General features: G+C 43.9%; 2 protein-coding genes and 1 pseudogene across 4 annotated transcripts in view; all 3 read left to right on the forward strand.

Annotated features, from left to right (window-relative positions):
• Positions 1 to 7781, forward strand: part of LOC129816507 (E3 ubiquitin-protein ligase SH3RF3-like) — a 94549-nt gene extending 86768 nt beyond the window's left edge. For both annotated transcript variants that reach the window (XM_055871068.1, XM_055871067.1), the window contains 2 exons: positions 177 to 508; positions 7580 to 7781. In XM_055871068.1, the coding sequence (XP_055727043.1) occupies positions 177 to 508; positions 7580 to 7748 (501 nt within the window). In that variant the 3' untranslated portion in view covers positions 7749 to 7781. The remainder of the gene's footprint in view (positions 1 to 176; positions 509 to 7579) is intronic.
• Positions 7782 to 17397: 9616 nt separating this feature from the next.
• On the forward strand, positions 17398 to 24170 carry LOC129817030 (uncharacterized; annotated as a pseudogene).
• A 7325-nt stretch (positions 24171 to 31495) lies between these two features.
• Positions 31496 to 50025, forward strand: LOC129816508 (A-kinase anchor protein 17A-like). Of its 2 annotated transcripts, none has more exons than XM_055871069.1 (9): positions 31496 to 31625; positions 32094 to 32190; positions 32800 to 32909; positions 33140 to 33269; positions 33463 to 33666; positions 37342 to 37566; positions 45404 to 45552; positions 45855 to 46095; positions 46233 to 50025. In XM_055871069.1, exons 2-9 carry the CDS (start codon positions 32101 to 32103, stop codon positions 47163 to 47165), a joined length of 2082 nt encoding a protein of 693 aa, XP_055727044.1. In that variant the 5' UTR covers positions 31496 to 31625; positions 32094 to 32100; the 3' UTR covers positions 47166 to 50025. The 2 variants fall into 2 exon arrangements, with proteins under 2 accessions (XP_055727044.1, XP_055727046.1); XM_055871071.1 differs by having other exon boundaries at positions 32098 to 32190.
• The last annotated feature ends 22064 nt before the right edge of the window (positions 50026 to 72089 follow it).

Genomic DNA, 72089 nt, shown 5'->3' on the forward strand with positions numbered 1-72089 from the left:
AAGATACTGTACTGGCCAACTGGAGGTGTCATTGTTACATCAGGTAGATACTGCTGGTTAACTGTCTCTGAGACCAGGAGGGATACTGCCAGAAAAATTGAACTGTAAATCTGTAGAAGAGACTGCAAATGTTTTCATCCCCATTCTCTTCTTTGTCTTGTTATCTGTGTCCACAGAAGGAGAAGAAAGGAGGTCTGCTAAAGCTTCTCTCTGGAGCCGCGGCCAAGAAAAAAGCATCTCATTCTCCCCCGTCCTCCCCACCAACCCTCCCCCTGTCGGGTGCCGTCCTCCCACATCACACCCGCTCTGGCTCCTGTCCAATGGATGCCCAGGGGCGTGCCGGGTCTTGTCCAATCGAGAGTGAGATGGCGGGGGCAATGGGGTTAGAGCTGCTGAACAGGAAGTCAGGATCCCTCGATCTCAACTTCCCCCGGTCGCCCCCGATGACCCGCCCCGGGATCGCACTGCTAGCTCTCCGGCCTGAACCCAAACCACTGTCCAGAGAGAGGTAAACACACACCCTGTCCAGAGAGAGGTATACACACACCCTGTCCAGAGAGAGGTAAACACACACCCTGTCCAGAGAGAGGTAAACACACACCCTGTCCAGAGAGAGGTAAACACACACCCTGTCCAGAGAGAGGTAAACACACACCCTGTCCAGAGAGAGGTAAACACACACCCTGTCCAGAGAGAGGTAAACACACACCCTGTCCAGAGAGAGGTAAACACACACCCTGTCCACAGAGAGGTATACACACACCCTGTCCAGAGAGAGGTAAACACACACCCTGTCCAGAGAGAGGTAAACACACACCCTGTCCACAGAGAGGTATACACACACCCTGTCCAGAGAGAGGTAAACACACACCCTGTCCAGAGAGAGGTATACACACACCCTGTCCAGAGAGAGGTAAACACACACCCTGTCCAGAGAGAGGTAAACACACACCCTGTTCAGAGAGAGGTAAACACACACCCTGTCCAGAGAGAGGTAAACACACACCCTGTCCAGAGAGAGAAAAACACACACCCTGTCCAGAGAGAGGTAAACACACACCCTGTCCAGAGAGAGGTAAACACACACCCTGTCCAGAGAGAGGTAAACACACACCCTGTCCAGAGAGAGGTAAACACACACCCTGTCCAGAGAGAGGTAAACACACACCCTGTCCAGAGAGAGGTAAACACACACCCTGTCCACAGAGAGGTATACACACACCCTGTCCAGAGAGAGGTAAACACACACCCTGTCCAGAGAGAGGTAAACACACACCCTGTCCAGAGAGAGGTAAACACACACCCTGTCCAGAGAGAGGTAAACACACACCCTGTCCAGAGAGAGGTAAACACACACCCTGTCCAGAGAGAGGTAAACACACACCCTGTCCAGAGAGAGGTAAACACACACCCTGTCCAGAGAGAGGTAAACACACACCCTGTTCAGAGAGAGGTAAACACACACCCTGTCCAGAGAGAGGTAAACACACACTATAACTACTCACATAGCCGCGGGAAGTAGGGGTTCTGACAAATCAGAATAAATAAATAAATAAATATACTTTTTCACAAAAGCAGTGCACTGGGCCTTTACTAGTCCCGTATTAACAGACTGATATAGCCGTCTGTAGTGATGGCAAAACTGTTTCATTCTGCACCGCCTCTGTCCTCCCGCCAGCGGAAAAAACTGCAGCAACCCCAACCTACTTCCCGCGGCTATGGCTACACACTCTCATACACACACCCTCAAACATCCACGAGATATGCTGTATGTTACGACTCTACGCCACTACAGCACCAGGAATAACTGAGCTTCTGATCATCATTCTTCTCCTATCCCCATCGGTGTGTGTCAGAGCTAATAGTGCCCTCTTTTTTCTCTGAGAGCAACCGCGTCACACAGATGCACGCACGCACACACACACACACACACACACAAACACACACACACACACTGACACACACTGACACTCACACATTAAAACACACAGTGCTCCGACCTCATGTTTCAAGCGCGTATAAATCTGTGTGAAGCATTTATATACAAGACTGCTGAATGATGATGACTTGAGCAGCAGCATATATCACCTCCGGTGTGTGTGTGTGTGTTTATGGTGTGCATGTGTTCGAATATGAGTTACAATGTTTCCCCACTGGTCAAAAACTGGTTGAATCAACGTTGTTTCCACGTCATTTCAACAAAAACCTTTATGTGATGACGTTGAATCAACGTGGAAAACTGATTTTCAAAAAGTCCTACATTTTCTTTTTTCCCACCCAACTTTCAAGGATGGGCATAAATTACAAATTACAATTTCTAAATACAACTACAAAATATCCTAAAGATCACTGTATCCAAATAGAATATTATATACTTTTGCATAGTATAGTATTTAATTATAATACATGTATTTTTTACTTTAAAATACATTTGCAAGTTGCCGGCTGAACAGCAGCAACATTCACAGCAATGGTTACAGAATCGTTTTATTTGCTGTGACTGTGATATGTCTGTCACGTTCCTGACCTGTTTTCCATTGTTTTTTGTATGTGTTTAGTTGGTCAGGGCGTGAGTTGGGGTGGGCATTCTATGTTATGCATTTCTATGTTTGGTTAAATGTGTTGCCTGATATGGTTCTCAATTAGAGGCAGGTGTTTGACGTTTCCTCTGATTGAGAACCATATTAAGGTAGGCTGTTCTCACTGTTTGTTTGTGGGTGATTGTCTTCCGTGTTTGTGTTCGTCACCACACGGGACTGTTTCGTTTGTTTAGTCTGTTCCTGTTCGTGCGTTCTTCGTGTTATGTAAGTTCTCATGTTCAGGTCTGTTTAACGTCGTTTGTTGTTTTGTAGTTTGTTCAAGTATATTTTCGTCTTCGTTATTATTATTAAAATCATTATGTCTACATACCTCGCTGCGTGTTGGTCCGATCCATGCTCCTCCTCGTCTGAGGAGGAGAACGACGTCGACAGCCGTTACAATGTCGTTGTTTATCTACCTTAGTGGAATGTGCACTGTCACTCTGGAGAAGAGCGTCCTGCTAAATGACCAAAATGTAAATGTACAATATGTGAAAATGAACAACTGCAAGCACACTGGGTATTGTCATTGGCCTTCTTTTGTGGGCGGAGCTCATTAGAGTAATAGTCAGCATCCTTTGCAATTGTGTAATGATCGTTCTCCTCCTCTTCGGACGAAGAGACGAAACACGAAAACACTTTAACAAATTACCAAAACAAATAAACGATGTAGACAGACCTGGACTTGAGAACTTACAATAAACGAAGAACGCACGAACAGGAACCGACTACATGAAACACAAACGAAACAGTCCCGTGTGGTAGACATACAGACACGAGATACAACCACCCACAACAAAAAATGTGAAACAACCTACCTATATATGGTTCTCAATCAGAGGAAAACGTAAAACACCTGCCTCTGATTGAGAGCCATACAAGGTCAATTAAACCTGACACTTAATACAGACTGCCCACCCAGCTCACGTCCTGACCCACTAAACACAACTATACAAAAGGAAAACAAGGTCAGGAACGTGACATTACCCCCCCCCCCCCCCCCCCCCCAAGATGCGGACTCCGGCCGCAAAACTCAACCTCAAGGGGAGGGTTTGGGTGGGCATCTGTCCACGGTGGCGGCTCCGGCTCGGACGCTGTCCCCACACCACCATAGTCACTCCCTGCTTCCGTATCCCCCTCCTAATGACCACCCTCCAAATAAACCCACCTAAATTAAGGGGCATCACCGGGATAAGGGGCATCACCGGTATAATGGGGCAGCACCGGACTGAGGGGCATCTCCGGACTGAGGGACGGCAGCTCTGGACTGGCTGGCAGCTCCGGCTGGTCATGGCTGGCTGACGGCTCCGGCTGGTCATGGCTGGCTGACGGCTCAGGCTGGTCATGGCTGGCTGACGGCTCAGGCTGGTCATGGCTGGCTGACGGCTCCGGCAGGTCATGGCTGGCTGACGGCTCCGGCTGGTCATGGCTGGCTGACGGCTCCGGCTGGTCATGGCTGGCTGACGGCTCAGGCTGGTCATGGCTGGCTGACGGCTCAGGCTGGTCATGGCTGGCGGACGGCTTCGGCTGGTCATGGCTGGCTGACGGCTCCGGCTGGTCATGGCTGGCTGACGGCTCCGGCTGGTCATGGCTGGCTGACGGCTCCGGCTGGTCATGGCTGGCTGACGGCTCCGGCTGGTCATGGCTGGCTGACGGCTCCGGCTGGTCATGGCTGGCGGACGGCTCCGGCTGGTCATGGCTGGCGGACGGCTCTGGCTGATCCTGTCCGGCGGACGGCTCTGACTGATCCTGTCTGGCGGACGGCTCTCGCTGATCCTGTCTGGCGGAAGGCTCTGGCTGATCCTGTCTGGCGGAAGGCTCTGGCTGCTCCTGTCTGGCGGAAGGCTCTGGCTGCTCCTGTCTGACGGAAGGCTCTAGCGGCTCCTGTCTGGCGGACGGCTCTGAAGGCTCATGGCAGACGGGCGGCTTTGTAGGCTCAGTACAGACGGGCGGCTTTGAAGGCTCAGTACAGACGGGCAGTTCATGTGGCGCTTGGCAGACGGACAGTTCAGACGGCGTTGGGCAGACGGGCAGTTCAGGCGCCGTTGGGCAGACGGGCAGTTCAGACGGTGTTGGGCAGACGGGCAGTTCAGGCGCCGCTGGGCAGACGGCAGACTCTGGCCGGCTGAGACGCACTGTAGGCCTGGTACGTGGTACTGGAACTGGAGGTACCGGCTTAAGGACACGCACCATCAGGCTAGTGCGGGGAACAACAACAGGGCACACTGGACTCTCAAGGCGTACTATAGGCCTGGTGCGTGGTACCGGCACTGGTGGTACCGGGCTGAGGGCACGCACTTCAGGGCGAGTACGGGGAGAAGGAACAGTGCGTACAGGGCACTTCGTCCGAAGAGGAGGAGTAGGGATTGGACCAAAGCGCAGCGTTGTTATATGACATACTGATTTATTTAAACGAATAGAGGAAACACGAAAACACTTTAACAAATTACCAAAACAAATAAACGATGTAGACAGACCTGGACTTGAGAACTTACAATAAACGAAGAACGCGCGAACAGGAACCGACTACATGAAACACAAACGAAACAGTCCCGTGTGGTAGACATACAGACACGAGATTACAACCACCCACAACAAACAATGTGAAACAACCTACCTATATATGGTTCTCAATCAGAGGAAAACGTAAAACACCTGCCTCTGATGGAGAGCCATACAAGGTCAATTAAACCTGACACTTAACATAGAACAAACAACACAGACTGCCCACCCAGCTCACGTCCTGACCCACTAAACACAACTATACAAAAGGAAAACAAGGTCAGGAACGTGACAAATTGTTAATTTTTACATACACATTTATACACTGCTCAAAAAAATAAAGGGAACACTTAAACAACACAATGTAACTCCAAGTCAATCACACTTCTGTGAAATCAAACTGTCCACGTAGGAAGCAACACTGATTGACAATAAATTTCACATGCTGTTGTGCAAATGGAATAGACAAAAGGTGGAAATTATAGGCAATTAGCAAGACACCCCCCAAAACAGGAGTGATTCTGCAGGTGGTGACCACAGACCACTTCTCAGTTCCTATGCTTCCTGGCTGATGTTTTGGTCACTTTTGAATGTTGGCGGTGCTCTCACTCTAGTGGTAGCATGAGACGAAGTCTCCAACCCACACAAGTGGCTCAGGTAGTGCAGTTCATCCAGAATGGCACATCAATGCGAACTGTGGCAAAAAGGTTTGCTGTGTCTGTCAGCGTAGTGTCCAGAGCATGCAGGCGCTACCAGGAGACAGGCCAGTACATCAGGAGACGTGGAGGAGGCCGTAGGAGGGCAACAACCCAGCAGCAGGACCGCTACCTCCGCCTTTGTGCAAGGAGGTGCACTGCCAGCGCCCTGCAAAATGACCTCCAGCAGGCCACAAATGTGCAGGCCACTACTTAGGCATGCTGCAAGGAGGCATGAGGCCTGCAGATGTGGCCAGGGCAATAAAATGCAATGTCTGTACTGTGAGACGCCTAAGACAGAGTTACAGGGAGACAGGATGGACATCTGATCGTCCTCGCAGTGGCAAACCACGTGTAACAACACCTGCACAGGATCGGTACATCCGAACATCACACCTGCGGGACAGGTACAGGATGGCAACAACAACTGCCCGAGTTACAGCAGGAACGCACAATCCCTCCATCAGTGCTCAGACTGTCCGCAATAGGCTGAGAGAGGCTGGACTGAGGGCTTGTAGGCCTGTTGTAGGCAGGTCCTCTCCAGACATCACCGGCAACATACACATTGTATGTTGGGCACAAACCCACCATCGCTGGACCAGACAGGGCTGGCCAAAAGTGCTCTTCACAGACGAGTCACGTTTTTGTCTCACCAGGGGTGATGGTCAGATTTGCGTTTATCGTTGAAGGAATGAGCATTACACTGAAACCTGTACTCTGGAGCGGGATCGATTTGGAGGTGGAGGGTCCATCATGGTCTGGGACGGTGTGTCACAGCATCATCGGACTGAGCTTGTTGTCATTGCAGGCAATCTCAACGCTGTGTGTTACAGGGAAGACATCCTCCTCCCTCATGTGGTACCCTTCCTGAAGGCTCATCCTGACATGATCCTCCAGCATGACAATGCCACCAGCCATACTGCTCATTCTGTGCATGATTTCATGCAAGACAGGAATGTCAGTGTTCTGCCATCGCCAGCGAAGAGCCCGGATCTCAATCCCATTGAGCACGTCTGGGACCTGTTGGATCGGAGGGTGAGGGCTAGGGGCATTCCCCCCAGAAATGTCCGGGAACTTGCAGGTGCCTTGGTGGAAGAGTGGAGTAACATCTCACAGCAAGAACTGGCAAATATGGTGCAGTCCATGAGGAGGAGATGAACTGCAGTACTTAATGCAGCTGGTGGCCACACCAGATATTGACTGTTACTTTTGATTTTGACCCCCCCTTTGTTCAGGGACACATTATTCAATTTCTGTTAGTCACATGTCTGTGGAACTTGTTCAGTTTATGTCTCAGTTGTTGAATCTTGTTATGTTCATACAAATATTTACACATGTTAAGTTTGCTGAAAATAAACGCAGCTGACAGTGAGAGGACGTTTCTTTTTTTGCTGAGTTTAGTTTATTTAGCAGATGCTCTAATCACACGATGGTGCCATCAGACTTCTGATACCAATATAGGGTGGAAGTATTTTTTAAAGTATTTTGTAAATACAAATGAAAGCTTTCAAAAGGATCTTGTTACAAAATACATTGCATTGTAGTTCACCCCAGCATAATACAAATGACTAAATACTCAGAAGTAATTGAAATACATATTTCAAAAACATTTAACAGAAATACTGCCCATCTCTGCCAACCTTTAACCTAAATCCAATGTCATGGTGAAATGTTTTGTTGATTTTTCATTGAATTCATATTAGTTGACAACTCAACCATATTGGTTGGGGTTGAACTGGCGTCTGTGAGGTTGAACTGGCGTCTGTGCCCAGTGGGTCATTATCCGTAACCCTCCCTCCCCAGGTATCGTGTGGTGGTGCCCTACCCCCCTCAGAGTGAGGCGGAGATCGAGCTGAGACAGGGAGACGTGGTGTTTGTTCATAAGAAGAGAGAAGATGGCTGGTACAAAGGAACTCTGCAGAGGACCGGACGTACTGGGCTCTTCCCTGGCAGCTTCGTAGAGATCTTCTGAACAGGACCGCTACCCCCCCCCACACACACACCCCCCCCCCCCCCCCCCACACCCACACACACACACACACACACACACACACACACACACACACACACACACACACACACACACACACACACACACACACACACATGCAGGGATGGGCAAAAATTACAAAATACAATTACAAAAGATCAATGTATCAAAATGAACTACAAGATACTTGTATTTTATAAGAATTTGGGGGGCACCTATATGTGTACTATTACACACAAGTGTGTAATGGAAATGTTTTTGGGGGGCATATCCCAACTCCCCCGAAGTGACTTGCTGAAGGGCACAGCGACTGATTTTTTTCACCTTGTCGCCTCCGGTATTCAAACTAGCAACCTTTTGATCACTGGCCTAATGCTCTAACCTCGAGGCTACCTGCCGCCCCAAATGTATTTAATTGAAATACATGTATTTTGTATTTTAAATACATAAATACATTTGCAAACTCAGTGACGGCTACATAAACGTTTAATTTGCTATGACTGATGTTGTTTATCTACCTTAGTTGAATGTACTGACTGTAAGTCACTCTGGATAAGTGTCTGCTAAATGACCAAAATGCTGTATATACTGTATGTGAAAATGAACACACCAAAACGAACTGCAAAGCACACTAGGTATTATTATTGGCCTTGTTTCTAGATGAGATATATCTTAACCTAATTCTCTTAACCTGCTACGTTAATTCTATTAAACCAAACGTTAAAACTATTAAACCAAAAAAGTACATTTTGACAAAAGCTGTATCTTTTCTGGACTAAACCTTGTTTCAGGGCGGAGCTCATTAAAACAATACTTGTCCATTATTACATACACGTTTATATTTAGTTCATTTAGCAGACGCTCTTATCACACCATAGTGCCATCAGACTTCTGATACCAATGCAGGGTGAAAGGGGGATGGTGAACCGCTATAAACAAATGGTATAGAAAAGTATTTTGTATTTTGAAAATACAAATTTCAGCTCTTGAAAGTATCTTATTACAAAATACTGTACATTGGAGTGTAGTCCAGCCCAGTGTAATACAATTTACAAAATACTCAGAAGTAATTTAAATACATATTTCAAATACACGTAACAGAAATACTGCCCATCTCTGCACACACGGCTACCCCAGCTCCAACCAGCCTCATAGGAGCGGGGGCCTTTATCCACACAGGACAGCTATGGCAGGGGTCCTTCATCAACCTCATCAATGACTAGTGATGTTGACATCATCAGGAGGCGCCAGCAATTATTGAAGGCACAACGAGCGGCACACTGTATTTTTCTATTGCTTCAGTGTGTATTTGTTTTAAACATCAGTGTCCGTATGAATGTGTGGTATGGCTAGAGACAGGCCGTACTGGTTACAGAAGCACCTAAAGACCCTGGCTAACCTGATACCTGTTCTTTCTGGTCGGGGTGTGTGTATGCATGTCTGTATGCATGTGTGTGTGTGTGCGTGCATGTGTGCGAGTAAGAGAGACCAGTAGTTGGTAATACCAGTCATGTGGAAACTCAACATTGGGAAAGAAAGCACATCAACAGTCCCAAATGGTCTTCATTTTAACATACCCCACTTCTGACAAGCTACTTCAAACCTCCTCTTTCATTGGTTAAGCACACAACGGTGGTCCTCTCTAATTGGCTAAGTACACAGTTCCTCTCTCATTTACTAAGCACACAACAACTGTACCCCAACAGAAGTAGGATCAACTGGTTTAGAAGAGTAAAGACGTCTACAGGTCAGGAAGACAGAGTGAAGCACAGAGTTGGGAAGGCCAGAACGAGTCGGTTACAACACATACAGATGGGATCAGGCTACATCCATACAGCACACTCAGTCTCAGCATAAAGCCTGTGTGTGTGTGTGTGTGTGTGTGTGTGTGTGTGTGTGTGTGTGTGTGTGTGTGTGTGTGTGTGTGTGTGTGTGTGTGTGTGTGTGTGTGTGTGTGTGTGTGTGTGTGTGTGTGTGTGTGTGTGTGTGTGTGTGTGTGTGGGTGTGAGAGAGAGATAGAGACCATCTGTCTCTGATTGGAGTAGCAGATGCAGGGGAGTCTGGGTAATCCCTGAATTGGGTGACAGATAGATGAGAACACCCAGAGATTCAGATGAGATTAGAACCTTTCCATCAGGCCGCGACACACACAAACACACACACAGTCATTGATGTGAAAGGAGTGGATGTGTCCCAGTCTTTCCGCTCCTCCTCAGAGAGAGAGAGTGTATCAGTTAAACATGTTGATGTTGTTGCTGTGGATAAGCTCTTCGGTCCGGGCCAGAAACAACCCTTAGCTCCAGATGAGCCAGCTGTATCCCTAAACCCAAAAGGCCAGCCTGTTTGTCTGTTTCTACTGTCTGTCTGTGGAGCTAATGCACAAGTCCTCCATGTTGGAGATAGAGCACTTCCACATGACCCAGACACCACACAGTGTCCATCTTGCTATTCCTGCTCCCCAGTTCCCATGAATCAGTGTGTTCAGGTGGACTGTGTTTCTGGTTTTTCTGTACTGTCTGGTGTGAGTACTGTACCACTGACAAGAGTTTACAGACTTTACAAGGGGTTTCTTACGCATGGAATGCTGTCTATCTATGAGAGATGTTTTACATTACTGTAACAGAAAATAAGAGATATAAATAAATATATATATTGTGCAGATTATTTATATTTCGTGGGTGCCAGTCGCCCTGCACTCGAGACCAGCGTTCTACCATGTGATCATTAAACCTTGTCTCCTATTGATGACCTCGTGGTTTGGCTGGTTTTTCATTTCAAGTGCATTTTCCCAATAAATGCCTTTGTTTTAAACCAACCTGTGTCACCTCTGCCTGATGACAAACCCTTTATATAGCCATACTGCCTCCCACCTCCACTCCATCATTTCACTCTCTCTCCTCTTCTTTCCTCTCTTCGTCCCAGTGGAGGTGTGTGACAGCGAGGCTGTCATGAATAATCACCTTACATTTGCATTTAGAGTGAAGCTGAGGCCTGGCATGCCAACAAATACTTTATGTAGGTGGAGAGGTGTGTGTGACACTGTGTCTCATCACAGGGTAGAGAGACTCACGCCCGCCCATGTGTGTGTGTGTGTGTGTGTGTGTGTGTGTGTGTGTGTGTGTGTGTGTGTGTGTGTGTGTGTGTGTGTGTGTGTGTGTGTGTGTGTGTGTGTGTGTGTGTGTGTGTGTGTGGAAGACACTGTGCTGTAAGGTCACTGATCACCATTTTAGTCAACACTACTCTGATGCCAACAGCACTACAGCATGCCAGATTCTGTATTGGTGTGTTTCTCCTCAGGATACAGTGAAAGTCACCCCAACCCAGATTCCCCTCCTCCAACTCCACATGGACAACCCAGCCCACTACCCACTCCCCATGCACATGCTTCATCTACCCGGGTCAGCTGTTTGTTCACCCGCACATGCCGGCAATTGCTAATAACCCATTCGCAACAACATATGTGATAAAGTGAAAATGTGAAAAGTGAGGCCCGCACCCAACTCTAACCCGCAAATATAGAAACATGGTCTATAGGCTACAGTCAAAGACTGCAGAACGATTTTTTGACAGAGGGTGCAGGATTTTGTTTTCCCTGATTTAGATATGTTTCTGATTATAACTTCCGACATTTTGGTAGGCTATTTGTTAGTCAACTTGTCTATAATTAGATATATGTAGCTTCTCTTTTGTCATTATATGTTGCACTAGAAGACTAAATAAACCCTTGCTCAACAGAATAATGTAATAGATCGATGGAAAGACTGCTTCAATCTAGTTGACATCGGTAAAATTATCTGTCATCTTCCGCGGAGCATAGACGTTTAGGGACTGGGGAGAAAATACAAGGCAAAAAAAACAGAAACGATTTTCTGTGCTAAATGTCCAAATGACATCAATTTGACCGGTTGTATGGGAAAAGAAAGCTAAGAGAATGACCCGATGTGTTTCTGTTTCTGATTTCAGTTCGGCTTCGATGCATATTTTACGTGGTTGAAATACTATCAGCTTTTATGACGCTTTGATGATGAAGACAGCACCTCTACTAATTGTATCTAACTGAGCATTGCATTCTCTCAAAGAAATAAATCACATATCTCCACTCCTGTTCCAAAGTCCAAATTGTGCTTACATTTAGTGTATCATTTTACTGCAAGAATGTTTTAAACCTGCAGGAACTATTATTAAGGCCACCTCCCTATTCACACGGGATACATTTTTTCCCAAACTACCCCCTGCAATTTCTTGATATAGATCATATACAGTACCAGTCAAAAGTTTGGACACATCTACTCATTCAAGGTTGGTTTTGTTTTTTGTACTATTTTCTACATTGTAGAATAATAGTGAAGACAACAAAACTATGAAATAACACATATGGAATAATGTAGTAACCAAAGAAGTGTTAACACCCTTTGCCTTGATGACAGCTTTGCACACTCTTGGCATTCTCTCATTCTCGCATTCCAGGTTGTCACCTGGAATGCATTTCAATTAATAGGTGTGCCTTGTTAAAAGTTCATTTGTGGAATATCTTTCCTTCTTAATGTGTTTGAGCCAATCAGTTGTGTTGTGACAAGGTAGGGGTGGTATACAGAGGATAGCCCTATTTGGTAAAAGACCAAGCCCATATTATGGCAAGAACAGCTCAAATAAGCAAAGAGAAACTACAGTCCATCATTACTTTAAGACATGAAGGTCAGTCAATTCGGAAAATGTCTGAACTTTGAAAGTTTCTTCAAGTGCAGTCACAAAAACCATCAAGTGCTATGATGAAACTGGCTCTCATTAGGACCGCCACAGGAAAGGAAGACCCAGAGTTTCCTCTGCTGCAGAGGACAAGTTCATTAGAGTTATCAGCCTCAGAAATTGCAGCCCAAATAAATGCTTCACAGAGTTCAAGTAACAGACACATCTCAACATCAACTGTTCAAAGGAGACTGCGAGAATCAGGCCTTCATGGTCCAATTGCTCCAAAGAAACCACTACTGAAGGACACCAATAAGAAGAAGAGACTTGCTTGGGCCAAGAAACACAAGTAATGGACATTAGACCGGTGGAAATCTGTCCTTTGGTCTGATGAGTCCAAATTTGAGATTTTTGGTTCCAACCTCCGTGTCTTTGTGAGACGCAGAGTAGGTGAACGGATGATCTCCACATGTGTGGTTCCCACTGTGAAGCATAGAGGAGCAGGTTTGATGGCGTGGGGGTGCTTTGCTGGTGACACTGTCAGTTATTTATTTTGAATTCAAGGCAGACTTAACCAGCACGGCTAGCACAGCATTCTGCAGCGATATGCCATCCCATCTGGTTTGCGCTTAGCGGGACTAAACATTTATTTTCAACAGAACAATGACCCAACACACCTCCAAGCTATGTAAGGGCTATTTGACCAAGAAGGAGAGTGATGGTGCTTTAATCAGATGACCTGGCCTCCACAATCACCCGACCTCAACCCAATTAAGATGGTTCTGGATGAGTTGGAAAGTAGAGTGAAGTAAAGCATCCAAGAAATGCTCAGCATATGTGGGAACTCCTTCAAGACTGTTGGAAAAGCATTCCAGGTGAAGCTGGTTGAGAGAATGCCAAGAGTGTGCAAAGCTGTCATCAAGACAAAGGATGGCTAAATATATTTTTGGGTTACTACAGTACATGGTTCCATGTGTTATTTCATAGTTTTCATGTTTTCACTATTATTCTACAATTTAGAAAATAGTAAAAAATAAAATAGGTGTGTCCAAAACTTTGACTCGTACTGTAAATATACAGTGCATTCGGAAAGTATTCAGACCCCTTGACTTTTTTCACATTTTGTTACATTACAGCCTTATTCTAAAATGTATTAAATAATGTTTTCCTCTCATCAACCTACACACAATATGCCATAATGACAAAGCAAAAACAGGTTTGTATACAATTTTGTAAATGTGTTAAAAATAAAAAAACTGAAACATTTACATAAGTATTTGTTGAAGCACTTTTGGCAGCAATTACAGCCTCGAGTCTTATTGGGTATGAAGATACAAGCTTTGCACACCTGTATTTGGGGAGTTTCTCTCATTCTTCTCTGCAGATCCTCTCAAACTCTGTCAGATTGGATGGGGAGCATCGCTGCACAGCTATTTTCAGGTCTCTCCAAAGATGGGCAATCGGGTTGAAGTCCAGGCTCTGGCTGGGCCACTCAAGGACATTTAGAGACTTGTCCCGAAGCCACTCCTGTGTTGTCTTGGTTGTGTTCTTAGGGTCGTTGTCCTGTTGGAAGGTGAACCTTCGTCTCTGTCTGAGGTGCTGAACACACTGGAGCAGGTTTTCGTCAAGGATCTCTGTACTTCGCTCCATTCATCTTTCCCTCGATCCTGACTAGTCTCCCAGTCCCTGTCACTGAAAAACATCCCACAGCATGATGCTGTGCATGATGCAACATGCTTGCGAACTGCAGCCCCCGCTCCAAACGATTCGTTCTCGAGCTCGTTGAAGAGAGGCTGAAAGACATTTGATGGTCGGACTCAGAGCATGTATCTTGAGCCACTGAGCCGGATGCTCGTCGTGTATTAATCCTGCTGTAGGACTCATTGCGACCAGCACGAACACTGGTCAAATGAACGACTGAAATGAACAAGTCCCTCAGAAAAATGAATTATGACTCGAGTCAGTAAAAAGAGTCGTTCAAAAAGAATGATTATTTTGCAACTGCACATCGCTACAGGCAGCAGAGCCGGCTGACAGGAGAAGGTGAAGTGCATAGAGCTTCATGAAGGGAACACTGCAGACAATAGATCATCTCAGTACGGCAGAAAACACCTTTTATAGTCTACAGACACATCACGTGAAAAATCGTTGTAAGGAAAAACAATCTTGATAAGATGATAAGAAGTTGATGAAAATAACTTGTTTTCTTTTGTTTTGTTTTTATTCTGAGTATTCCATTGAGAGGAGTTTCACAAAGAGCCACTGTCACACCTCATTTCGCCATAGAACGTCCTGTAGTCTAACACGACTGATGTTCAAACACAAGTGCACAATGTCATGTTTACATCTCTTCCAGAACTGGGAAGAACTAAATCACCATTGTATAAATTATAGAATGAGGATAAGAAATAATTTTTGAGGAAGAAATATATTATAGTGCAGGTCAGTTTCTCTTGGCAGTTACTTAGCGCCCTCTAGTGTCTCAGTATCACACTGCAGCCACAGATATCAACAATGCCCAAGACACGGCAGAGAAAACAAACAGATGGAGGCAGATCTAATCATGAAAAATACAACTTTTGTTTAGATATTAAAATCGTTATCCAATAACACTTTATCGTCCATAGTTTCAGTGATCAATAAAAAATATCTACCAAGGTTCTAAGTTCCTCTCTGTATAAGTTCTAACAGAGAGGAACTGAGTTTATTCAGATTCCTGATAGATTTTCTGATTAACCTTTCAACTATGTCAACAGTCAGCCGCAATCAAACAAACAAGGCCTACTGGTCAATAATTAGTTGACTTATACATTTGACCCTGATATTCACACAAATAAAATGTAATTTTATGGAATATTTTGGATTTTTGCCATGTAGACTTAGGCTGCACTTCATGTATGCATTGTGAACTGCAGCGTTTTGTTTTGCACGTAGATAACGTTGTGCTTACAAAAACTATTGCCGTCCAGGATTGCTGATCCCGCACCTGTCATCCCCACCATCTTTCTGCCTCCTCCGGGCCCGTTTCTACCTCAACCAGGCAATCCTGTCATTCCCTGGGAGCAATGGAAAGGCTAGTTTGAAATGTACCTTCTCTCCATAGGACTGGATACCGTTGGCGGCACCAGGAAACGTGCTATCCTCCTACACTGCCTCAGAGAAGAAGGGCGCCGCAATTTCAGCACTTTGAATCCTGCAGTCTCATACGAAAAAACAATAGCAGCTAAACATTTTTGAAATCTCTAAATGTTCTACTGAGACTGCTTCTGTTCAAACAAAGACATCAGTGAATTAGTGAGTCAGATAGACAGTTTGTTGCTGATTTGAAAGCTTTGGCACAGATGTGTCATTTTTTGGCGCAATACAAGGGAACTGATAAAAGATCAGCGGATTGAAAAAACATCCAACACCCAGGTACAAGAAAGACTGAGTTCTTAGTGTCAGCCATAGACTTTGTGGGGTCCGGGTGTCATCCAATGGCATCTCTCCACTGCAGTCGATTGTGTATTCTATCCTCAAAGTGCCCGCCCACACATTAGCTTCACAGTTGGCATCATTCCTAGGTATGACCACCTACTTCATGCGGTTTCTACCAAAATACTCTTGGATCACATTACCGCTGCAACAGCTTCTTAAGCAGGATGCTCCTTGGAACTGTACTCCGGCCTGTCAGGCTGTGAGCAAGGAGCTAAAACATCTGCTCACCACGTGTCCGACCCTGGCTCATTTCCACTTGAACTGCCCCACACTTGCGACGCCTCAGCAGTGGCAGGGTGAAGGAGTGACCTTTATGGTCTCAGAACAGACCATCTCTCTCAGAACAGACCATCAAGCCCTGACAGCCCTGATGTCCACCACTGGCAGGGGACACAGGCCCCTCTCTCTCCCCTAGGCGGTCAGATTGCCTACAACAATTTCCAAATACAGTTCACTCCAGGAAAATACAATGTTGTAGTAGAGTTCCTGTCCCGCCCCATCTACTCAGATGGTGACAGATGGTGAAGAGGAGTTGGTGCATCTCGTCTACTCTCCTCTATAAATCACGGTGTCTCTGCAGGAACTGGAGGACACGTCGACTGCAGAATCATAATTTAACACACTCATTGAGTACATCAAGAACAGATGGCCTTCCTGTGTCCCATCAGAACTGGAGTCATTCTCACGGATGAAAAACAAAGTATCATGCTGGGGTGATGCCTGCATCGCACACGGCCACTGTGCAGTGATCCCTTCGGCCCTCAGGGGTTGTGTAAGGGCGGTGATGCACGAAGGTCATCTCTGCATCGTCAAACTGAAACAGAGGTGTCGTGACATGGTGGGGAGGCCTGGCATAGATTGTGGCCGTGAAGAGCTTGTCAGGTCCTGCACGTCATGTCACATCAGTGGGAAGACTGGCCCACCTGCCCTTCCCCCTCTACATCCTCTGGACTGACCAGCTAGGCCTTGTGGGCACCTAAAGTTTGATGTCTGTGGGGAGGGACAGGTTCCTTGTGGTGCTGCATGATCCTCACTCGAAATGGCCCGAGTCACAGCAATGGGCACAGTCACAGCGGAGACCATAGTCAATTTTATTGATCAGCTCTTTGCTCCCTGGGACCTGCCTCAGGCCATTACCAGAGACAATGACCCCGGTTCCTGTCGAAACACTTCACCTCATCTCGCAGCCAAAAGTGTCACCCACAGCCATACTGCTTTCTATCACCCGCAGGTGAATGGGAGGTGGAAAGATGTAATCAATCCCTAAAAAATGGACTGTGCGTGCACAGCCAAAGGGTGCTGTCTGGGTACTGCAGTCTCCCAGACCCTTTTTCACTAATGCGCAGCTTGTCATTCCACTATGGGAGCCTCCCCCGCCTCACTCATGTTGGGGTGCGAGCTTGTGCTGCCCCTTACCAGACTTCACCCACCAAGGGCACTGCTACCTCGCTCAGCAGTTGGGTCTTTAATGAGGAAGCCTCAGCACGACATGAAGCAGAGGTTCGACAAGAAGCATAAAGCTCAGCCACCAATCACTGAGATGTCTGACTGGGCCAGGGCACGTTGTCCTCATCGAGCCAAGAAACTGAGCACGTTCTGGTGCTCTCCAAGTCAGGTCAGTCGTCAACTGGGCTCAGTGATATTTCAACTGTCAGATGGACCTCGTTGGCACACCAGCTGTCTAAGCAGGGTTCGTGTTCCCGTGAACACACCGAACGTGACCACTGCTCCCAGACCTGTCAGGGCTCGTGCACGTCCTGGGCATTTTCAGGCCTTTGATACTACCTTTCATAAATTGGCTTTTGGGCAGGGCGGGGGGGTGTTATGTTCGTTATTTAGCTCCTGTGAGTTTGCTGTGTGGGTCTTTTGACCCACTGTATTGTTATCCTGAAGGGCCACCGTACTTTAGTGATAGCAAATAAACTTTATTGTTGATTAAGAAAAAAGTATCGTTCTTCCAACACAAGAATTGGTATTATCCAAATCAAAACCTCCCCCTGCTGCCATTATGGTGATGTCAGGGACTGAACCTCTGTTAATTTTAAATGGACCTCCAAAATGGCCACTGTGATCAATTTCAGACCCAACCGCTTCTTAGAGCATGTCAGAGAAGTCCCTTATTTTCTTTTTGTAGAATATTCCTTTTTAAATTGCCTATAAATTAATATATATATTTAGAAAAAGTATAGAAATAAACATTTCTTTGAATGTTTTAATTTTCCTACTGACCAGAAGTGACTCTTTAAAGGAGAGAATCAGAGAGCAGGAATGAGGATGATGTCATTGGTTTTTAAATCGTTATTATCATGTTAGTCATTTCCACTATTCTAAACGGCGACTGAGTCCACAGAACAAGCCATGCTGCAGTTCCTAACAGAGAGGAGGGGTGGTCAAACATAGACCTGATTGATAATTTTGAATCAATGTGAAAAATTGTTCCGTCAAAGAAAACACTGTACAATGAAAAGTTAAACTGCTTTCGTGAAGCTGGAGGATGAAGTGAAATTTGTGTTTGATGGAGAGCAGCACAATCTCAGTGATGCGCACAGATCCTGACGATGATGAGGGAGAGTGTTGTGGGGATAGCGCAGCACTATCTGAACCGGGAGAATGAGATGGGAGCAGCGGTGTCAGCCGAGATGACAACAGAAATTCTAGGGATAAATGTGATTCACCTGAAAAAGACTCAAATGCACCTGATACCCGATCTAGGCTTGATAATGACATGAATCAAATGGGAATCATCATGGTCCTCACTAAAGACACAATTAGTGATGAAACCTTTTCTGGTGGAAAGGTGAAGCTGAGAGACAGGAGGAGGATATAGTCAGCTCCAGCAATAGAGACAGGCTCTGGTGTGTTAGCTGGCCGGGTGCAGATGAGGGGAAGTAGAAGGACATTCCGGGGCTCCCAGAGGGCTCTTCTGTCCAGCTCTCTGACAGAGGATGCCAGGTGGGAGGGGCTAGACGGAGATGGGAACACCCCCAAGAGCAGCTGAAGGAACTTCATAGAGCTGATGATGAGCAGCTCCCCACAGGTAGGCTACACACACAAACATACACACTCACACACACATATTAAATCACACACCGTTCTTTTGTGTTTTAGTTTTTTTGTACAGATTGTCCACACTGGCTCTGGTCTCAAGTTGTTTAAGCTGCCATTTCCGAGATGTAGCCTACTAATTGTTCCTTTCGGTCTTTGTCTGTCTCCAGGTACGTCAGTCTTTGTTCAACCGCGGCTCTTGTCTCAGAGACTGTCAGGAGCAAAGGTGACTCTGCCTCCCTGCTGTCGTCTGCAAACATTGACTGTGTCTCGGTGGCATGGAACCCCGGGAGCACGAGTGGATACTGTGTGCTTCAGACTGCAAGTGGGTTTTCGTTTCCACTGCTAATCCTAATTCTTTTTTTTTTGGTATGGGCGTTTCTTGATATCAAGTTTCTTGATACCATTTCTTTTAAGTGCATATTTGTATTGATGAAGAAAGCTGCAGTCAGACTTTGATAATGTTGGTAAATTCTTACACATAAGCAACATCTATATCTTTGTTACTTCTCAATGGGTTCAATTAGAGACGTTACCTACCCAATTTGTCATTTTTTTGAAGGCAACATAATCGGATAGCTACAGATAAGTGGAAAGCTGTTATGTTAGAATATAGCTAGTTAGCTAATGTTAATTGATATGGACATTAACAACGTTTCCAAAGAGTCACAAGCATTCAAGCTAGCATAACAAACACCACACAAGGCTGTAGTAGTTGCCTGCTCGTCAGTCAGCTGACTGAGGTACGCTAGAACTTTTAAACTAGTTTCAACTTGACTTAATTAGATGAAGTTGTACACTGGTATCAGCGTTGTGTGCCGACTGTATTTTGCATTCACTACAAGTTAAACTTATGGAATACTAAGGAATTTGTTGCATGCATAATTCTGACAGTGCTTTGATATGTGCGTATAGTGATACTGTTTACAACCCTCACTCGGGAAGCATGTTATGGTACTAAAGTCGGGCACAGATCCTGAAGCTGTGCACAATTCCCGAAACACAGGACTGTACAGCTGCAACTTTTGTGTGAAGAAATCATCAACAGACTATGCAACTATTGTGACTCATTTACAGATTCCCAATAAAACAGTGGTGAGATATGGAAGTACTTTACATAATATGATGATGATGTGTAGGCCTGAAACTATTTTACTGCATTTATTTAAAGGGACAATATGGGATTGGTACTAAAAATTTGTGGACTGTACAATTATTGATATATAGACATTGATTCTTGAAGACTGTAACTTATACATGTTTTATTACCTCATCAACTGTCTTAACCCTTGTGTTGTCTTAAGGGTCAAAAATGACCCGCCACTATGTTTAACAGCAGAGAATATATATGTATATGTATATGTATAAATATCATATGTATATATATGATATTTTTTCCAACTTGAAATTTAATGACTTTTCCTAGAGTGACCCCAACATTATAAAAAGTGAAACATCGCCTTTGTTCATATTTCCATGAAAGCTGTACACCACCAGGGTACAAAGATTGTCTTAGGGTCATCTTTGACCCGGCAGTTATAAAAGAATTTACACACCACAATAACTACAAAGACACACACACACACAATGAGAAATTGAGATTGTTTGCTACTGATTGAACTCAGCCAGCAGCTCCTGAAGAGGAGGATCACCATGGTTGGCACAGTTAGAAAGAACAAGTCTGAGCTCGCCCCTGCACTCCTCGCAACAAGGGGGAGACAGGCCTTCTAATCAAAGTTTGCCTTCACCACCACCACCACTCTAGATTCTTACCTCCCAAAGAGGAACAAGAATGCGGTCCTCTTGAGCACACTGCACAAAACGGCTGAGATCAGTGATCATGAGAACAGGAAGCCAGCCATCATCACGGACTACAACCACAATAAAGGAGGCGTGAACAACCTGGACAAGGTGATTGTCACTTATAGCTGCAGAAGGATTAGTGCCCGCTGGCCCCTGGTCATCTTCCATAACACCATTGATGTGTCCTCATACAATGCCTTCGTAGTATGGAACAAGATCAACCCTATCTGGATGCCTGATAAGCGAGAACAAGAGGAGGGTGTTCCTGGAGCAGCTGTGAAAGGCACTTGTAACCCCATACTGTAACGCCTGTCGTCGGAATATGACCAAAGCGCAGCGTGGAAAGTGTTCATGATTAAATGTTCAAAAACACTCAAACAAAATGACAACAGGTGAAAACAAAAGCGCACAGTTCTGTAAGGCAAAAACACTAAACAGAAAACAACATCCCACAAAACCCAAACGGAAAATGACAACTTATATATGATCCCCAATCAGAGACAACAGACAGCTGCCTCTGATTGGGAACCACACTAACATATAAATAAGGAAAGTAGAATGCCCACCCTAGTCACACCCTGACCTAACCAAAATAGAGAATAAAAACCTCTCTATGGCCAGGGCGTGACAGTACCCCCCCCCCCCCCCCCCCCCCCCCCTCCCCAAAGGTGCGGACTCCGGCCGCAAAACCTGACTCTAAAGGGGAGGGTCAGGGTGGGCATCCATTCACGGCGGCTCCGGTGCGGGACATAGACCTCCCTCCGCTTTGGTGGCGGCCCTGGTGCATGGACCTTCACTGGAGGAACCGGGCCGCAGATCATCGCCAGAGGCTCCGGACTGGGGACCGTCGCTGGAGGCTCCGGACAGGGGACCGTCGCTGGAGGCTCCGGACCACTGATCGACTCTGGAGGCTTCGGGCCATGGAACATCACTTGAGGCTTCGTGCCATGGATCATCACTGGAGGCTTCGTGCCATGGATCATCACTGGAGGCTTCGGGCCATGGATCATCACTGGAGGAGCTGCAAAGCTCCACAGCGGAGATTGGAGTATCTGTCCATAGGACAACTTTATGCCGTACATTCCACAGAGCTGGGCTTTACGGAAGAGTGGCCAGAAAAAAGCCATTGCTTAAAGAAAAAAATAAGTAAACACATTTCGTGTTCGCCAATAGGTATGTGGGAGACTCCCTAAACATATGTAACTCTGGTCAGTACTCTGGTCAGATGAGACAAAAATGTAGCTTTTGGCCATCAAGGAAAACACTATGTCTGGCACAAACCCAACACCTCTCATCACCCCAAGAACACTATCCCCACAGTGAAGCATGGTGGCAGCACCATGCTGTGGGGATGTTTTTCATCGGCAGGGACTGGGAAACTGGTCAGAATTGAAGGAATGTTGGATGGTGCTAAATACAGGGAAATTCTTGAGGGAAACTTCAGTCTACCGGAGATTTGAGACTGGGATGGAGGTTCATCTTCCAGCAGGACAATGACCCTAAGCATACTGCTAAAGCAACACTCGAGTGGTTTAAGGGGAAACATTGAAATGTCTTGGAATGGTCTAGTCAAAGCCCAGACCTCAATCCAATTGAGAATCTGTGGTACGACTTAAATATTTCTGTACACCAGTGGAACCCATCCAACTTGAAGGAGCTTGAGCAGTTTTGCCTTGAAAAATGGGCAAAAATCGCAGTGGCTAGATGTGCCATGCTTATAGAGACATACCTTACGAGACTTGCAGCTGTTATTTCTGTAAAAGGTGGCTCTACAAAGTATTGACTTTGGGGGGGTGAATAGTTATGCACGCTCAAGTTTTCAGTTTTTTTGGTCTTATTTCTTGTTTGTTTCACTATTTTTTTTATTTTGCATCTTCAAAGTGGTAGGCATGTTATGTAAATCAAATGATACAAACACCCCAAAAATCTATTTGAATTTTAGGTTGTAAGGCAACAAAATAGGAAAAATGCCAAGGGGGTGTGAATACTTTCGCAAGCCACTGTATATGTCACTCCCTTTGGTTTCTTCCCCAGTCGTCATCGTTTCTGTTTCTGTTCCATGTCGGTGCACTGCTTGTGTTTCTTGTTTTGTTCGTTTATTAACTAAATGTATTCACTCCCTGAACCTGCTTCCCAACTCTCAGCGTACATCGTTACAAGCAGAAATGTGCAGAAAGTAGTTTTGAATGCATTTTTTTGAAGGGAAACAATAACAGTCTTGAACTTTTTTGGCAACATAGTGATATGTTCTTATATACTATACAATGAGGAACTCAAATACAAAATACTAGTCTTCTCCCATTTAAAAAAAAACATTGTCCCCACCCACAAGGTGTATAAACAACAACAATAAATAAGAATAAAATAAGATAATAGATACAAAACAAAAACGTGAAGAACATAAATCAATCAAATCTAATTTGCACATGTAGGACAATATGCAAGTGTGTGTGCATGGACTTTGCAGATGTATTTCTTACATGTGCAGCACATAGTATTTGTTTTACAGTCCTTTGGGGGGCATAATTGGCATCTCCTCCTCTTGCCTGCCCCAGCTGCAGCCTCAGGTGGATCAGGACAAATTCAGCCCCCTAAACAGCCTTCACAAGCGCTGCAGAGGCTGCTGTGCGGTGGAGACGCTCCCTTCTTTGATTGTATGTGTCATGCCCTGGCCATAGAGAGGTTTTTATTCTCTATTTTGGTTAGGTCAGGGTGTGACTAGGGTGGGCATTCTACTTTCCTTATTTCTATGTTAGTGTGGTTCCCAATCAGAGGCAGCTGTCTATCGTTGTCTCTGATTAGGGATCATATATAAGTTGTCATTTTCCGTTTGGGTTTTGTGGGATGCTGTTTTCTGTTTAGTGTTTTTGCCTTACAGAACTGTGCGCATTCGTTTTCACCTGTTGTCATTTTGTTTGAGTGTTTTTTGAACATTAAATCATGAGCACTTTCCACGCTGCGCTTTGGTCTCATTCCGACGACAGGTGTTACAGAACATCCCACCATTAAAGGACCAAGCAGCGTGGCCAGGAGGAGCAGGGATCCCGGGCCCGGGAGAAAATTGAGTGGAGAACATCCTGGACCTGGGAGGACGTAATGGCAGGGGACAAGACCCTGCCATGGAAGCAGGCAGAGGTAGCGAGAGAGGAACGGCGACGCTAAGAGGAGTTGAGACCACAACGGAAGCCCGAGAGGCAGCTCCCCTATAAAATGGGGGGGACACACGGGGAGATTGGCGGAGTCAGGGTTTAGACCTGAGCCAACTCCCCGTGCTTACCGTGGGGAGCGTGTGACCGGTCAGGCACCGTGTTATGCTTTGATGCGCACGGTGTCTCCAGTGCTCATTCATAGCCCGGTGCGCTCTGTTCCAGCTTCCCGCAGTTGCCGTGCTAGGGTGGGCATTCAGCCAGGATGGATTGTACCGGCTCAGCGCTCCTGGTCTCCGGTGCGTCTCCTCGGCCCAGGCTGACAAAGTCCAAATCTCTCATTCTGCACCTGAACAATCGTGTTAACCCACTGTTCCTAGGCCATCATTGAAAATATTACTTTTTTCTTAACTCACTTGCTTAGTTTAAAAAAATGAAGGCCTTATTCATGCAGTCTCCCCTAAACAGTTGATGTTTCTGTCCCTGAAGCATTTATTTGGGCTGCAATTTCTTAGGTGAACTTATCTTCTGTAGCAGAGGTAACTCTGGGTCTTCCTTTCCTGTGGTGGTCCTCATGAGAAACGGTTTTATTATAGCTCTTGATGGTTTTTTTGTGACTGTACTTGAAGGAACTGTAAAAGTTCTTGAAATCTTCCAAATTGACTGACTGTCATGTCTTAAAGTAATGATGGACTGTCGATTCTCTTTGCTTATTTGAGCTGTTCTTGCCATAATATGGACTTGGTCTTTTACCAAATAGGGCTATCTTCTATATACCACCCCTACCTTGTCACAACACTTCTGATTGGCTCAAACGCATTAAGAAGGAAAGATATTCCACAAATGAACTTTTAACAAGGCACACCTGTTAATTGAAATGCTATCTAGATGACTACCTCATGAAGCTGGTTGAGAGAATGCCAAGAGTGTGCAAAGCTGTCATCAAGGCAAAGGGTGGCTACTTTGAAGAATCTCAAATATACATATATTTAAATTTGTTTAACACTTTTTTTGGTTACTATATGATTCCATGTGTGTTATTTCATAGTTTTGATGTCTTCACTATTATTCTACAATGTAGAAAATAGTAAAAATAAAGAAAAACCCTGGAATGAATAGATGTGTCTAAACTTTTGACTGGTACACAAATTGGCCCAGCGTTGTCCGGGTTTGGCCGGAGTAGGCCGTCATTGTGAATAAGAGTTTCTGACTTGCCTAGTTAAATAAAGGTTAACTTAAAAACAAAAAATAGACCTTGCTTAAACTGTATCAAGAAATAATCTTATTTGTATGCCTATCAATTAACAAATGTACAATGTTTAAAGCACATTTTTACAAGTCTGTCACTGATGACAGCTCCAATAAGCCCCTTATTGTGAATGACATGTAAATGAGAAGCATGTAGAAATATGACTCTCCGACCACATTTCGGATCAAGTTGGCTTTTAGGCCGACTGACTCAAATTAACAAATTGATTAGTTATATTTTTATTTTTCACCTTTTTTTAAGCAGGTAGGCCAGTTGAGAACATGTTCTCATTTACAACTGCGACCTGGCCAAGATAAAGCAAAGCAGTGCGATACAAACAACAACAAAGAGTTACACATGGAATAAACAAACGTACAGTCAATAACACAATAGAAAAAATATATATACAGTGTGTGCAAATGAGGTAAGATTAAGGAAGTAAGGAAATAAATAGGCCCTAGTGGCGAAATAATTACAATTTAGCAATTAAACACTGGAGTGATGGATGTACAGTAGATGAATGTGCAAGTAGAGATACTGGGGTGCAAGTAGAGATACTGGGGTGCAAAGGAGGAAAAAAACAATATGGGGATGAGGTAGTTGAATGGGCTATTTACAGATGGGCTTTGTACAGGTGTAATGGTCTGTGAGCTGCCCTGACAGCTGATGCTTAAAGTTAGTGAGGGAGATATGAGGCTCCAGCTTCAGTGATTTTTGAAATTCGTTCCAGTCATTGGCAATAGAGAACTGGAAGGAAAGGCGGCCAAATGAGGAATAGGCTTTGGGGGTGACCAGTGAAATATACCTGCTGGAGCGCGTGCTATGGGTGGGTGCTACTAGGGTGACCAGTGACCTAAGATAAGGCGGGGCTTTACCTAGCAAAGACTTATAGATGACCTGGAACCAGTGGGTTTGGCGACGAATATGAAGCGAGGGCCAGCCAACGAGAGCATACAGGTCGCAGTGGTGGGTAATATATGGGGCTTTGGTGACAAAACGGATGGCACTGTGATAGACTGCATCCTATTTGCTGAGTAGAGTGTTGGAGGCTATTTTGTAATTGACATCGCCGAAGTCAAGGATCGGTAGGATAGTCCGTTTTACGAGGGTATGTTTGGCAGTATGAGTGAAGGATGCTTTGTTACGAAATAGGTTCTAGATTCTAGATTTCATTTTGAATGGGAGATGCTTAATGTGAGTCTGGAAGGAGAGTTTACAGTCTAACCAGATACCTAGGTATTTGTAATTGTCCATATATTCTAAGTCAGAACCGTCCAGAGTAGAGGTCGACCGATTATGATTTTTCAACGCCGATACCGATTATTGGAGGACAAAAAAATCCGATACCGATTAATCGGACGATAAAAAAATAAAAATGCATTTATATATATATATCATACACACACATTTTGTAATAATGACAAGTGCATCAATACTGAATGAATCAAATCAAATTTATTTACATAGCCCTTCGTACATCAGCTGATATCTCAAAGTGCTGTACAGAAACCCAGCCTAAAACCCCAAACAGCAAGCAATGCAGGTGTAGAAGCACGGTGGCTAGGAAAAACTCCCTAGAAAGGCTAAAACCTAGGAAGAAACCTAGAGAGGAACCAGGCTATGAGGGGTGGCCAGTCCTCTTCTGGCTGTGCCGGGTGGAGATTATAACAGAACAGGGCCAAGATGTTCAAATGTTCATAAATGACCAGCATGGTCAAATAATAATAATCACAGTAGTTGTCGAGGACGCAGCACCTCAGGAGTAAATGTCAGTTTGCTTTTCATAGCCGATCATTAAGAGTATCTCTACCGCTCCTGCGGTCTCTAGAGAGTTGAAAACAGCAGGTCTGGGACAGGTAGCACGTCCGGTGAACAGGTCAGGGTTCCATAGCCGCAGGCAGGACAGTTGAAACTGGAGCAGCAGCACGGCCAGGTGGACTGGGGACAGCAAGGACTCATCATGTCAGGTCGTCCTGAGGCATGGTCCTAGGGATCAGGTCCTCCGAGAGAGAGAAAGAAAGAGAGAAGGAGAGAATTAGCGAGAGCATACTTAAATTCACACAGGACACCAGATAAGACAGGAGAAGTACTCCAGATATAACAAACTGACCCTAGCCCCCCTACACATAAACTAATGCCTCATAAATACTAGAGGCTGAGACAGGAGGGGTCAGGAGACATTGTGGCCCCATCCGACAATGTCCCGGACAGGGCCCGGGACAGGGCCAAACAGGAAGGATATAACCCCACCCACTTTGCCAAGGCACAGCCCCCACACCACTAGAGGGATATCTTCGACCACCAATTTACCATCCTGAGACAAGGCGGAGTATAGCCCACAAAGATCGCCGCCACGGCACAACCCAAGGGGGGGCGCCAACCCAGACAGGAAGTTCACGTCAGTGACTCAACCCACTCAAGTGACGCATGAACAATGAACACTTTTATTTTAACTTAATATAATACATAAATAAAATCAATTTAGTCTCAAATAACATGAGAACGTATGTTAAAACGAATCACCAGCTTTCATGGGTCTTCAATATTCCCAGTTAAGAAGTTTTAGGTTATAGTGCAGAAAGCAGAGCTTGTCTGCATGGTCCCCTGTCAGTCTGCTCCTCCGCGAAACACAGACCTTATTTGAAGTAGATCAAGACATTCTCTATGGAAGACATGAACGGTAAAATAACAAAGGAACCCCTTTCAAATTCAGCCGCAAGTTATTACAGGAATTATAACGCGTCGACTATTTCTCTCTAAACCATATACCTTTGACTAATCCGGAAACTATCACCTCGAAAACAAAACGTTTATTCCGTTCCGTATTTTATCTAATGGGTGGCATCCATGAGTCTAAATATTCCTGTTACATTGCACAACCTTCAATATTATGTCATAATTACGTAAAATTCAGTGGCAATTCAGTGGCAAAAATTCAACAGACTCCAGTGGCAATCTGTGAAGCTCTGGTGAACTCCATGCCCAAGAGGGTTAAGGCAGTGCTGGAAAATGATGGTGGCCACACAAAATATTGACACTTTGGGCCCAATTTGGACATTTTCACTTAGGGGTGTACTCACTTTTGTTGCCAGCGGTTTAGACATTAACGCCTGTGTGTTGAGTTATTTTAAGGGGACAGCAAATTTACACTGTTATACAAGCTGTACACTCAATACTTTACATTGTAGCAAAGTGTCATTTCTTCAGTGTTGTCACATGAAAAGATATACTCAAATATTTACAAAAATGTGAGGGGTGTACTCACTTTTGTGATATACTGTATACTTGTGTATTGATTTTAAGAAAGGCATTGATGTTTATGGTTAAGTACACATTGAAGCAATGACAGTCATTGATTGATTGTTTTTTATAAGATAAGTTTAATGCTAGCTAGCAACTTACCTTAGCTTACTGCATTCGCGTAACAGGCAGGCTCCTCGTGGAGTGCAATGTAATCAGGTGTTAATCAGGTGTTAATCAATCAGGTGTTAATCAAGTTAACTGTAAGGTTGCAAGATTGGATCCCCCAAGCTGACAAGGTTAAAAATCTGTCGTTCTGCAAGGCAGAACGTTCCTAGGCCGTCATTGAAAATAAGAATGTGTTCTTAACTGACTTGCCAAGTTAAATAAAAGGTGTAAAAAATATATAAAAAATATATAAAAATCGTCAAATCGGCACCCAAAAATATCGATTTCCGATTGTTATGAAAACTTGAAATCGGCCCTAATTAATCGGCCATTCCGATTAATCGGTTGACCTCTAGTCCAGAGTAGTGATGCTGGGCGGGCGGGCAGGTGCGGGCAGCGATTGGTTGAAGAGCATGCATTTAGTTTTACTTGCATTTAAGAGCAGTTGGAGGCCACGGGAAAGTTGTATGGCATTGAAGCTCGTCTGGAGGTTAGTTAACACAGTGCCCAAAGAAGGGCCCGAAGTATACAGAATGGTGTCGTCTGCATAGAGGTGGATCAGAGAATCACCAGCAGCAAGAGCGACATCATTGAGGTATACAGAGAAAAGAGTCGGCCCGAGAATTGAACCCTGTGGCATCCCTATAGAGACTGCCAGAGGACCGGACAACAGGCCCTCCGATTTGACACACTGAACTCTGTCTGAGAAGTAGTTGGTGAACCAGGCGAGGCAGTCTTTTGAGAAACCAAGGCTGTTGAGTTTGCCGATAAGAATATGGTGATTGACAGAGTTGAAAGCCTGGGCCAGGTCGATGAATACGGCTGCACAGTATTGTCTTTTATCGATGGCAGTTATGGTATCGTTTAGGACCTTGAGCGTGGCTGATGTGCACCCATGACCAGCTTGGAAACCAGATTGCATAGCGGAGAACGTATGGTGGGATTATGGTGGGGTATGGTGGGGTTGTTTACTGTGTTAGTTGTTGCTGGGAGCAGCTTTGGTATGTGCTGTGTTAGTTTGTTGCTCAGTCAGATAGAGCTTATTTGATGTCCTGTGTTTCTCAGTTTGTTTGTGAAATTGTTTACTATTCTGTTTCATTGTTCCCAGGGGGGAAGGGGAAGGCACCTAGGGAGTGCTTAGGCAAGAGGCCTGCGGGCATACATATACCCGTAGTATATTCACTGTCTAGGCACACTAGGTAAGACCTGGGTGGACCACCCCCTGTATTTTGGTTAGCGCACAAGATGGTGCTAAGTTAGGTAAGTAGTGGGTAGGCAGGTAAGGTAGGAGAGGGGGCTTTGATATTTACTTTCTTTGCTTTGGTCCCGTCCAGCCCCTTTTCCCCATATTACCGTGTGAAGGAATAAATTCCTAGTAAGCGGTACATTCTCTGCCTTTTGTCATCCTTATTCGCACCTACAGTCCCATACCTCTTTCACTTCACGGGGAGTTTAGTTGTAGCAGGATGTTGCGTTCCCTCTTCTTAGAGGCGTGCGTAACATATGGTCGGTGATCTGTTTGTTAACTTGTTCATTTTGACTGAAAGACTCAAAAAGATCAGCTTCAGTAAGAGCCAATTTATGCATTATCCGAAAATGTGGTCGGAGGCGGCGTATTGATGGTGTGATGCACGTGTGGGGCCTCCAGAGGCACGCAGAGGCCATATTGTGCTCCATACCACATCATTGTGCAGTGTGTGCACCTCTCAAAATGAGAAATAATGTGGAGGTATAGCTCCACATTGACATGATTGGTTTATGTTAGGTGAGGAAGGGAGTTCCTGTATAAACAGAAACTCACTTCTTTGACAACTTCTTTCACAACAGTTCTGTTTGGCGAAGCACACAAGGTATCAATGTCCTGACTTCTGCAGAGGCCATGTCACCATTAATGTTGCATGCCAATGCGGATGTTGGATTGACCATTCAGCACCTTTAAAAAGAGTGGAACTTCCCATCACTAGTGGATTGGAGTGTGGACCTCAACTTTCAATCACCCACTTGGGTATATACTCATAAAAACCAATGAATAGATGGGACCAGCATGTCAAGAGTGCCTGGCTACACAGACAGCTGTTGACGCGCGAGCAGTTTGGATGAAACGATTGAATAACATCTATGTGTACATTTATTTTGCAATGCTCTCGCGCACACAATGTAGCCGATTTGGTCAGCATGTTATTACTAGATCTGCTCTATGAGGTACAGATTGCGCTAATGTAAAACACTAATAGTAATTAACGTAAATAAAATATAACAGTCATGGGAACCTGGGACCTGACAAACCATAGAAATATATCCAATAAGAGTCAGAGGACATAGGGATACACTAGCTAGAACCTTCTCAACGTGAATCTGGTAGGACAAAAAAGCATGTCCAATTGTATCATTTTCCCCCATGTTGTTCATCAGGTTCTACTGTAGCTGACAGGGTGACATGTTGTGTGGACTAACGACATAAAGCATGATCAAAGCTACCCTAATTTTGAGAAACATTGAGAAATAGTTTGGTAGATTGTTTTTGTGAAATTAACCAGTGATCTACCATGGATAAGCAGCTAGTAAACTATATAATATTGGCAAATACACTTTTCCCATGGGCTGCCCACACGCACCTCACATCCCTACATCAGTTGTAGGTATCCATTCGCAGAAATCTTAGAAAGGCAACAGGAAAAGAGTATTTGCCAATTTGATATTTTTCTAATGTGATGATGGTGGGAAATGTTGATGCTCTCTGATACAAGACAATTTAGATCATTTGCAAAGATGTTATTATGTTACATAGAGGTATTTTGTTAGTAAAACAGTCTGCGCAAATGCGCTTGGGGAATCGTCGCAAGGTGGCGGTAAAGTTTTTTTTCTACAGTTAAAAAACCTTTGGATGTTTACGGTAAGTTCAAAGTTCTCTCAACTCGGAAGTGTCCTCGAGTAGCTACATTTGTTGTGCAGAAAACTACAGTTAATTGACGCTTTGTGGACATATTCTAATTTTAACACATACAAACAACAAAAAATACATATATTTAGCAGCTGGTGAAGCAGGTTGGTGTATTTACATCATTAACTGTCATTGATTTCAGTGTTTTTTTCCAGTATAAAAGTGCTGCGGCCGCATTGGTTACCATTAGCCGGCTAACAGTTAGCTGCTATGTTAGCCAGCTAACGTCGTTACCTATGTGAAACCATTCGGTCGTAGCAGCTATTCGGCTAGCTAGATATATTCTGTTTTTAATTGTATTGCTTAGGTACATATCGGATATTTAGATGATAGTTTGCTAGTAAAAATTCACAGTGATGTCCTTTATGGTGACTTGATAAAAGATGTCATGAAGCAAGATGGCTAACGTTACTGATTCATTAGAAAAAATATAGTAGCTAACAAGAAATCCATTCATTGGCAATTTATGCTACATTAATTATAGCTAGCTGTCCGGCTGGCCAACCAGATTTACAGCAATAGTACTGTATGACTCGCCCGCCCCCCTCTTACACTCTCCCCTCCCTCTGTAGTCAGGTCATGATGACCACCCTCGTCCATGACACCACTGAGGCGGTGTGTCTGTGTCAGGAGTACAACCTGTTCCTGAAACCCATCGCCAAGATGACGGTGAGTGACACATACAGTGTCACATACACCATTTGGCTGGAAACAGGACATTGAATTCTACGTTGGGCAGGAATGAGCATTTGAATCAGAAAAGTTAACTGTAACAACCTCTACAAGCCAGGATGTTGAATATAATGTAGTGCATTCAGATTTCTATCATCTAAAGCTGGGGAAAAAGATAAAATGCACAGATGCATGCACACTTGCCGAGCTCATGCACGTGTTTACATGGTTCTGTGCATGCTTCAGGTGATAGGAATCTGAATGCGCTACCAGCGCTTTGAGAAGTTGATGTAATTATACTTTCCTGTTGATATATTGTCTCACATTCCTACCGCCAATAGGAACAACCCCACAGACAACCAGTAAAGCCGCACAGACAACGCAAAAATGTAATTTTATTCAACATTCTGGCTTGTAGAGGTTGAGAGGAAACATTCCTGATACAGATGCTCATTTCTGATCTGACGTACAATTCAATGTTATTCAACATAGTGTTTCCAGGCAAATACACCTGTACCTGAAGTAATGAGCATCTCCAACGCAATGCATTTAACATCCAGATGAGCATGTATTACAGTAAAATGTATTCTATGATTTCTCTTCCAGTTGAGTGTGGCACTGCCCCAGCTGAAGCTCCCTGGGAAGAGCATCTCTAACTGGGAGGTGATGGAGAGGGTGAAGGCCATGGTGGCTCCTGAACAGTTCTCTGCCCTCAGGTTGGCATGTGCCCTGTCCATAGGAACATATTCATACTGTTTTAGCCATAGGTCATGTGTGTTTGCTTGTAGCTTAGCTATAAAAAACACAATCTAATAACAGTAAAACCATGACAATACTGATAATATGGCCAATGGTTTGCATCGTATCAGTATTTTCTGATATGGATACATGTATTCAATGAAGCCGTATTAATCAAGCAATATGTCTCACCGCTGTCTCTCCCCAGGATCTCTAAGAGCACCATGGACTTTATCCGCTTCGAGGGCGAGGTGGAAAACAGAGGGGTGGTGAAGATCCTACTGGCCAAACTGGATGGCAAGAGCATCAAACTCAGCGGCTTCACTGACATACTCAAGGTAACGGAACTGTTATGTAGGGGTCAAAGTGTGAACAAAAAATCTGTGTTTTTGGTGATAGAGTACCTTCCCCAAGTTCTTGTAAAACATAACTTTTTTTACCCTAATCAACCGGACTGATAAATTAACAGGGAATAATACATCATGTAGTTATAACTGATAATCATTTTTCCCTGGTCTGTGGGGTGTCCAGGTGCGTGCAGTGGAGAATAAGATGGACTTCCCGACACGTTATGACTGGGACTCGTTCTTCCGTGACGCCAAGGACATGAACGATACGGTTCCAGGGGAGAGGCCAGACACCATCCGCTTGGAGGGCCTGCCCTGCCGCTGGTTTACCTTGCCTGACGGTCCCCCTGATCGGCCCTCCGAGATGGCCCTGCAGACCATCTTCCGGGTAGGAAAGAACTCATTATATACACTACCAGTCAAAAGTTTGACACACCTACTTATTTAAGGGTTTTTCTTTATTTTTTACTATTTTCTACATTGTAGAATAATAGTGAAGACATCACAACTATGAAATAACACATAAGGAATCATGTAGTAAAAAGTGTTAGACAAAAAAGTGTTAGACAAATCAAAATATATTTTATATTTAAGATTCTTCAAACTAGCCACCCTTTTCCTTGATGACAGATTTGTACACTCTTTGCATTCTCTCAACCAGCTTCATGAGGTAGTCTTGGAATGCATTTCAATTAACAGGTGTGCCTTGTTAAAAGTTCATTTGTGGAATTTTTTTCCTTAATGCGTTTGAGTCAATCAGTTGTGTTGTGACAAGGTAGGGGTGGTATACAGAAGATTGCCCTATTTGGTAAAAGACCAAGTCCATTTTATTGCAAGAACAGATCAAATAAGTCCATTACTTTAAGACATGAAGGTCAGTCAATCCGGAAAATTTCAAGAACTTTTAAAGTTTCTTCGAGTGCAGTCGCAAAAACCATCAAGCCCTATGATGGCTGTCATGAGGATCGCCACAGGAAAGGAAAACCCGGAGTTACCTCTGCTGCAGAGGATAAGTTCATTAGAGTTAACTGCAGCTCAGAAATTGCAGCCCAAATAAATGCTTCACGGAGTTCAAGTAACAGACACATCTCAACATCAACTGTTCAGAGGAGACTGCGTGAATCAGGCCTTCATGGTCGAATTGCTGCAAAGAACACACTACTGAAGGACACCAATAAGAACAGACTTGCTTGGGGCAAGAAACACGAGCAATGGACATTAGACCGGTGGAAATCTGTACTTTACTCTGAGTCTAAATTAAAAAAAAAAAAATTGTTCCAAACGCCGTGTCTTTCAGGGATGCAAATTAGTCACCTTTCGGTGAAATTTGGCATTTTGAATCCAAAATAGGTGATCTACGTGATTCGTGTTGATCCGATGAGAGATTTTTTTGGGGGGGGGGGAGCAATACTGGGTGTATCCAAGGCTCAGCCAATTGTTTACCTACTAGAATGCAGTGCAGCACGCGACTGAAGAAAGAAGAGATAACCAACTTACTAGTTACAGCATCAGTGCGCCCTCTGGAAAGACAGCTTGACAGTTACAGCAGCGCGTCCCCTGAACAATAACGAAGCGGTAACGTTTGGTGAGAAGCCTGACCACGGAGACGGGGGTGAGAAGGTGACAAAGCGTACTTCATGAGCTGTAACTGAAAGACTACTAGTATTTTGAAAGTTTGAGGTGAGGGAGAAAGTGTGGTGGAACAAGTATTAGCATTGTTAAGTATCTTGTTAGCTGGATCGAAATCTTTGTTAGTTTGCCAGAGAAATGTTGAGCAGCATTAGCCAAGTTATATGATCAAATAATTGAGTTTACGGTGTTAAAATTAGCTTGCTAATAAAGGCAGACAGCTAACATTAGCTAGCTAACATAACATCAGATGAGGTAACATTAGTAACCTAACCAATTCCCTATAGTATTAACTGGTATATGACTCCTTGCCGTTCCTCAAGTGAAAACGCATTAGTTGCTTACTGGACCCTGGCAATCTGTGTGAAATGTTCACTAGCTAACGAACTAACAACTATCTGTTAACTAATGTTTTCCATCTACAGTATGTGGTTAATTTTCAGAATGAGAGAATTAGGTGTAAATGAGGCGTTGCTTGTGAGAAGTGATTCCGGGATCAAGTGTAGTTGGAGCTGGGCCTGGCTTACATTTACATTACATTTTAGTCATTTAGCAGACGCTCTTATCCAGAGCGACTTACAGTAGAGTGCATACATTTTATTACATTTTACATACTGAGACAAGGATATCCCTACCGGCCAAACCCTCCCTAACCCGGACGACGCTATGCCAATTGTGCGTCGCCCCACGGACCTCCCGGTTGCGGCCGGCTGCGACAGAGCCTGGGCGCGAACCCAGCCCAGCCTGGGCGCGAACCCAGAGACTCTGGTGGCGCAGCTAGCACTGCGATGCAGTGCCCTAGACCACTGCGCCACCCGGGAGGTCAAGCTGGATGCCACTATAGAGGTGAAAGGAACACCACACACTTTCTCTCTTCCTCACTTTCGCTGGCACATTGTAGAACAGATGTCCACAGGCAGAAAGTATACAATGTAATAATGTGCAGTGTAGCCCAAATATATTGTTTTTGTTGTGTTGAACTTGACAGTAACACGTGTGTATTTTTGCACACATGTAGCCTTGTGCACTTGATCGATATCTATAGTGGCCACTATAATAGAGCAAAAATAAAATGCTTGCTTGTTTCATTCTATTTCTACTTTAAGATGTGTTTTTCCCAAGTGCAGTGTTTATGTGTGTGTGGTCACAAGCGTTCTATTATAAAGGCTAACTGCAATATAAGTGTATTGTTTTTTTTCTCAAGGCTTGAGTTTCTTTTGCAGTAAAGTCTAGGCAACAGAACATTGGATTGCCTTAACATTTTTTAGCTGTGAGTTAGGTTCACATTAACCACTTATTTTACACCCAAACTGATAATGTAGATCATATTCTTTGTTGTTTACTTTGTTAACCTGCATTTCCCCTTAGCAGTGATTTAATTTCATATTTTTTTTTGCATGTTTCAGTGCAACAAAAAACCTGTCATCTTTTTGGGCCCTCACCAGTTTGCATCCCTGATCTTTGTGAGAGGCAGAGTAGGTGAACGGGTGATCTCCGCATGTGTGGTTCCCACATGAAGCATGGAGGAGGAGGTGTGATTGTGTGGTGGTGCTTTGCTGTTGACCCTTTTTTATTTTGAATTCAAGGCACACTTAACCAGCATGGCTACCACAGCATTCTGCAGTGATATGCCATCTCATCTGGTTTGCACTTAGTGGGACTATCATTTGTTTTTCAACAGGACAATTACCCAACACACCTCCAGGCTATGTAAGGGCTATTTGACCAAGAAGGAGAGTGATGGAGTGCTGCATCAGATGACCTGGCCTCCACAATCACACTACCTCAACCCAATTGAGATGGTTTGGGATGAGTTGGACTGCAGAGTGAAGGAAAAGCAGTCAAGAAGTGCTCAGCATATGTGGGAACTCCTTCAAGACTTGGAAAAGCATTGAGAGAATGCCAAGAGTGCAAATCTGTAGTCAAGGCAAAGGGTGGCTACTTTGAAGAATTTTAAATATATTTTGATTTGTTTAACACTTTAGGTTACTACATGATTCCATATGTGTTATTTCATAGTTTTGATGTCTTCACTATTATTCTACAATGTAGAAAATAGTAAAATAAAGAAAAATCCTTGAATGATACTGTACCTAACAATCAATCACTCAATCTGTCATCGATCAATCAAATCCCCTTATACATACATCCTAATTAGGGCTGGGACGATACCAGTATCACAATATTCTTTACATGGCTAAAATGAAAACACAAAGCAGACTTAACTTGTGGTCCTTTAAAAAGCTGCTGTATGTAGAATATTGTGTTCTATTGCTTGGAATATAAATAAATGTGACTCTGGATGACAACATGATGTTTGTTTCCAACATATGAAGTGAAATCCACTTTGTTTTGTTTCCTTGCCACGATACTAATGAGTATTGCAATACTGGTATTGTCCTAGCCCTACAACTAACCTTATCACTCCTCCCAGGGCTTTGGTCAGGTGCGTCATGTAGACATCCCCATGTTGGACCCGTACAGAGAGGATACTCTTGATAAGAACTTCAACACCTTCACCTTCGGCGGCCATCTTAACTTTGAGGCGTACGTCCAGTACCAGGAGTACGATGGCTTCGCCAAGGCCATGGACACACTGAGAGGCATGAAGCTCATGTACAAAGGAGAGGACGGCAAGGCTGTGGCCTGCAACATCAAGGTACTGAACTACACACACTATCCACACTACAGACACACAAACATATACACACACTAAGAGGGATGAGCCACGTATAGAAGGGAGAGGAGGGTATCCACACTTTTAGATCTGGGTGAAGGTTGAGGGGATTGTCCTGCTGTGTCAGCACTAGAACCGCCATAGGCCAACGACCACTGACGTTTGATTTTGTAAAATAACCCCCCCCCAAAGAATGCAACGACCCTCCCTGACTTTTCCTTAAAGTTTGTATTTTACATTGCTCATTGGTCAGAATTTTGAAATCACAAAGTGTTTCAAGCCTTTTTTCTCTGTTTTCTTCACACCTATTCCCATTTTAACCAGCTAAGACAATCCGCTGTAGGTTGTTGGTACTCAGCCAGGGGCTAATCTGTCTCTCGCTCCTCACTGAATGACAAATGGATGAATGGCCGATAATTGTGCACATTATTTCCCAATTTCATTTTAATTAGGCCTAACTAAATTAAGGAGGGTGAAGAGGTTGATGATTCAATTAAAAAATATAATAGTGTAAGGATTAGTGTTTATGAGCCTATTTGCCAACTTTGGCGCTCAATTTTATAGCTAATTATTTGACTGCACGCCTTGTAGGTTGATATCATTGTCTTTTACTTTGGAAAAATAATCTGTTACCGGACTGTTTTATTTACAATAACTATTACTAATAAAATGTACTGTAAGGGAAATGAAACCATGCTATGTGTTGCAGGAGGCCTTTAGAATAATGCTAAACATATCCTTGACTCAATCCGAGTTAATGAGCGAGGGGAAACAAACGATGCCAGTCAGCCTGCGCAGCCGGCCCATTTGAAACTACCCAAACTACACCCAAACTACACCTAAATTTATACCCAAACTAATTTCACACATAAGAGTTAGCCTAAAGACAAGATTAAATTGACAATGGTTTGATGAGTGACAATATTATCAGTTGTCAAATTGTACATGAGAGATGAGTGTTTTAGATTTCTATATAGTATCAGTGTCTGTGACACTTACACTACCGGTCCAAAGTTTTAGAACACCTACTCATTCAAGGGTTTTTCATTATTTCTACTATTTTCTACATTGTAGAATAATAGTGAAGACATCAAAACTATGAAAAAACACATGAAATCATGTATTAACTAGGGATGCACAATATATTGGTGAACATATCGGAATCAGCCAATATTAGCTAAAAATGCCAACATCGGTATCAGCCCGATGTCTAGTTTAACGCCGACGTGAAAACCCGATGTCAAAGCTTACGTGCATACCTAATAAATGTAGGTACATGACGTAATGACACCACGTAAAATTTTGCCTTACACTTGCAACACAGCATTCCTAACCTAGCCCACAATGTCTGCTATGTGGATCGAGCAGCCAACAAGTCGAGCAGTGATTTGAAAGAGTAAGGAAATTTCAGCAAGACAACTCAAAGGTGAAATCCATTAACGGCAAGATAATGGAATTCATTGTCCTTGACAATCAACCATTCTCTGTCGTGGGTGATATTGGCTTTCGCGACTGGTCGAGCACCGGTACACACTAACCTTACCATGTGTGCTATTGTTCAGATTTTGCCCTACCGGAGTTACACAGTAAAAGCGTCACTGCTATTAGCTTCACGACATGCTTATGGAATGCCGTTTGGGTCTTTGCATGTCAAAGATACACGTCAAATAACACTATTTGACGCGTTAAATAAGCTTTTAATTTGACACGTCAAATAACACAGTTCTATTATAGAATGTTGTGTGTTCTGCATTTGTACGTGCAAGCCAAGCGCCACCACTGTCAAAGCTGTGCAAACACCGGCCATGAACAATGTGTTTACAGTATCGCATTGGTAATAAAGCATTATTTGTTCGACTGTAACTTCTGGCGTAGCTAGCTAGGTTTAGCTTGGTACCTTGATAGCACCAATACAACCAGTCTGAAAACAATGACCAGTAGAAACTGAAGTCATTTTCACTATTCTTAGCAATGATTTAGGAATCCTTGTAAGTATTAGCTAGCTAGCCACTTGTTGTTTGCCTATTGAACTTGAAATAAATAGCTAGCCAGCTACTTAACCCTGTTGCCAAAGCTAACGTTAAAAGCAGCCAGCTAGCTTCATCTGGTTAGTGACGCTCGACCGGACCGGGGTATATGTTGTGAAGCTAGCCGCAATAAGGATTAGGCACAATAGTGGAATTTGCGGTTTGCCTTCAAAATAAAAGTACTGCTTTGAAAGTGATGCAGATGGTTACAATTGTTGGAATCATGCCATATTTAGACCAGATAATGTAAAACAAGGTTGGAATGTGAACCAATGAAATGGGATATCAGTCTACTCAGTGACACCCACAGAACACAACTGTGAAGAGTTTACGCAAATATTAGCATTGTAGCTCTTATCACGGGACTGTGACTGTGTGAAATAACCACCCCAGTCAGCCTATTGTGTGTATTGACATTCATATTGCACTCTACAGCTTTACCTAAGGATTGGGGATCAATGAAATGGGGTAACAGTCTACTCAGTGACACCCAGAGAACATTGGTGTCTTATAAATTAGGGTTATTTTAGATGACGACACCTAGCTATATAGTTAGCTAGCTAACTATAGCTACTGAAACAGATGTCGTGTTGCTATGTTTTTGGGGAAGAATATTGTTTGCATACATTTTTTATGACCAGCGCTGTAGGTGCGTGAGACAAATTTACCTGCATCATAGCATACATATCGATGAATCGTTGTGACATATCTAATACAAGAGAGAGTGTAATCAATGTGTAATATCTACGCAAAAATGTATGAATGCGTTAAATTATAATGTGACGTGCAGTCATATGCAGGTCCTGATTGGTCAACAAGCTAGTGTCTTTTTTGACATGCAAAGACCCAAACAGCATTCCATAGAAATCCTGGTTGAGAATGAAACGACTGAACAACGAAACAGCACAGCAAGTAAGTGAAAGAAATAGGTTTTGATTATGTTTTACTGGTAATGGGGACATAAGTAAATGCCAACAAATAACTTTTTGGTGTGTCTGTAACCTTTTATTTAACTAGGCAAGTCAGTTAAGAACAAATTCTTATTTGCAATGACGGCCTACCCCAGCCAAACCCAGATGACGCTGGGCCAGTTGTGCACCGCCCTATGGGACTCCCAATCACGGCCAGATGTGATACAGCCTGGATTCGAACCAGGGACTATAGTGACGCCTCTTGCACTGAGATGCAGTGCCTTAGACCGCTTCGTCCATGTGTGTGTCTGTGTGTTAACTATTTAACTGTCCTAGAATGCTTAAAAGGCCTCTAAACATTTGGAATATCGGTTATCGGTATCAGGTTTTTTTTGTCAAGGAAAATATTGGATATCGGTATCGGCCAAAAATGTCATACCGGTGCATCACTAGAAGTAACCAAAAAAGTTTGAAACAAGTCAAAATATTTTATATTTGAGATTCTTCAACTTGCCACCCTTTGCCTTGATGACAGCTTTGCGCACACTCTTTGCATTCTCTCAAAGAGCTTCATGAGGTTGTCACTTGGAATGTATTTCAATTAACAGGTGTGCCTTGTTAATTTGTGGAATTTATTTTCTTCTTGATGCGTGTTGTGACAAGGTAGGGGTGGTATACAGAAGATAGCCCTATTTGGTAAAATATACTTTTTTTTCTATTGTGTTATTGACTGTTTGTTTATCCCATGTGTAACTCTGTGTTGTTGTTTGTGTCGCACTGCTTTGCTTTATCTTGGCCAGGTCGCAGTTGTAAATGATAACTTATTCTTAAACTTCTTATGGCTGCATCCCGCTACCGGGATTGATATGACAGCAGCCAGATAAAGTGCAGGGCGCCAAATTCAAAAACCAGAAATCGCATAATTAAAATTCCTCAAACATACATGTGTCTTAAATCATTTTAAAGGTATTCTTGTTGTTAATCCCACCAAAGTGTCCGATTTCAAATATGCTTTTCAGCGAAAGCACTACAAACGATTATGTTAGGTCACCATCAAACCAAAATATGCACAGCCATTTTTCCAGCGAAAGATAGCAGTTAGAAAAAGCAGAAATAGAGATAAAACCTTTATCTTCATCAGATGACACTCATAGGACTTCATGTTACAATACATGCATGTTTTGTTTGATAAAGTTCATATTTATAACAAAAAAATATGAGTTTACATTGGCGCGTTAGATTCACTAGTTCCAAAAACATCCAGTGATAGTGCATAGCCACATCGTTTCAACAGAAATACTCATCATAAATGTAGATGATAATACACGTTATACACATGGAATTATAGATATACCTCTCCTTAATTCAACCGCTGTGTCAGATTTCCAAAAAACTTTACGGAAATTGCAAATCATGCAATAATCTGAGACGGAGCTCAGAACAATAGCCAAATTAGCCGCCATGTTGGACTCAACAGAAACCAGATGAACTTCATCAGAATGCAGTCCTAGGAATCCCAGGTCCACAATAAATGCTTGATTTGTTCGATAATGTCAGTTATTTATGTCCAATTAGCTACTTTGGTTCGCGCCTTCGGTAAACAATTCCAAAGTCAGAAAGCGCCTCCACTATAACGTGACGAAATGTCCAAAAGTTCCGTAACAGTCAGTAGAAACATGTCAAACGATGTACTGAATCAATCTTTAGAATGTTGTTAACATGCATCTTGAATAACGTTCCAAACGGAAAATTAAATTGACTTCAGAAGAGCGATGGAACGGACGTCCTACTAATGTGAAGGCACATGGTGAATGCGTGATCAGCCCGTGGAAGTGATTACTCATTCCTGTCTCCTTCGGCCCCCCTTCACATTAGAGTCATCAGACAAAGTTCTGTTGACTGTTGACATCTAGTGGAAGCCGAAGGAAGTGAAAACTCATCTATATCTCGCTGTCATTTCAATTGAGAGCATGGTTGAAAATCTGACACCTCAGAAATATTTCAAACAGGAAGTGGAACTTCTCAGGTTTTTGCCTGCCTTATGAGTTCTGTTATACTCACAGACATAATTCAAACAGTTTTAGAAACTTCAGGGTGTTTTCTATCCAATATGAATAATAATATGCATATATTAGCAACTGGGACTAAGGAGCAGGCCGTTTAATATGGGCACCTCTGTGCACCTTTCATCCAAGCTACTCAATACTGCCCCTGCAGCAATAAGAAGTTAACTAGCCTACCTGGTTAAATAAAGGTTAAATATATATTTTTTAAAGACCAAGTCCATATTATGGCAAGGACAGCTCAAATAAGCAAAGAGAAACGACGGTCCATCATTACTTTAAGACATGAAGGTCAGTCAATACGGAACATTTCAAGAACTTTGAACGTTTCTTCAAGTGCAGTCGCAAAAACCATCATGCGCTATGATGAAACTGGCTCTCATGAGGACCGCCACAGGAAAGTTAGACCCAGACTTACCCCTGCTCTAGAGGATAAGTTCATTACAGAGTTCAAGTAACAGACACATCTCAACATCAACTGTTCAGCGCAGACTGCGTGAATCTGGCCTTCATTGTCGAATTGCTGCAAAGAAACACCAAGGACACCAATAAGAAGAAGAGACATACTTGGGCCAAGAAACACAAGCAATGGATATTAGACCGGTGGAAATATGTCCTTTAGTCTAGAGTCCAAATTTGAGATTTTTGGTTCCAACTGCCGTGGCTTTGTAAGACGCAGTGTGGGTGAACGGATGATCTCCGCATGTGAATTTCCCACCGTAAAGCTTGGAGAAGGAGGTGTTATGGTATGGGGGTGCATTTGGTTTGCGCTTAGTGGGACTATCATTTGTTTTTCAACACGACAATGACCCAACACACCTCCAGGCTGTGTAAGGCTATTTGACCAAGAAGGAGCGCAACGGAGTGCTGCATCAGATCTGGCCTCCACAATCCCCCCGACTTCAACCAAATTGAGATGGTTTGGGATGACTCGGACCACAGAGTGAAGGAAAAGCAGCCAACAAATGCTCAGCATATGTGGGAACTCCTTCAAGACTTGGAAAAGCATTCCAGGTGAAGATGGTTGAGAGAAAGCTGTCAGGGCAAAGGGTGGCTATTTGAAGAATCTCAAATATAATATATATTGATTTTGTTTAATACTTTTTTGGTTACTACATGATTCCAGGTGTTATTTCATAGTTTTGATGTCCTCACTATTATTCTACAATGTAGAAAATAGTAAAAATAAAGAAACACCCTTGAATGAGTAGGTGTGTCCAAACTGTTGACTGGTATTGTACCTTTGTAAAATAACGCAAAGTTCGAGTGGTGCAGCTCTATTTCCAAATATCATTTTTTCCAAGAATATCCACGCTGTTCATGCGTTCAGCACATGACCACTCGCACGCTGTCCATGCGTTCAGCACATGACCACTCGCACGCTGTCCATGCGTTCAGCACATGACCACTCGCACGCTGTCCATGCGTTCAGCACATGACCACTCGCACGCTGTCCATGCGTTCAGCACATGACCACTCGCACGCTGTCCATGCGTTCAGCACATGACCACTCGCACGCTGTCCATGCGTTCAGCACATGACCACTCGCACGCTGTCCATGCGTTCAGCACATGACCACTCGCACGCTGTCCATGCGTTCAGCACATGACCACTCGCACGCTGTCCATGCGTTCAGCACATGACCACTCGCACGCTGTCTATGCGTTCAGCACATGACCACTCGCACGCTGTCCATGCGCTCAGCACATGACCACTTGCACGCTGTCCATGCGCTCAGCACATGACCACTTGCACGCTGTCCATGCGTTCAGCACATGACCACTCGCACGCTGTCCAAGCGTTCAGCACATGACCACTCGCACGCTGTCCATGCGTTCAGCACATGACCACTCGCACGCTGTCCATGCGTTCAGCACATGACCACTCGCACGCTGTCCATGCGTTCAGCACATGACCACTCGCACGCTGTCCATGCGTTCAGCACATGACCACTCGCACGCTGTCCATGCGCTCAGCACATGACCACTTGCACGCTGTCCATGCGCTCAGCACATGACCACTCACATAGCAGCTTTGCTCAGGCTACTAAGCAAAGACTAGTAACATAATACACTTAAAATATGCTATTTCGTTTTCTTAAATACATTTTCTTATTTTCACAATGTTTCTTTAGACCTGCCAAAATGAAGTTAGTGGATTCATTTGTGATGGATTTAACTCTTGAACTTGTGGTTTTTAGTTTGTACTTTTAGCCTAGAGTAACAAACTAGTTAAAATGCTATTAGGTTCTCTGAAGTAATTGTTTTTTAGTATACTATACAAAGACCTCCATAAACACAACCAAATTCTTATTCTTCTGATGGCATATATGAAATGTATTTATTAGACTGTTAGAATGTTGATGCACCATTGGCTGGAAGGGGGGGTCCATCGAGGCCAAGTGTATGCTAATGAGGGTTAGTCAGTAGAGAAGGGCTTGTGTAGGACAGCAGGTTTAAGGTCTTTTGGTGAAATGAAAGTCAGGCCATTATAATTCCAAGGATCACTGGACCAAACCGGGAGGCCTGGTCCCTAATCCAGAACTAAACTGTTCTTCCTTAATGAAGAGAGAGATGGAGAAATTAGGAGAGAGAGCTGTCTCTAATCCACATGGGTCACAGCTTCTCAGGCCAAAATAAGAGAAAGAGGGGAGGGGATGAGGAGAGAGAGAGAGGGTGGAAGGAGGAGAGTGGCAGGGGAGTAGCACGTCCTGTCTGTCAGGTGACCTTTGACACGAATAAACACCCGAGTGTCACTAGTGGACCCTGCAGTCCTACACCAACTCACTCGGCTAACTGTTTGCCTGCCTGTCTGTCAGGTGACCTTTGACACCAGTAAGCACCTGAGTGACGTGGCTCTGAAGAGACGGCAGCAGGAACGACTGAGAATACTGGAGTTGGAGAGACAGAGGGAGGAGCTGAAACGCAAGGAGAAGGAGGAAGAGGAGAGACAGAAGGAGGAGGAGAGGTATGCAGAGAAAAGAGATGAGGTCATATGCCTGGTCTGAAAACATTGTCCCCTGTCTTTGCCTCTTTAGTGGTCTGTAGTTCTGAGGCGAAGTACAGACCGGATAGGTGTAAGGAACATTGATTGCTCCACCTCGTCTTCCAATGAGTGTAAGCGTCCACTTTATTGCTGTCACCCATCCAGTCCTTCAGATCTGCAAACCAAAGGTGGTAGGAACTAAGCTACTAGGGCCTGTATTGATAGACAGTAGCAGAGCTATGTATTAGTTTAGTGAATGATCCATGCTTCTGCTGTGGTTGTAGGAAACAGAAGGAGGCGGAGGAGGAGGAAAAGGAACGGAGGAGGGAGGAGAGGATACGGAAACGAGAGCAGAAGCTGAGAGACCGGGAGGAGAGGAGAAACCTAAAGAAGGTGAAGAGGAGACAGGAGGAGGAGCAGAAGAAGTTGCAGATGAAGATTGCGACGGAGGAGAGAAGGCTGTTGTTGGCTCAGAGGAACTTGGAGTCTATACGCCTTATCGCTGAACTACTGGGCAGGGCCAAGGTACACACACACACTTGATGCATGGTGTCATTTCATGCACCAGTACTTACACCTATACCAATGCACATTTAATACAGACACATGGCGATAGGACCTACATTACAATCTGTGTCTTTCTCATTCTCTCCCCTCCCTAGGCTCTAAAACAGCAACAGCAGGAGAAGGAGAGAGTGGAGAGAGAGGAGCGAGAGAAAGAGGAGTTAGCCAGGCAGAAGGAGGAGTTAGCCCGGCTGGAGCAGCTTGAGGCCTGCAGGCGGGAGCAGGAGGCGGAGTTGAGACGTGTGGAGTTAGAGAAAGGGCGTGCCTTGGATCTGCAGCGCAGAGAGAGGGAGCTGAGGGAGAGACTGGTTGGTAACCTGCTGAAGAAGGCTGGAGGAGAGGGAGAAAACCAGACCTCCACCCAGTCCTCAGCCCTGACCATGCACAAGGGAGACAGCTCCGACCTGAGTAAGACAGGCAGGGCCCTGGGGGTGAACGGGGAGAGACCCAGAGCTATGGTACGATCACACGTCACTGAGAAACAGATAGGAGATGGGGAGGAGAGGCGAGGAGGCATGGAGGAGAGGAGAGGTAATGAATGTAGAAGCAGAGAGGCGAGGGAGAAACCTAGAGAAAGGGAGAGGAGTCGGTCCCATAGCCAGTGTAGGAGGAGGTACAGCCGGAGACGAAGAAGCTCCAGCAGAAAGAGGAGTGATAGTCGAAGGAGGAAGAGAAGTCATAGTTCTAAGAGGAGAAGCGAAAGCAGACGGAGAAGTCGCATTTCTAAGAGGAGAAGCGATAGCAGACGGAGGAGTGGTAGTCGTAGCCACAGGAGAGACAGTCACCATGGACGGGGCCGCAGCAGCAGAAGCACCAGCCATGATTGGAGCAGAAGCTCTAGTGAGAGGAGCCACAGCAGAGGCAGGAGGGGCCAAAGACATAGTCGACATAAAGACAGCCGAAGCAGATCTAGTAGCAGCAGCTCTAGGAATAGAGAGAAGAGGAGGGAGAAGGACAGGAGTACAGATAGGAGTAGAGACAGGGACTCCAGGAAGCGTAGTAGGAGTCGTTCTCATTCCAGACGACACTAAACGCAGCCAGAGGAGACAGAAGAGGACCCTATGTCTGGGTCTAGTTTAAGTGATGCATGGTCAGGCATTCTAGTATGCTACTGTCTCTGGGCCATATCAGCTTCTTACACACACACCTCTTTCTCTCGCTCTCTCTCTCTCCCCCCAATGCTCTTTGTTCATCTCTAGTTGGTTTATTTACTGAATTTAAAAAATGCTATACTGCTATTATGTTCTGTTTGACACATGTAGATTCCATATGTACTGAAGATTGATCACGCGGTTGGTATGTGTCTCCTGTGTAGAAAGACATAGAGGAAGGACACAGAAAAAATACTTGATCTTTCTGGGTCTTGTGTTTTGTCTGTGTGGTTTGTGTTTCAGAAGAACAGCTTTAGTTGGATTCTGGGAATTGTAGTTAAGTATTAGTGCTTCAGCAGGATGCAGGGATCTGTAGTCCTATGGGAAAATGTCACAAGGTCTAGAACAGTAGATCGACAGCTGTAGTTTAAGTCAAGCTTTTTACTCTAGGATAAAGTAGTGGGGTATTAAACAACTGACCGACGTTGGTTCAATTACTTGAATTCTATTTAGTTTGTGCCGTTTTTCTAGAGAGAAATCGAATCACTCACTAGAGAAATCGAAGCCAAATACTTACAGGCTAAAGATGACCAGATGTCATGTTTCTGAGTTCCGCGTTTGACCACCAGACGAGACCGTAGTTTTAGTTCTAACCTGGTTAAATGATAATGTCACTATGGCTCCTCCTCCCTCAGAACTAGAAGCACAAGCATTTCGCTACACTCGCAATAACATCTGCTAACAAATAAAATGTTATTTGATAGTGTCACTATAACATAAAGTGGTTCATAAACATAAAGTGTATGATTTAACCTGTCTAGGACTGGGGTTCCGCTATACAAATCAACAGAAATCTCATAAATCAAATTTCTCAAACATACAAGTATTAGGCACCATTTTAAAGATAACATTCTCCTTAATCCAGCCACAGTGTCTGATTTCAAAAATGCTTTACAGCGAAAGCTCCACAAACGATTGTTAGGTCACCACCAACTCACAGGAAAAACCCAGCCTTTTTTCCCGCCAAAGAGGGTGAGTCGCAAAAAGCACAAATAGAGATACAATTAATCACTAACCTTTGATGATCTTCATCAGATGACACTCATAGGACTTAATGTTACACAATACATGTATATTTTGTTCTGTAAAGTTCATATTTATATCCAAAAATCTTATTTTACATTGGCGTGTTACGTTCAGTAGTTCCAAAACATGCAGTGATATTGCAGAGAGCCACATGAATTCAAAGAAATACTCATTATAAATGTTGATGAAAATGCAAGTGTTATGCATGGAACTTTAGATAAACATCTCCTTAATGCAACCGCTGTGTCAGATTTTTTCAAAACTTTACGGAAAAAGCATTATCTGAGAACGGCGCTCAGAGCCCAAACCAGAAATTTCCGCCATGTTGGGTAGTCAACATTATTCATAAATAGCATAAATATTCACTTACCTTTGATGATCTTCATCAGAATGCACTCCCAGGAATCACAGTTCCACAATAAATGCTTGTTTTGTTTGATAATGTCCATTTATGTCCATTTATGTCCAATAGCTTCTTTTTTTAGGGCGTTTGGTAAACAAATCCAAAAGCGTGATCTGGTCCAGTCGGACAAAACGTTCAAAAAGTTATATTACAGGTCGAAGAAACTTGTCAAACAAAGTATAGAATCAATCTTTAGTATGTTTTTATCATAAATGTTCTATAATGTTCCAACCGGAGAATTCCATTGTCTGTAGAAAAGCAATGGAACGAGAGCTACCTCGCATGTGAACGCGCCTGACCGAGAACGAGGCTGCTGGCAGACCCCTTAGTCAAACAGCTCCCATCCGGCCCCGCTTCACACGAGAAGCCTGAAACAAAGTTCAAAAGACGGTTGACATCTAGTGGAAGCCTTAGGAAGTGCAAAATAACCCATATCCCACTGTGTATTCGATAGGGGTGAGTTCAAAAACTACAAACCTCAGATTTCCCACTTCCTGTTTGGATTTTTTCTCAGGTTTTTGCCTGCCATATGAGTTCTGTTATACTCACAGACATCATTCAAACAGTTTTAGAAACGTCAGAGTGTTTTCTATCCAATACTAATAATAATATGCATATATTAGCATCTGGGACTGAGTAGGAGGCAATTCACTCTGGGCACGCTATTCATCCAAAAGTAAAAATGCTGCCCCCTATCCCAAACAAGTTCAAGTTCAGTGTCAGCCGTGTTCTGGTGACTGTGTTTAACAGCACCAACCCCAGACGGAAGCCTAGTTTCACCATGTTCATTATTTTAATCGTGTCCCTGCTAAAGTTCTGTGGATAAGAACATTTTAAGTTGCCTTATTGATGAAAGTATGTAAAACAGAGCAGAGTGGTGTGGTGTGAGTGGGTAATGTTGTATATAGGTTATATAAAGGTCAGGGTGTCAGGAAGCTCATCAGTCTGTACTGTATATTCTCATGTTTCTCTGCTCTGATGGGCGGCAGCATGTCTTCAACACACTTGTAATTTTATTTGTTGTAATAAAGAAAGTACAAAAACGTAGTGATTTATTTCAGATGTATATTCTGACTGAATGTGTGGATAGCCTACTAACCTAATACCTACTTGGAATGGACATCAATGCTTGATCTTTAACCAGAGATTTAAACAAATATATATTCTACATTGTTTAAACTATTTGGTGGAATGTGCTTTGTGGCTGCCCGAACGGGCAAGTTACATTTTGTCTTGGAGACGATGTTAATTTGCTTTGACTCTAGTGTTGTATTTGTGGGGCAAAACAAAAATAAACAAAGCCAAGCATCACACAGTTCTTCTCCCTAAATTCCCTTTCCCCTCGGTCTTATTCACTCAGTTGTATTCCGTCAGCTCCCTACACACAAGCTCCCTGTTAGGCCTACAGAAATAAATGCCTATAAAAAGTATCTGATTGGATACACAAGCTACATTCCTTGCCAAATGACGACAGCTTTATCACAAATTCTAAATGGACTGGGTGATTGAAGTAGGAAAATGTGTTCCAACAACAAGCTGCAGTTTTGGAATAATTGCAACCCGTCTATTTTCTGCTTAGGTTACTTTTCAAACTGCTAGTGCCATTTAGAATTGGTTTGCCAGGGATGGTGTCACACTTTTCCCCCATTCCTAGCAAACACAGCTGATGAAAGTAATTGCATTCTAAACTGAAGATCATGTATGTAACAAAGAAGTACATGTCTGATCAAATGACAAAACATTGTACATATTAGTTGATTATTGGAGTCAGGTGTGTTAGCTGGGGCAAAAGTGTGATGCCAATCAGGCCCCCGAGGACTGGAGTTGCCCATCCCTGGCCTAGGCTCCTCAAATTCAACTCTGGACCTCAAAGCCAGTGCCACTGTGTTTTTTCATTGTTCCCCTCTAATCAGGCACTGATTTAGATCTGGGACACCAGGTGGGAGTAATTCATTATCAGGTAGAACAGAACCAGCAGGCTCCGGGTCTCGTCGGCTAAGAGTTGAATACCTAAGCTATAACCCCCCCTAAACATTGACAGGTTCCACACTGAAAATACGCAAGAACATTAGTTTGATAAAGACAAAGAGCATATTCATCAGAATCATTAAGCATAGTCCTTCTCACCAAACAGATGTCCTGGCTGTGATGCATCACCATGCACTGTTCAATGTGGAGTTGTTCATCCACTCAGAACATAAAAAATAAGATGGCAGAATAATCTAGATCAAACCTCTGTATAGCGAAAAGATAGATTTTGATTTGTAACCCAGAAAAAAGTGTTAACTCGCAAAATTGAGCCCTGTTTTCAAATGATTATACTTTGAAAATAACTGTTGCAGACTATGCACATCACTATTCTGTTCTATATTACATCTTTTACTATAAAATAGGTGTCTGGACTAATGGTTTGGGTAATAAAAGCGTGTTGTCTGTTAATTAACAAATAAAAGGCTATGTCATTGCACAGCTAAAGGCTTCTTCAAGCAAGCGCCACTGCTGAGGTTACTGCCTTTCTGAAGATTGTGTTCCATGATATACACTGCTCCAAAAAATAAAGGGAACACTTAAACAACACAATGTAACTCCAAGTCAATCACACTTCTGTGAAATCAAACTGTCCACTTAGGAAGCAACTCTGATTGACAATAAATTTCACATGCTGTTGTGCAAATGGAATAGACAAAAGGTGGAAATTATAGGCAATTAGCAAGACACCCCCCAAAACAGGAGTGATTCTGCAGGTGGTGACCACAGACCACTTCTCAGTTCCTATGCTTCCTGGCTGATGTTTTGGTCACTTTTGAATGCTGGCGGTGCTCTCACTCTAGTGGTAGCATGAGATGGAGTCTACAACCCACACAAGTGGCTCAGGTAGTGCAGTTCATCCAGGATGGCACATCAATGCGAACTGTGGCAAAAAGGTTTGCTGTGTCTGTCAGCGTAGTGTCCAGAGCATGCAGGCGCTACCAGGAGACAGGCCAGTACATCAGGAGACGTGGAGGAGGCCGTAGAAGGGCAACAACCTAGCAGCAGGACCGCTACCTCCGCCATTGTGCAAGGAGGTGCACTGCCAGCGCCCTGCAAAATGACCTCCAGCAGGCCACAAATGTGCATGTGCCTGCTCAAACGGTCAGAAACAGACTCCATGAGGGTGGTATTTATTTCAGAACCAAGCACTTTGTCTTCCTTACTCGCTCTCTCTCTCTGCCTGGTGTCTGTCAGTTGTCGTTGGCTGTATGATAGGTGGGGAAGGAGGACATAAAGGAGGGAGAGGAGGAAGGAGGAGGAATCAGAGTTGTGAAATCATTCACAACTATCTAGTACTGTATGTGTGGAGAGGTTTGTGTGCGTGTAAGCATGCCTGTGTGTGTTTGTTTGTTTTGGGGGTAGGGTTGACTCTGGGGGGAGACAGCTGATTGAAGCTCTGCCTTCAGCATGTGTTTTAACAATTTGTCTGCATGCACATATACGTGTGTTTGTGTGCGTGCACGTGTGTGTGTCTCTGTCCATGTGTGTGTGTGTGTAGGTCTGAGGAGGAAAGGGTGCAGTTTATGCAGCTGATGCCCTCCATCTGGAACATCTGTGGTCGAGACGTAGTGACTGCCTTCGACCTCTTACCTTTCAGAACCATCTACTGTACAACCTCAGGGGTGAGGACCTGTGTGTGTGCGTATGCAGAGGCGTCATGCCCCCTCAGATTTTTCCAGTAAAAAAAAAAGTTTATATTTGTTGTTGAAGTTTCTCTTTAATACTACTAGCCACATAGCACATTTATGAAGTTGGCTTTAGCTATCCCAAATAGGTTCCCAACCTCATAATTAGCTACGAAGAATACATCAATCAAGTTAGAGTAGCTGGCTTGTCAAACTATTTTAGATGGCATGCCTGCTGGCAAGGTTGGTAGACTTTAGAAAAGCAAGCAATAACTAAATGTACTGAATAAGACTGAAATTCCTTTAAATATTTTACCCAGATTTGAGCAGAGATGCAGAGAAGCATATTTAGTTTGTTTAAAAAAAGAACCACCAGTCAGGAGGATACAGACAGCTCAAGAGGAATGCTTAGATATCCAGAAAAATAAACACATTAAGGATAATGATTGTGGCTTTAGATTCCAGGAAAAAGCTGTTTCAGGTGTTTGAGAAATGCAGAATTATCCAACTTCCCAACAAGAAACCTAGCCCCTCTCCGGACCAACCCCCAGCCATCCTCACGTACATTGTACCCCCTGTAAAGGGTTGCGTCAATCAAATCTGGTATCAGGATAAAATGTGATTCAGAGTCACCGAATATACTTTAAGTATTTTTATTTAACACAAGCGATAAATGGTAAATGCAATTTTCGTATATACGGGTTCACTGTATCACCACGCAGGGTAAAGCAGAGAACTGACTAGAATAGTACAGACATCTTCTTTTATACTGGAACAGAGGTAGTTCCAACTTCAGAGTTGGCCTGTAGTAGAGGCTCAGCGTGGTTTAAACTTGCTAGCCTATCGGTGGTGCCCAGGCTGGTCCCAGCCCCACAGCACTCAGGATTCAGATGTCCGGAAATGTTGTTGTGAAGATTGAGGTGAGTTGTCGGTGGCTACACATTCCTCAGTTCCTATTTTCTTGTTATTCAGCATTTTTCCATCTTGTCTCAACCTTCTGGTTTGCACAGTCGACACCCTGCATTCCCGCTATGTTTGTGCAACACTATAATAGCTGGGTTAGCAACACACTATGTTTGTGATTAACATGTCCTATTTATATAAGGCATACGTTTTTGTTAAAAGGAGAACAAAACCATGCTTCACACCGCTCTGATTTTTGGAGTGCATGACGCCCCTGTGTGTGTTTGTGTGTGTGTATGTAAAGGGGACAATCTTAACATGATATTGTAGGAAAATAACTCCAAAGACCACAGGGGGTAGCTGTGCAGCTGTACGAGCTGAGGCTGAGAGGAGTTGGGCTCTGACACACACACACACACATTGTGGAAAGAGAGGAAGAGGCTTGGGAGATAAAAAGTTCTGTGTGTTGTGTTTCATTCTTTTTTGTTATTTTTGCTTCTTTGATTCCTTTTCTCCCCTGTCCTGCTGTATTAAACTATTTGTGTGTGTGTGTGTGTGTGTGTGTGTGTGTGTGTGTGTGTGTGTGTGTGTGTGTGTGTGTGTGTGTGTGTGTGTCTGTGTCTGTGTCTGTGTCTGTGAGAGTGGGTGTGTTCAGAATATAGATTCCACTAAACAATCTTCTAAACCTCACCCAGCCTCAGGGCTAGACAGTCTCCCAGACAGGCCAGGTTTCTGCTGCTTACTGATCTCTATGTGTCTCTGTAGACACTGTTTGGGTGTAAACCCCACATAGAGATCACACATCACAAACACACACCAGGGCTGGGCGGGCTCTCCTGGGACTCAGCACCTCATTGGTAATTTGTGGATTATTGGTCCACCTAATAAGTCCTGCCCCCAGGTGTAACGTAATGTCCATTAGTCAGTAAAAGTGTACAGGTTACCATGACAACACGATCACCTGGTTTACCCTCTCCGGTACCTAGGCCATTTATTCATGTGATTATAATACTCTGATCCTATATTACACATCACTGCATCTATCTCTCTCTTTAGGTTGTAGTGGAGCCCTAGCCAATAAATATGTGTTGACGTACCCAGAATGCACAGTGACGATCTTTGACATCCAGAGAACACTTTGTTACCGTCGACAACCAGACGATCAGCTTCCATTAAGTTCCACAAAGAGAGACAGCCAATCAATGACCTCAGACAAAGCGGTGGGAGGAGCCCGTAACAAGTTCTATCCTGAGTTATCTTTGTCATTGACTGACAGCATTGTATGTGTAGTGGACTTTTTCAAAGACGAGTTGCTAGATGCTGACCTCTACATTCTGTCGAGAATCCTTCATGACTGGATGGACACACGCTGCATAGAACTACTGAGAAGTCTACAGGGCCAGCAAACCAAGTATACACACCCTCCTCCATCCCCCTCTCTCTCCTTCAGTCATTCTCTCTGGTGAGAAAGATCAGATGTGACTTGACTCTCCTTACTCTTCCGCACCCCCCTTCTTCGCCTTGGGTGACTGTGCCAACAAAAGCATCCTGTCAGACAAGCCCACAAGCACAAATACATACATACACACACGCACACGCACACACACACGCACGCACACAATCTCTGGCCTTTGAGAGCTCTGCTGTAGCCAGAAGCTTGCTACATAACACAAACACACTCACACACTTGCAAGTACATAACACACACACATATTCTGCATAACAATGAAGATATTGTTTAACCTTCAGCTCAACCTTCTGCTAGAAACAAACAGCAAGCAGCAGTCTGGGTATGACAACTGTCATGACTGACCACGAGAATCCAAAAAGGTCAGATCAGGTTTGCAATTAATAATTTCAATCAGACCCCCTCTTAACCATAGAGGGGGAAGGAAAGAACTAGTGGGGATTAACAACTCACGTCCTGTTGTAAATCAAGGGAGAAGATCCAGGCTCTCCCTCTCCAAATTCACCAAAGGAATGTGCTTTGTCTCAACAGACCTTTTTCCTGCTGAAACTAACACATTCAAAAGCAAATACTGGAACAATATTTCTAACGTAGAACGTGGGGAATGTTCAGAGGTGATCTATAGAACACTAATGTCATTTTGTTTGTTATTTTGTGATGTCATTAAAAATGTTATAAAGGAAATACTGTAACTTGGAAAGTATACACACTACATATATGAAGTTTCCATACTATGAGCTGTGCATGTAATATAACAAATGATTAAAGTGTTTTTGTTAAGAGAGGGATGTGATTTGAAAAGTTAGATGAGATAATTGTTTCCATAACTTTGCGCAGTGAGTAATCACCGCCCCGGAGTGAGGTCAAGGAGTGTCCCAGCCTGCCGGAACTGCCCCTTTTGAGCAAATGGTATAAAGGATGGGTTAAGAAGTGAACATATTAGACCAGAAAAGGGCAATGCTGCAGCTGCGCATTTAAAATGGTTTGAACTTTGAATCTCAACACGAGGTGGAGACGATAAACTCACATCCCGGACAATCACTGGTACAGCTGATCAGCTGTCCTAAGTAAAGTATCTTCGAAAGCTAATTGAAGTAGGACCATCCTGTTACTCAGCTCAAACCATCGTATTACGCGACTCTCATCACCCCACTGGGGAACCATCGATACGGCTGGATATCCTATCATCAAATAAGTATTTTCAAGAGTGAATGGAAGGAAAATCCACTCTGTAGTTCTGTTCAGGACTACACGACAAGTCACCGGTGCCGGTACAGAGTCAATGTGTGGGGGAACCGGTTAATTGAGGTAGTACATACAGTTGAAGTCGGAAGTTTACATACACTTATGTTGGAGTCATTAAAACTAGTTTTTCAACCACTCCACAAATTTCTTGTTAACAAAGTATAGTTTTGGCAAGCCGGTTAGGACTGTCACGTTCCTGACCTGTTTTCTGTTGTTTGGTATGTGTTTAATTGGTCAGGGCGTGAGTTTGGGTGGGTAGTCTATGTTATGTGTTTTCTATGTTGGGTTAATGGGTTGCCTGGTATGGCTCTCAATTAGAGGCAGGTGTTTGGCGTTTCCTCTGATTGAGAGTCATATTAAGGTAGGTGTTTTCACACTGTTGGTTTGTGGGTGGTTGTTTCCTGTGTCAGTGTTTGTTGCACCATACGGGACTGTATCGTGAGTTCGTTTTGTTTGTAGTCAGTACTTGTTCGTTCGTTCTTTGTTACGTGTAAGTTCGTAGTCCAGGTCTGTTGCCTTCGTTTCTTGTTTTGTAGTTTGTTCTAGTGTTTTGTCAGTGTTTTGTCTGTTTAATAAATTCAGTATGTCTTCATCACCCGCTGCGTCTTGGTCCGTTCAATCACCACAAGACGAACGTTACAAGGACATCTACTTTGTGCATGACACAAGTCATTTTTCCAACAATTGTTTACAGACCGATTATTTCATTTATAATTCACAGTATCACAATTCCAGTCGGTCAGAAGTTTACATATACTAAGTTGACTGTGCCTTTAAACAGCTTGGGAAATTCCAGTAAATTATGTCATGGCTTCAGAAGATTCTGATAGGCTAATTGACATCATTAGAGTCAATTGGAGGTGTACCTGTGGATGTATTTCAGGCCTACCTTCAAACTCAGTGTCTCTGCTTGACATCATGGGAAAATCAAAAGAAATCAGCCAAGACCTCAGAAGGAAAATTGTAGACCTCCACAAGTCTGGTTCATCCTTGGGAGCAATTTCCAAATGCCTGAAGGTACCACGTTCATCTGTACAAACAATAGTATACAAGTATAAACACTATGGGACCACGCAGCCATCATACCGCTCAGGAAGGAGACGTGTTCTGTCTCCTAGAGATGAACGTACTTTGGTGCGAAAAGTGAAAATCAATCCCAGAACAACAGCAAAGGACCCTGTGAAGATGCTGGAGGAAATAGGTACAAAAGTATCTATATCCAGAGTAAAACGAGTCCTGTATTGACATATCTTGAAAGGCCGCTCAGCAAGAAGCCACTGCTCCAAAACCACCATAAAAAGGCCCGACTACGGTTTGCTACTGCACATGGGGACAAAGATCGTACTTTTTGGAGAAATGTCCTCTGGTCTGATGAAAAAATATAGAACTATTTGGCTATAATGACCATCGTTATGTTTGGAGGAAAAAGGGAGAGGCTTGCAAGCCGAAGAACACCATCCCAACAGTGAAGCACGGGGGTGGCAGCATCATGTTGTGGTGGTGCTTTCCTGCATGAGGGACTGGTGCACTTCACAAAATAGATGGCATCATGAGGTACGAAAATTATGTGGATATATTGAAGCAATATCTCAAGACATCAGTCAGGAAGTTAAAGCTTGGTCGCAAATGGGTCTTCCAAATGGACAATGACCCCAAGCATACTTCCAAAGTTGTGGAAAAATGGCTTAAGGGCAACAAAGTCAAGGTATTGGAGTGGCCCTGACCTCAATCCCATAGCAAATTGGTGGGCGGAACTAGGAAGGAGGCCTACAAACCTGACTCTGTCAGGAGCAGAATTCACCCAGCATATTGTGGGAAGCTTGTGGAATGCTACCCGAAGCGTTTGACCCATGTTTAACAATTTAAAGGCAATTGAGTGTATGTAAACTTCTGACCCACTGCGAATGTGATGAAATAAATAAAAGCTGAAATAAATCATTATCTCTACTATTATTCTGACATTTAACATTCTTAAAATAAAGTGATGATCCTAACTGACCTAAAACAGGGAATTTTTACTAGGATTAAATGTCAGGAATTGTGAAAAACTGAGTTTCAATGTATTTGGCTAAGGTGTATGTAAAACTTCCGACTTCAACTATACATGTAGGTAGAGTTAATTAAAGTCACTATGCACAGATGACAACAGAGAGCGACAATGATGTGGGGAGGGGGGGCAATGCAAATAGTCTGGGTAGCCATTTGACTAGATGTTCAAGAGTCTTATGGCTTTGGGATGGAAGCTATTTAGAAGCCTCTTGGACCTAGACTGTATTGCCTTGCGGTCGGAGGCCGCGCAGTTGCCATACCAGGCAGTGATGCAACCAGTCAGGATGCTCTCGATGGTGAAGCTGTAGAACCTTTTGAGGATCTGAGGACCCATGCCAAATATTTTCAGTCTCCTTAGGGGGAATAGGTTTTGTCGTGCCCGCTTCACGACTGTCATGGTGTGCTTGGACCATGTTTTGATGAGAAAGGGGGCGTGCTCAGTTCTCTTTTTCCTGTCATCCACAGTCATCTCCTTTGTCTTGATGAGGGAGAGGTTGTTGTCCTGGCACCCCACGGCCAGGTCTCTGACCTCCTCCCTATAGGCTGACACTGTTGTGTCATCGGCAAATTTAACAGATGACAGATGTGGTGAACTCCTCAATGCCATTGGAGTAATCCTGGAACATATTCCAGTCTGTGCTAGCAAAACAGTCCTGTAGCTTAGCATCTGCTTCATCTGACCACTTTTTTATTGATCTAGTCACTGGTGCTTACAACTTACATTTTTTCTTGTAAGCAGGAATCAGGAGAATAGGATTATGGTCGGATTTGCCAAATGGAGGGCGAGGGAGACCTTTGTAAGCGTCTCTCTGTGTGGAATACAGGTGGTCCAGAGTTATTTTCCCTCTGGTTGCACATTCAACATGCTGATAGAAATTTGGTATAACTGATGTAAGTTTCCCTGTATTAAAGTCCCCGGCTACTTGGAGCGCCGCCTCTAGCTGAGCGTTTTCTTGTTCGCTTATGGTGGAATACAGCTCATTCAATGCTATCTTAGTGCCAGCCTCTGACTGTGGTGGTATGTAAAACAGATACAAAGAATACAGATGAAATCTGTAGTCTACAGCTTAGCATGAGATACTCTACCTCAGGCGAGCAATAGCTTGAGAATTCCTTAGGTATCGTGCACCAGCTGTTGTTTACAAAAATACATAGACCGCCGCCGCCTTTTGTCTTAATTGGGTAACAATGAAACATAGTTAATTATACAAAAAACAGTCTTCAGATTAATGTTAAAGTCAAGTCACGACACAACGGAGGAAGAAACACATTCACGGACATCATATCATGTCTAGTCCATCCTAGCCCAGAGCCAAAGAACGCAATCACTCACTCATTATTAATTGACTGTATGTGTGAGTGCCTGTGTTTGTATGTGTGTGTGTGCATGCCTGTGTGCGTGCGTGTAGGAGGTGGTGTGTTGGTTGTCGAGGCGTTGCTGTGTGAAGACGGGTCAGGGCCTCTGACAGCCCAGTGACGGGAAAGAGCAGATGTACACTGCCCAAAATATTTATAACTTAACCAAGATAGACCACAGCCTTTCGTTTGAAACTGGAACAAGTCATTCATAGTGGGCAGAACAAGCAAGGAGGTGGGCAGAGCCAAACACGAGCTAGTGAGATCCTATTGGCGCGTTCTAGCATACATCTGCATATTTCCATCAGGGAACGCCTACTCTGTGAAGTGTGCGTGTGCAATAACTCAATTTGCCTTTGCACTCCTTCTAAACAACGTATTTATTTTTTTACTTTGGCCAAGTGTAAAGTCTACAAAACATATTCCACTCTGTTCGTAACAGATTCTATTTTTGGGAACAGAAAACTGTATTGAGATAAAATGTTTCATCAATGAGAACATTTGTAGAATCCTGGCCAAAATCAATCTTCCATCTTCTCCCACTGCCAGCCACTGGGCTTCCTCTAACTACCATATTTGGTAGTGAGTGGAAACTCCAGGCGGATGCTTCACATTTATACATCCTGCAAAATATCTGTCTCATTGTGACATTGCCCTGCTGACAGCCGTAGGGTTTAACAACGTACATGTGTAGAGGACAGGCCAGATGTATTGATGCTGTCCTGGGTTGCAAGTAGAGTAGTCTATCTACTGTTGATGTAGACTTGTCCCATCTCTGTAGAGATGTCCCATCTCTGTAGACCTGTCCTATCTCGGTAGACCTGTCCCATCTCTGTAGCTTGTGTAGTAAACCTGTCGTCTTTGTAAACGTTTGTTCTTCTGATGTTTGTATTATAGAATATTTACCCATTAGAACTGTAATGGAATGTGCTACAGCTTCTCTGTTTCTGATTGGTTCTCTGGAGAGGTAAAGTGAGGGAGTAAATGAAGTAGAGGGAGGGTCAGACATTCAAGGACGTTCATCCTCTTGTCTTTCCCTCCTCTTCACCAAATGAATCTGGCCTCAGGCTGGGTCACACCACACTAACACGTAACATGTCCCTGTTCTTTAGTAGGGGCCTTTGCAGGACGCTGCTGTAAGACAACAGTCCCAAGGGATTTTGGGCATACACCCACTAAATCATCTGTATGTGAGTCTTGGTTATTCTTGGCAAAAGTTTACTTTTTCTAGAGGTTATAGCAAGGTTTTACTCCTGTATATTTTAGCATGGAAACCACATTTTGCTGGAGGCGTATTCATAAAAGATGAAACAAGTCTCTCATAGCTCTGCATGGTCGGCCCTGGTCAAACAAGGCCTTGTTAGATTAAAAGTATTTAGGTGATAGTATGACATACTCTTCCTTGCAGGTGAGAGCAAAGATAGTTGAGATTTGATTTCAGCAGAGGAAAGAGGAGATAAAGGAGGAGAGAGGAGGAAAGGGGGAGATAAGAGCGGAGATGAAAGGAGGAGAGAGGAGGAAAGGAGGAGATAAGAGAGCAGATGAGACTCACAGCTCAGAGTTCTTTTCATTGTAACTGTCTTGCACAGACACACACTTCTCACAATTCAAGAAAACCCATTCTCAGCTGTAAGCCTGCTTTTGTTCCCTATAAACATTCCATAATTAATGCTGAAGTCTCAGTGACAGCAGTATTGAGCTGAGGACAAAGCCTGTCTGCCCAATAGGATATATATATATATATATATATATATATATATATATATATATATATATATATATATATATATATACACACACACACTTCTTTGAGTAGCTGGTTAGGTAGTGAGGTGGAGCTGGGGTGCCTGCAGTAGACTGGTGTGGGTAGGGTTAGTGCTGTGTGGTTGGAAGGGTCAAGCTGTGTAATAATGCTACAATGACACTCTGATGTTTGACTGTATGTGTTTCTAAGGGCTTATCTGGGTCTAAGCATGTTGTGTGTCTGTCCACTTGTATGTAGCTGTTTGTCTCTGAGGACCATCTCAACCCTTATAATCACTTATCCCTCACTTTCTCTCTCCACCTCCCTCTCTCACCGAGCCGTAACCTTCATGAGCAGTGAAGTTCATAATAATTATTGTAAACCTAGACAGAGAGACAGGTACTGAGCGTTGAGGCAGTGAGACAGTGATGTTTATAATGTAACGAGTCAGTAAGATGGGTACTGAGTGGTAAGACAGTGAGTAGTGAGACAGTGATGTTTCTAATGTTTAAGGTTAAACGGATGCGGTTGCCGTGGGTGATTGCTGCCAGGGGAAGCTGGCCTTTAACAGCCAACCACAGTTCAACTCATTAGCATATTTCCCATGATTGTTTTTGTTACAGTGGAAATGCCACGGTCCTAGGTTTATCTCTCACAGCATCAGACCAGATGCATGCACGCACGCACACACATACACAAAACATTGATCAGTTCTGCAACTGTTGATTAAGATCAAGTCTGGCTAAAGTCAGCTATTTGCAGTCATGTCTGTCAGAGGAGAATGCTTGGTACTCATTATATTTGGATAATTAGCCAGCTCCTCTCTCATTAACTGTACACGGCAACATAATGAGTTGCAGTGAGGTTGGCAAACATTACTACTGTCTGTTTGTCTGACTGGCTATGTCTGTGTGACATTTCTACTCTTTGTCTGACTGGCTATCTCTGTGTGACATTTCTACTCTTTGTCTGACTGGCTATCTCTGTGTGACATTTCGTCTGTCTGACTGGCTATCTTTGTGTGACATTTCGTCTGTCTGACTGGCTATCTTTGTGTGACATTTCGTCTGTCTGACTGGCTATCTTTGTGTGACATGCATAGATACATGTTATAAATAGATCTTCCTCACATTTTAGGAACCGACTGTTAAATGTAGTATATTAAATGTAGTATAAATACTCAGAAATAAGTCCCCAGAGCTGCAGGAGCGACTGCAAATGAGAGGAGCAGACAGAGAGACAGACAGAGTTCAAACGCCTGCTAGATTCTCTTCCTCCAAGTTGTCACTGATTCATCCTAACAAGTTTCAAAGTTCAGGTTATTTAAATATATAAAGTTTGTGTTTCGATAATATAAATGTCTAATAGATTCAGTATTCGTCTCTCCTGTCACCATCAGCTCTGAGCTATACAGCCTCTGAAGACTGCAGCTATCTTCACACACTGACTCTACAATCTGCTACAAATTAGCATAAAAAAATACTATCCTTATGCCTTATGACTCATACAACTATGACGTGTTTTAAGCGACAGGCACATGCACATATGCGCTCATGCCTCTTTCATATGCTAGTGTAACGGATGTGAAATGGCTAGCTAGTTAGCGGGTACGCGCTAGTAGCATTTCAATCAGTTACGTCACTTGCTCTGAGACTTAAGTAGTGTTGCCCCTTGCTTTGCAAGGGCCGCGGCTTTTGTGGAGTGATGGGTAACGAGGCTTCGTGGTTGACTGTTGTTGATGTGTGCAGAGGGTCCCTGGTTCGCGCCCGTGTCGGGGCGAGGGGATGGTTTAAAGTAATACTGTTACATTGATGCTGTTGACCCGGATCACTGGTTGCTGCGGAAAAGGAGGAGGTTGAAAGGGGGGTGAGTGTAACGGATGTGAAATGGCTAGCTAGTTAGCGGGTACGCGCTAGTATCATTTCAATCAGTTACGTCACTTGCTCTGAGACTTAAGTAGTGTTGCCCCTTGCTTTGCAAGGGCCGCGGCGTTTGTGGAGCGATGGGTAACGAGGCTTCGTGGTTGACTGTTGTTGATGTGTGCAGAGGGTCCCTGGTTCGCGCCCGTGTCGGGGCGAGGGGACGGTTTAAAGTTATACTGTTACACTAGTCAGAACTAGGAAACTAAAACATTTCTGACTTGCTGATTTGTGAAATGCGGCACGTGTATATCTACAACCAGTTAGCTAGTCGGAAATGTCAGACTTTCCTAGTTCCAACTAGCACGTGAACGCGGCATTAGGCATGCATGTACACACACTCACACACACATTACATCCGTCACATAATCACATTACACAGTAAATCACTGGGGCTGAGCCAGCTGCCATCCAGGACCTCTATACCAGTCAGTAGAAAGGCTTCTTTAGTGTTCTAATATTTCATAACTGTGACCTTAACAACCGTTCCACAGGTGTAAGTTCATTAATTGTTTATGGTCCATTGAACAAGCATGGGAAACAGTGTTTAAACCCTTTACAATGAAGATCTGTGTAGTTATTTGGATTTTTACAAATTATCTTTAAAAGACAAGGTCCTGAAAACGGGCCGTTTATTTTTTTGCTGAGTTTATATATGAAGTTAACAGAAATAATTGTGGGTGACTGTGTATTATGTACAGTACCAGTGAATTTTGGACACACCTACTCATTCAAGGGTCTTTCTTTATGTTTTACTATTTTCTACATTGTAGAATAATAGTGAAGACATCACAACTCTGAAATTGCACATGAAATCATGCAGTAACCAAAAAAGTATTAAACTAATCTAAATATACTTTATATTTGAGATTCTTCAAATAGCCACCCTTGCCTTGAAGACAGCTTTGCGCACACTTGGCATTCTCTCAACCAGCTTCACCTGGAATGCTTTTCCAACAGTCTTGAAGGAGTTCCCACATATGCTGAGCACTTGTTGGCTGCTTTTCCTTCACTCTGCGGTCCAAATCATCCCAAACTATCTCAGTTGGGTTGAGATCGGGTGATTGTGGGGGCCAGGTATCTGATACAGCACTCCATCACTCTCCTTCTTGGTCAAATAGCCCATACACAGTGTGTTGGGTCATTGTCCTGTTGAAAAACAAATGATAGTCCCACTAAGCTCAAACCAGATGAGATGGCGTAACACTGCAGAATGCTGTGGTAGCCATGCTGGTTAAGTGTGCCTTGAATTCTAAATAAATTACAGTGTCACCAGCAAAGCACCCTCACACCATCACACCTCCACCTTCTTGCTTAATGGTGGGAACCACACATGCGGAGATCATCCGTTCAGCTACTCTGCGTCTCACAAAGACATGGCGGCTGGAACCGAAAATCTCAAATTTGGACTCATCAGACAAAGGACGGATTTACACCGGTCTAATGTCCATTGCTCGTATTTCTTGGCCCAAGCAAGTCTGTTCTTCTTATTGGTGTCCTTTAGTAATGGTTTCTTTGCAGCAATTCGACCATGAAGGCCTGATTCACACAGTCTCCTCTGAACAGTTGATGTTGAGATGTGTCTGTTACTTGAACTCTGTGAAGCATTTATTTGGGCTGTAATTTCTGAGGCTGGTAACTCAAATGAACTTATCCTCTGCAGCAGAGGTAACTCTGGGTCTTCCATTCATGTGGCTGTCCTAATGAGAGCCAGTTTCATCATAGCACTTGATGGTTTTTATTACTGCACTTGAAGAAACTTTCAAAGTTCTTGAAATTTTCCTGATTGACTGACCTTCATGTCTTAAAGTAATGATGGACTGTCGTTTCTCTTTGCTTATTTGAGCTGTTCTTACCATAGTATGGACTTGATCTTTTACCAAATAGGGCTATCATCTGTATACTACCCCTAACTTGTCACAATACAACTGATTGGCTCAAGCGCATTAATTAAGAAGGTGTCACGCCTGCTCCCGCTCTTCCTCCCCCTGGCGCTCGAGGGTGCCAGGATCCCCAGCATTACGCACTCAAGCCACCATCAGTACTCACACCTGCATTCCCCCCCATCACGCACACCCATCCCACGTCGGGCCTCAGACGGATCGTCAGGTCTTGTTCGGCCAGCCGGCTCGTCAGACTGTTACGTCTCCGCCGGATCATCGGGCTTCCACGCCGCAGCGGGATGGACAGGCGTTCATCCCTCAGCCGGCTCGCCAGGCTCCCATGAATCAGCCGGCTTGCCTGGCTCCCACGCCCCTGCCGGTTAGTGGGGAGTTTACCCCCAGCCGGCTTGCCCAGCGCCCATGTCTCGGCTGGCTCGCCCAAGTGGGGTACTGTCACGCCTGCTCCCGCTCTTCCTCCCCCTGGCGCTCGAGGGTGCCAGGATCCCCAGCATTACGCACTCAAGCCACCATCAGTACTCACACCTGCCTTCCCCGTAACGCGCATCAGCGATCATTGGACTCACGTGATACTGTGCATTTGACGCATGCACATACACACACACATTGAAGGTGTTAATAGACAGCTGTACTGTATGATTACTCTACATACTGTTATTATACACTGAGTGTACAAAACATTTAGAACACCTTTCTAATATTGAGTTACACCCCCTTTTACTGTCAGACTGTCTCAATTCATCGGGGCATGGACTCTACAATCTGTCGAAAGCTTTCCACAGGGATGCCGGCCCATGTTGACTCCAATGCTTCCCACAGTTGTGTCAAGTTGGCTCGATGTCTTTTGGGTGGTGGACTATTATTGATACACAAGGGAAACTGTTGAGCCTGAAAAACCCAGCAGTGTTGCAGTTCTTCTTCTTCTTATTTTTATATATATATTTTCCCCCCCAATTTCGATCCTATCCACGCTCCAACTCCCCAGCGGGCTCGGAAGGCGAAGGTCGAGTCATGTGTCCTCCGAAACATGACCCGCCAAACCACGTTTCTTAACACACGCCCGGTTAACCCAGAAGCCAGCCTCTCCAATGTGTCGGAGGAAACGCCATTCAACTGAAAATTGAGGTCAGCCTGCAGGCGCCCCGGCCCGCCACAAGGAGTCTCTAGAGCGCGATGATCAAAGTAAAGCCCCCTTGGCCAAATCCTGCTCTAACCCGGACGACGCTGGGCCAATTGTGTGCCGCCCTATGGGACTCCCGATCACGTACGGTTGTGATACAGCCCTAGCGTTGCAGCTCTTGAAACAAACTGGTGCGCCTGCCAAATTCTACCATACCCCATTCAAAGTCACTTAAATCTTTTATCTTGCCCATTCACCCTCTGAATGGCACTCACACAATCCATGTCTCAATTGTCTCAAGGCTTAAAAATCCTTCTTTAACCTGTCTCCTCCCCTTCATCTACACTGATTGAAGTGAATTTAACAAGTGACATCCATAAGGGATCATAGCTTTCACCTGGATTCACCTGGTCAGTCTGTCATGGAAAGAGCAGGTGTTCCTAATGTTCTGTATACTCAGTGTAAATGCATAGAGACATTTCATGTATGGATCTTGCTCACATTTTAGGAACTGACTGTAGACTACATTAAATGTTGTATAATCACTCAGAAATGAGTCCCCAGAGCTGCAGTATTGGCTGCAAAATGAGAGGAGCAGAGAGGGAGAAAGAGAGAGAGAGAGTTCAAATGGCTGCAAGCTGTCAGTGACTCATCCTAACAAGTTATAATGAAATGGTGAAAAAATCTCAAGTTTCAGAGTTTTTATTATTTATATGTGTAAAGTTTGTGTTTTGCTAATATAAATGTCTAATCGATCATTATTCGTCTCTCCTGTCACTATCAGCTCTGAGCTATACAGCCTCTGAAGACTGCAGCGATCTTCACACACTGCCTTTCTCTCTGTAATCACACACACACACACACACAATGCTGCTTTTCTCTGTAATCACACACACAACTCTGCTTTTCTTTCTCTCTGTAATCACACACACACACACACACACAATGCTGCTTTTCTCTGTAATCACACACACAACTCTGCTTTTCTTTCTCTCTGTAATCACACACACACACACAATGCTGCTTTTCTCTGTAATCACACACACAACTCTGCTTTTCTTTCTCTCTGTAATCACACACACACACACAATGCTGCTTTTCTCTGTAGTGACACATACAACTCTGCTTTTCTTTCTCTCTGTAATCACACACACACACACACACACACACACACACACACACACACACACACACACACACACACACACACACACACACACACACACACACACACACACACACACACACACACACACACACACACACACACACACACACACACACACACACACACAATGCTGCTTTTCTCTCTGTAATCATACGCACAAAATTATGCTTTTCTGTCTATATAATTTGCGGCAAATCAGCATGTTCAAAATGTTATCCGTATGCCTTATGATTTATACAACACACACACACACACATACGCACACGCAAGCATGCATGGACGGACGCACGCACACACAGACACATACTACACACACTGGCCTTATACACACCTCCAGTGTCAGAATAAGATATTAGTAGCTTATTCCCATGCAACAGCAGGAAAGCCCATCTGATAGGGGTCTGAGGCTTTACCATAATGATTGGTTCAGTCTCTGCTACACACAGGAAACACCTGCTGGAACACACAGAATACCAAACAGGACTTTCTGGAGACTGTATTACTGAGTTAAAGCCTAGGCACTCAGGGAGATAAGGCAAGTCTTCAGGTCTCAGGCAAGGTTCCTATGACATACATAGTTGTGGGTGACTGAGTGACTGTGTATTATGTATGTATGAGGTAAATAACAATCTATGAGTACTCAGTCTTGTTGGCAATGAGGCAGGAAAAATGCTTCCCTACTGTCCTCTCCTCTCATCCTGTCCTTGTTAAAACATACAGCTTGTTTAGTCACTCATGCTAACAGATTAGTCATTCCAGCCTCTAGTCCAGCCAGAATCATAGTAAACACACTTTTATTTCCAGCCTGATACACACTCACACACACACACACACAGTCCTACCCACCTTCCCTTCTCTCAAGCCTCTGTTCAACCATTCCTTCCCCAGGGTCGGTTTGTCTGTCTGTCTGCTGGATCTGACTCATTATGGCACTACAGGGGGCTGGACACACACTGCTCTCACATCCATCAAGGTGGCAGCCTGTTACCAGCAGGCTGGAAAGAGCTGAGGCCCGTGGCATAAACAGCCTGTTTTAATCTGGACTCCTGTGTGTGTGTTTTTTTGTGTGTGCGTGCGTGCGTGTGTATGAGTGTGTGTGTATCTGTGTCAGACAGCAGGAGAAACACTGATCCACAGTGACAGCAGAGGGACAGTAGAGCCAGATATAATGCAGGACTGTCATTATGACACAGATTCTGTCTGTTTAAACCATCTATAACTTTATAGAATGACACTCAGCTGCATGCATGCCTGTGTTTGATACATGTATCTGTCTTTAGTGACAGGATGCAGTCTAGAGAGAAATAAGCCTGTTGGATGAGAAAGAGATGATTCACTCAGTATTACAGCAGATATAGCAGACGTGTATAGTGACTTGCCAGGAAGAGCACGGAGTAATGGAGGCTTCTGTTTCTTTTAACTGTAGACTTACAACACTTGAAAGTGGGAAATAACAGTAGCAATCTGTAACCCAATCTATTCATTGGCAGCCATATTGGACTGGCAGCCATCTTGGAAAGGCGCTAAAGTAAAGAAACTAGCTAATATCAACGGCAGTCAGAGATTCAGCACCACGGACAACGGTAATCAGAGATTCAGCGCCACGGACAGCGGCAATCAGAGATTCAGCACCACGGACAACGGCTATCAGAGATTCAGCACCACGGACAGCGGCTATCAGAGATTCAGCGCCACGGACAGCGGCAATCAGAGATTCGGATCCATGGACAGTGGCAATCAGAGATTCAGCTCCACACACACCGGTAATCAGAATCCTGTGATCTGACCTTTCAGAACCACAAGACAGCGACCATCAGCTGCAGTCATCCCTGAATCAATTATATAGGCTACAGGAAAACATAGTAAGCTGCTAGAAACCTGAAGGGCAAGACTCCCCACAAACTCTGTTTGCATAGACTGTTCACAAACAAACAATTTCCGAGATAGAAACATTTGATAAATCTGGTGTGGGTGTGTATGTTGGCCTTTAGCAGTGGAACATGCTGCATGAATGTGTGTGTGTCAGTGTGCATGTCAGTGTCAGTGTGTGCACACGTGCATGTGTGTTAATGGAGGACTCTCATATATGACCCCCACTCGTCTACAGACCCATTACATGTCTCTGACTCCACACCTCTGTCTCTCTTCCCCCCTCTCTCAGGAGGAGTGCCTCTCCATTAGATCTGAAATGGAGAGTCTTGACACTGTTGTGCATGAAACAAAGGAGGCAGGGGAGGTGTGTTCGTATTGGTGTGTGTATTTGTGCCTGTGTAGGGAGGATGGTTTTGCTCACTGATGTGTTTTAGAGGCTGTGCAGGTATTTCCCTCTGCCAGCAGTCTGAATATAGATAGCTAGATGTATAAGTCTTTACTCTGTAGAAGTGAAGAGGTGGGGAGGGATAAAGTCAGACTTTCTTCTGGTCTTAACTGTGATCTCACAGAGATGGAGATTCTCAGCCTTTAGATATCTGTCACGTCAGCTCCTCCTCAGCCATTTCTCTAGTGCTTTTCTCATGGTAGCACTCTTATACAGGTGCGCGTGTGTGTGTGTGTGTGTGTGTGTGTGTGTGTGTGTGTGTGTGTGTGTGTGTGTGTGTGTGTGTGTGTGTGTGTGTGTGTGTGTGTGTGTGTGTGTGTGTGTGTGTGTGTGTGTGTGTGTGTGTGTGTGTGTGTGTGTGTGTGCGCTCATCATTGATAGAGATTATTAAAAGCTCAGATCAGAAGGAGTCATTTCAGCAGATCTTAAAGACGTGCTAAAGCCCAGTTGACACCTGGCACACACGAGTACACACACAGGATAGAGAGAATGTCGGGATGAGTACTTGAAAGAGAGTATGGAAGGAATTTAGGGAGAAGAAGGTGGAGGAGAGGATGGAGGCATGACACAGCAGGAATGAGTGGGCAGAGGGAAACCATATGCTCTGGGAGCTGTGTGTGTGTGTGTGTGTGTGTGTGTGTGTGTGTGTGTGTGTGTGTGTGTGTGTGTGTGTGTGTGTGTGTGTGTGTGTGTGTGTGTGTGTGTGTGTGTGTGTGTGTGTGTGTGTGTGTGTGTGTGTGTGTGTGTGTGTGTGTGTGTGAGAGAGAGCCTTATAAATAAGACAAATGATCTGTCTTCCAATACCAAGGCGGAATAGCGATAACATCCCTCCACACACACTGTGTGACCTGAAATTACCATCTGAAATGTAAGCTGTGATTGTTAGTATTTCTAGGAGAGGATCCGGCCTCTGCTGGGACATAAATACATTAAGATTAATCAGCGAATGAAACGATCAGTTACTGAATGAATCATTCTAGATGTGACTTCCTGCTGTGTTGCTGTTCCTCCACACTCATATGCTTTCTTCTTTTGTTATTCTCCTCTTCCGTTTTATTCTGCCCTTGTGGAACATATTTGTTGTTGTCTAATTGGAACATTTGGAGGAGGCAGCTCAAATAGGAGAGAGATGACTCATAGCAGGAGGGAACAGGATTGTGTGTATGTGTGTGTGCATGCTCATGTCACTGATGTCCTCTACGACTTTCAGCTTCTTCCCTCCTCTGGTGCCGACACACACACCAGCAGTCTAGCGATTCTGAATTAGGCATTTGGTATTGTTGATGGCAGAGGGGAGATGGTCGTTAATTACAGAGGGGAAAGGTAATGACTGTGTGTCTGAGGGCAGGGTAATGGCTGCTGCCAATACTCTGGTATGAGAGCAACACAGGACTCAGGAGACTAACTATGATGAATAGCTAACTAACATCTCTCAATATGCTAGTGTGTGTATACAGTGCCTTCGGAAAGTATTCAGACCCCTTGACTTTTTCCACTTTTTGGTACTTTACAGTCTTATTCTAAAATGGATTAAATAAAAATAAATCCTCATCAATCTACACACAATACCCCATAATGACAAAGTGAAAACAGGTTTGTATTCATTTTTGCAAATGTATTAAAAATAAAAAACAAAAATACCTTATTTATTCAGACTCTTTGCTATGAGACCCGAAATTGAGCTCAGGTGCATCCTGAGGTGCATCCTACATCCTGAGGTGCATCCTACATCCTCAGATGAATCCTATGTTGATCCTCCTTGAGATGTTTCTACAACTTGATTGGAGTCCACCTGTGGTAAATTAAATTGATTGGACATGATTTGGAAAGGCACACACTTGTCTATGTAAGGTCCCACAGTTGACAGTTTATGTCAGAGTAAAAACCAAACAAGATTCTCTGGTCTGATGAAACCAAGATTGAACTATTTTGGCCTGAATGCCAAGTGTCACGTCTGGAGGAAACCTGGCACCATCCATACGGTGAAGTACAACGACCCAAAGCACACAGCCAAGACAATGCAGGAGAGGCTTCGGGACAAGTCTCTGAATGTCCTTGAGTGGCCCAGCCAGTGCCCGGACTTGAACCTGATCTAACATCTGTTGAGAGACCTGAAAATAGCTGTGCAGCAACGCTCCCCATCCACCCTGACAGAGCTTGAGAGGATCTGCAGAGAAGAATGGGAGAAACTCCCCAAATACAGGTGTGCCTCAATGCTGTAATCGCTACCAAATGTGCTTCAACAAAGTAGTAAGTAAAGGGTCTGAATACTTATGTAAATGTGATATTTCAGTTTTTAATTTATTTATAAATTATTTATAAAATCTGTTTTTGCTTTGTCATTATGGGATATTGTTTGTAGATTGGTGAGGGGAAAAAACATTTAATCAATTTTAGAATAAGGCTGTAACGTAACAAAATGTGGAAAAACTCTCAGTAGGGTCCTAGGAGGGTGTGTGTGGTGCAGTTGAAGGATCCAGAGTTCAGACGCTCTGTCGCTGAAGCGTTACAGAAATGTAAAAATCATTT

Source organism: Salvelinus fontinalis, chromosome 19 (genome assembly GCF_029448725.1).
Source record: "Salvelinus fontinalis isolate EN_2023a chromosome 19, ASM2944872v1, whole genome shotgun sequence".
Classification (NCBI taxonomy): domain Eukaryota; kingdom Metazoa; phylum Chordata; class Actinopteri; order Salmoniformes; family Salmonidae; genus Salvelinus; species Salvelinus fontinalis.

Excerpts from the sequence above, each read along its gene's own strand:
- LOC129816508 (XM_055871069.1), top strand. The coding sequence starts at position 32,101 with ATGATGACCACCCTCGTCCATGACACCACTGAGGCGGTGTGTCTGTGT. Across the intron at positions 32,191-32,799 it reads AACCCATCGCCAAGATGACG|TTGAGTGTGGCACTGCCCCA; the intron begins GTGAGTGACACA and ends TTTCTCTTCCAG. Across the intron at positions 33,270-33,462 it reads GCTTCACTGACATACTCAAG|GTGCGTGCAGTGGAGAATAA; the intron begins GTAACGGAACTG and ends TGGGGTGTCCAG.